This window comes from Acanthochromis polyacanthus, chromosome 4 (assembly GCF_021347895.1).
Source record: "Acanthochromis polyacanthus isolate Apoly-LR-REF ecotype Palm Island chromosome 4, KAUST_Apoly_ChrSc, whole genome shotgun sequence".
NCBI lineage: Eukaryota > Metazoa > Chordata > Actinopteri > Pomacentridae > Acanthochromis > Acanthochromis polyacanthus.
In genome coordinates, this window is record NC_067116.1 from 2,627,751 (window position 1) to 2,699,185 (window position 71,435).

At 40.6% G+C, this 71,435-nt stretch overlaps 3 protein-coding genes and 2 long non-coding RNA genes across 76 annotated transcripts; 2 read left to right on the forward strand and 3 right to left on the reverse strand.

The window, feature by feature from the left end:
- The first annotated feature begins 2,443 nt into the window (after positions 1-2,443).
- LOC127533550 (uncharacterized) lies at positions 2,444-13,126 on the forward strand. Its single transcript, XR_007941289.1, has 2 exons — positions 2,444-2,691; positions 12,843-13,126. It is a non-coding gene; the product is annotated as an uncharacterized LOC127533550 (long non-coding RNA).
- Positions 13,127-19,045: 5,919 nt separating this feature from the next.
- ptger3 (prostaglandin E receptor 3 (subtype EP3)) lies at positions 19,046-37,400 on the reverse strand. 50 transcript variants are annotated; one of them, XM_051946769.1, is made up of 5 exons: positions 36,333-37,391; positions 27,591-30,176; positions 27,360-27,370; positions 26,986-27,326; positions 19,046-26,897 (listed from the first exon to the last, which is right to left on the reverse strand). In XM_051946769.1, the coding sequence occupies exons 1-2, from the start codon at positions 37,239-37,241 to the stop codon at positions 29,850-29,852; spliced, it is 1,236 nt and encodes a 411-aa protein (XP_051802729.1). In that variant the 5' UTR covers positions 37,242-37,391; the 3' UTR covers positions 19,046-26,897; positions 26,986-27,326; positions 27,360-27,370; positions 27,591-29,849. The 50 variants fall into 50 exon arrangements, with proteins under 50 accessions (XP_051802729.1, XP_051802747.1, XP_051802768.1 ...); XM_051946787.1 differs by lacking the exon at positions 27,360-27,370 and adding an exon at positions 27,327-27,348 and having other exon boundaries at positions 26,986-27,172; positions 27,536-30,176; XM_051946808.1 differs by having other exon boundaries at positions 19,046-25,742; positions 26,304-26,325; positions 26,711-26,897; positions 26,986-30,176.
- A 5,612-nt stretch (positions 37,401-43,012) lies between these two features.
- On the reverse strand, positions 43,013-54,123 carry zranb2 (zinc finger, RAN-binding domain containing 2). The gene is made up of 10 exons (XM_022219002.2): positions 53,980-54,123; positions 50,288-50,340; positions 50,068-50,176; positions 49,813-49,895; positions 49,658-49,734; positions 49,421-49,573; positions 48,582-48,736; positions 46,147-46,206; positions 45,647-45,781; positions 43,013-43,692 (listed from the first exon to the last, which is right to left on the reverse strand). Exons 1-10 carry the CDS (start codon positions 54,033-54,035, stop codon positions 43,635-43,637), a joined length of 939 nt encoding a protein of 312 aa, XP_022074694.1. The 5' UTR covers positions 54,036-54,123; the 3' UTR covers positions 43,013-43,634.
- On the forward strand, positions 44,052-44,765 carry LOC127533514 (uncharacterized). 3 transcript variants are annotated; one of them, XR_007941253.1, is made up of 5 exons: positions 44,052-44,103; positions 44,154-44,253; positions 44,349-44,398; positions 44,494-44,593; positions 44,643-44,765. It is a non-coding gene; the product is annotated as an uncharacterized LOC127533514 (long non-coding RNA). The 3 variants fall into 3 exon arrangements; XR_007941252.1 differs by lacking the exon at positions 44,349-44,398; XR_007941251.1 differs by lacking the exons at positions 44,494-44,593; positions 44,643-44,765 and having other exon boundaries at positions 44,349-44,466.
- Positions 46,311-48,578, reverse strand: LOC127533513 (bile salt-activated lipase-like). 21 transcript variants are annotated; one of them, XM_051946647.1, is made up of 3 exons: positions 47,511-48,578; positions 47,379-47,444; positions 46,311-47,345 (listed from the first exon to the last, which is right to left on the reverse strand). In XM_051946647.1, exons 1-3 carry the CDS (start codon positions 47,604-47,606, stop codon positions 46,389-46,391), a joined length of 1,119 nt encoding a protein of 372 aa, XP_051802607.1. In that variant the 5' UTR covers positions 47,607-48,578; the 3' UTR covers positions 46,311-46,388. The 21 variants fall into 21 exon arrangements, with proteins under 21 accessions (XP_051802607.1, XP_051802617.1, XP_051802618.1 ...); XM_051946657.1 differs by having other exon boundaries at positions 46,311-47,048; positions 47,280-47,345; positions 47,379-48,578; XM_051946658.1 differs by having other exon boundaries at positions 46,311-46,916; positions 46,983-47,048; positions 47,247-48,578.
- Positions 54,124-71,435: the final 17,312 nt, after the last annotated feature.

Below are 71,435 nucleotides of genomic sequence, written 5' to 3' on the forward strand. Positions count from 1 at the left end.
GGTTTTGTTTCAGTAGAAGACTGACGAAAAGAACATTTTCTATTTTAGAATCTGTGTTTTGGTCGCAGCAGCGCTGGTCCATCTGCGTACGTTTCAGAGTCTCTGCAGCTTCTGATGCATCAAAAACTAAAACATGTGCTGGAAAAATAAACCTGTTTGCTTGAAAACAGAAAGAAAAACCTGCAAAAATAGAACGTCTGAATCTGAAGACGTGGTGTGGATCCATGAAGGCAGAAATCAGGCGGGGACTGAGGAAAGCAATTTACCCAGAAATGGTTAAAGGCTGAAACCGAACTTCTCCTACAGATATTTACTGTAAATAAATACAGATTTATTGTTCATTCTGTGCTTTCCTTATTCAGAGATATATTAAGATACAAGAAATAAGCTTTAACTTCTCTGAGGTTCAGAGGATCTCGATTTTACACGACAAGAACGGAATCATTTAGTCATTTTTAAACAATAAAATACAGAATACTATCAGGAAAGGGACACGATTTACTGCTGTTGTTATTAACAGTTAGATCTTTCCTCTGCTGAGGACATTAATGATTAAAAATGACAAAAAGCACAAACACATCACATGCAGCAGAACATTTAAAAGACAGTAAAGTCAGCATTAATTAACATTTTCTTTATTTTTCCAGCTGAAGTCTATTCTCAGGCGTATATTGTAATTCATTAATAATTACTGTGAAATGTCAGAATAGCAACAATCAAAACTTTAACTTTAACTCGAGTTTCTGCATCAGTATGATTTTAAAATTTAATGTACTGACTTGAAAACTTGGTGAGTTAAATCGTTTCAAATAAATGTTTAAATTATGTCTAGTTTAGTTAGTGATCAACTTTACAAACTTGTTTTTGGTGGCTTCCAGTTAAAAAGTTCTGAAAATTCTTTAATCTGATTCCTTGTCCCACTCTTGTAGTTTGACGGTTTTTGAGAGATTCTGCAGAAAAACAGAAACAGAAAAGTGAAAATGAGTGAAAATCAGGTAAAGGTGGGTTTTGTTTTATCACAATGTGCACCGTTAACTGATTCAGACGGGGATCTAAAGGAGTCTGATGAGCTTCACTTGGTTTAACAGCACGAATATTTCAGTTCTGGAGGCTTTTCTGTGATTCCGTCCAGGTCATTCTGAGCTGATTCTGGTTCCAGCGCCGTCTGTTTCCTGCAGCTAAACGACCTGATTAAGGAGGAATTGGTGACCAGTCGAGGTCAGAATGGAGGGACCAACATGACGTTTAGACGCCAGACGTCCTAGTTTCCACCAATGAGTCCACATTTAGTCTGAATATCTAAAAACCTTGTCTGGTCCAACTTTAACCATCAGATTCTACTGATGTTAGAGCCTCAACAGGTGGAGAAATGTGGACCAAAGACTGGATGTTAGTAGAAACATGGATCCATCCACAGATATACACTGACAGGAACTTTATGGAGACACTAGACCAGCCTGGATTGGACATTTAGTATTTGTTCCATTTATTGTTGACATTTTTAGTAATTCTGGAGAAGTTTAAAGTCATTAGGGCCCATTTTGGGACATTCTGGACAAAATATGGGTAATTGTGGACTGATTTCAGGTCAAATAACAAAAATAGAACTTTACCTGACTCTCTGCAGCTTCACAAACACAAACAGCCTGATTATCATGGAATTAAACAACTAAACTGCTCCAGCTTTCTTTAAATTTAGCATTATTCCATTCCATGCAGATGTTTGGGAAGCAGTTATTGGACCAGCATGTTGGAGTGAATTCTTTGCTTCATGTTTGTGATTCAGAGTCAGTAAACTCTGTCTAATAAACCTTTCTACTGTCCAGTTTTAATGTGTTTCCCTGGAGTTGAATGAAGCTGATCCGGTTCATTACTTCATCAGAACAAACATCAGACGGATGACAAGCTGCTGATGGAAACTCTGAAGGCTTCAGGCCAGAAATTATTGCCTTCACGGTGAAGAAATGGAAAATTTATCGTCCGTTAAAACAAACAGCATTGACTGGAAACAAACTGCTTGTGGGTTTCTCCTCCTAAATGAGGAAAAAAAAGAAGAGTTTCTAAACAGTTTACTGTTATGTTACAGATTTACCCTGTTTGTACTGGGAATACCTCCAGAGTTCCATAGAGGAGGGTCCAGATTTATCACTTTAATGGACTTTTTCCATCATTTCTGAGCTTCAGAATTCATCAGTCCACCAGGTAGAACCGTGATATTTAGGAGGAGAAACTGACACCAGATCAGTCTGAATCCATCCAGGAGTCACAGAAAAGTGTGGTTTGGAATCCCGTCTATTGGATGATTGTGGTATCTCATCGATCGCTGAGGATGAACTGGTTTTATCTGCTGTGTTGGTTTGGCTTTAGTGAGAAGAACGAGCCTCCTGTTGGGTGACCTCCAATAGGAACTCATCTGCTGCTGGAAAACCTCATCTACTGCTGGAAAACATCATCTGCTGCCAGAAAACATCGTCTGAATCCCAACCCCCCCTACACACTCCCCCTACACTACCGAGTGTCACTCCAAAAGAAGTCACACTCAGCTGTGGAGGGCACCTATTATTGAAGGGGGAGGGTATAAATACGATCGTCAGGAATGGGACGCCCTGTCGCCTCACCGGAAAACGGAAGACGTCATCGCCATGGTAACAGAAAGACGCCTACTGTCATGGCTGTAGCGCTGTGGCACAGGTTGCTAACAAGGATCGCTGCTGCTTCCAGAAGACGAAAGCATCCCACTTTTTTCACTCACATGTTTTCCAATCCTATTATCTGGCATTTCAAATCCAACAAATGAATGAATGAATTCTGTCAGTTGTGTTCAAATTTAAGGTGTCAGGGGGTGCACAATTAAATCAAACGTCAGCAGAGAAGAAGATTTGTTTCTTTTGATTTATCTTTTTACACCACTCTTTGTGATGTTCTGTCAGTGTGAAAAAGGCGTGGGAGAAATAAAGGCATGTGGAACTCACATCAATATGTTGTTTCCTCCTCCATTTGACGTTGCACTTCCTGAAAAAGTTGTCCAGAGTGAGCATCATGCAGACTCGCTATTTAAGGGCTGAACAGTCCACTCTCCCTCCGCACTACGCGGTTTGGGACGGCCCTTAATATGGAGGCCCTCCACGGAACGCGCAAACGGAGGGTAGTGTGTAGGGATAGTGTGTAGGGGGCGGTTTGGGATTCAGCCTTCATCTACTGCCGGAAAACATCATCTACTGCTGGAAAACCTCATCTGATGCTTGAAAACCTCATCTACTGCCGGAAAAAATCATCTACTGCCGGAAAACATCATCTGCTGCTGGAAAACATCATCTGATGCTTGAAAACCTCATCTACTGCCGGAAAAAATCATCTACTGCCGGAAAACATCATCTACTGCTGGAAAACATCATCTACTGCTGGAAAACATCATCTGCTGCTGGAAAACATCATCTACTGCTGGAATTCTTCAGCTCAGAGTCCTGTGGGACAGAAACACTGTGAGGTTGTTTTTTTCCTGTGAAATGATCAAATCCATCATGTTCTGAATAAATCTCCACCACAGACCGGCTGCTCAGTATTTTATGTAAAACAAAGGCTATGGAGAGAAAAGTTTGATAAGTAGGATGTTTTCATGAAGCTACAGATGATCAATGAGCTGCAGGTTTGTGGTCTGTTGGTGTTTTATTGCTGCTGTTTGTCATCCAGACTGAAGGTTTCAGGAATATTCAGATACAGACCTGAATAATGAATTTATTAATACTGATGGCAGATTGATGCTGAATTTAATGAAAGAAAAACACCACAAAAAATAAAGGAGCAGCTCAAGGAACATGACCAAGAGTCAAGCATCTAAAGTTCCCAAATCATTTAGTCGTTTATTTATTTGTTTCATTATTCAGTCATTTATTTATTTATCTATTTATTTGATTTATTTGTTTGTCTATGTATGTTTTAACTCAGTAATTGTCTGGATGTCTTGTGGAGATCTTATTGATTCCGCTGAATGAAGACTGAGCTCCAGATCCCACCTGAAACTCATGAGGAGTGATTCTCCTGGAGCTCCAGACCTCCTCCCAGGCTTAGGGTTAGTCCCTGGTCCTCCACACCTCCTGATCCGTCAGACTGCTCCTCCACCACAACTCCTCCTCCCAGAAGACCCCGTCAATCACCACCAGTATAAATCTGCAGCTAAACTCTCAGTCTGGGCAGCTGGTTAGATGAAACCACTTCCTGGTGCCTCTTTGTGATCTGTTTGTACAGGAGGTCCTCCACTTACGACAGAGTTCTGTTCCTACTGATCTACATAAGTAGGTTTCCTCCGTCAGTTTCAACGCCGGTGAAAATGTAAACAAATCCGTTCTGTGCATCACGATATCCATCAGTTCTTCATAAAGTCATGAATGCCAAAGATTTTCATGCATGTATGAATCATGTTACTGGAAGATAAATGATTCATACATGGAAGGACCTGTTTTTACAGCCTGACCCATGTTGGTCGGTGTTTCTGTTCCCAGCGTTTTATTCTGTCTAATTTCATGTCCATGGAGACGGCTTTCCTTTTCCTCCAAGAATCAGAAGAGTCTGACTTACGCTGGGAGCCATAATGAAGGTAAAAAGTTAGTGAATGTAGCACAATCCAAGGTGGAGTACAACCAGAGAATGGAAACAAAGCCGTCTGATAGCGCCGTGTGACGACGTATTCATCCACTCTGCTCATCAACTAGTTCCATGTAACCAGTTCTGATGTAACGATGACACGCTGTAGGTCGATGACATCATAAACCGAGGACTTCCTGTATTCCAGTTTGGTCTGTAGGTTCTGTATCCACTGAGGGATGACTACAGACATTTAGAGCTTCTGCTAGCGGCTGCTAATTCTGTTTGAAGCCTTCAGTCTTAGTGGCTCCTGTTAGCAGTCTGCTAACTTTGGTGAGAAGCTCCTAACTTCAGTTGTTCCATATTGTGTGTTAAATGTGTGTTCTGAGGCACCAGCTTTGTTTAGTTAGTTCTGTGCTCTGTTCACTCGTTTATTAGCTCCTGTTACTTGTGGTGGTTGCTGCTGTTGTGTTTTTTGCTAGCCTTGTCTTGGTTTTACTAGTTCTCTGATTTAGCAGCATCCACCAGCGCTGTTTTCTTTATATGATCTCTGTTCTTTTGTGTTAATCTGCCACTGATCAATAAATTGCTTCACTAAACCACCAACATCTGGTGATTTTGTTGACCCTGGAGGTTGGATGGTAGCGCTGAGGCTGCTCTAAAGCTGGACTCTGGGATCAGTCATGTGGGTTCTACAGCGTCTTGAGACAATTTGACTGTAATTGGTGCTATATAAATAAAATTGAATTGAATTGTAGCAGGACATAAAGCTGACGGTATATTTATGGAGTAAGACTGGGGGAACATAACGGCTCTCAGACACGTGGAAAACCTTCACGCTGTTCAGATTAAACACTGAAACAGAAAGATGTTTGTTGTCATCTGGAGGCAACAGTTGGATTTATTTCGTACTTCTGTCTTTATTGCAGACGGAGCTTCTAGTAAACCATGATTAGTCCCTGATGTTGGTTTGTTTTACTGAGGAGCTGTAACCACAACGTTAACAAAGTTTTATGAGGCTTCCACCTCATAAAACTGATTTAAATCAGCAGCAGCGAACTTCAGCTGCTGAACATTTCACAGGTTTTTTTTTTACATGGTGTCAGGAGTTGACAGTTTCTAATCAGTCCAGAACTTTTTAGACACTTTTTGAAAGTTGTTTTATATGCATAAACAGAAATCTGTGCAGTTTTAATATGAATATTTCCCTGTCAGTGTTTCTACTCATGAAAGAATCTGAAAAACCAAAGCATGTGCAGTCATGACGTTTCCATCTGAACCTGTGTAAGTTTTGCTTTATTTCTTTATTCTACTGATGTCATTAAATGTTTTGGGGGTTAATTATCTGTCATGAGGAGAGTGATTGATTATTGAAGGTCTGGTTATTAAAACACGGAAACAGTGAACTGTGCTCATGTTTAAGTGGAGCTTAAACGAACATAAATGTGATTTTTCTACATTAAAAAATCTGCATTTTAATATCAAGAATCTAAATAGTTTGATTTAAAAGTTTGTGATGAACTGAAAGATGAATTATTTCTGTACTGTGAATGAATTATTATTAAAACTCTCCGAAATCTGAAACAACATGAGTTCATATTTGATGTTTTGAGGCTTAATTACTCATCATTTTTTTATCTGTTATCTTTATACATTCACACATTCCCTGTAACATATTAAGCTGTTTTATTTTCCTACCTTTCCTCCGAAACCAGAGCAACCCTCTACAGCTGAATATTTAAATATCACTCTGCTTTTTTATAAACTGGTATCACTCGTTGCCATGGTAACAGAGCAGGAAGTAAACGTGTTTCTGTGGACATGAACTCCGTCGTCTTCATTCTGTGTTGTTTGGCGTCGCTGTGATCTGGATGTGGAAAAAAAGGATTATTGATACTCTGATAATAAAACACAGAGAGGAAGCGTCTCCATGGCCAACAGTAATTTACCATCCTGCCAACAGCCTCTTTTTTCTTGATTTCAGTCCACTAAACCAGATCGGTGTGTTTTCTGCCTCTGGCCTCAAACTAAACTCTGATTACAGTCCTCAGACTCCTCAGGATGTTTTCAGATGTTTGTTGTCTGAAAATGTGTTTTATTTTTCTAAAATCTGCACTGATGTGTTTCTAATCGCTTAACGTTTGATTGTTTGAACATTTGCACACATCGTTAATGATTATTGAGGTTAAATCTGAGACTGAATGAGGAGTTTACTGTAGTAAATGTAAACGATCACTGATCCAGACTGGTTGAGATTTAATCAAAGCTTTATGATGCTCTAATTCAGTCTCCCATTTGTTTCCTTCCTGCATAAACTGTAGAGTCTCGCTGCTCTCAGACGTTTTAAGTGTGATGATCAGATTTAGCTGCTGAAACGATAAAACAGACGAGTTTTTCTGCAGGACTAGGTGTTGAACAGAAGGGAGATGATTTACAGCCTCAGTAGTTCATCTGATGGAGCTCAGTTCTGTCCTGTGGTAATAAAAGATCTACACTAGCAGGCTTTAGTCTGGACACAGCTTCTCATTTAATCTGTATCTTCAGGACTATTTACAATGTAGACTTCACTGAAGGCATCAAAACTATGAATGAACATCTGGAATTATGGAGGAAACAAAAAAGCGTTAAATAAGTAGAACATGTTTTATATTTAGAGTTCTTCAAATGATTCAATTTGAACTAAAAATGACCAATAATGATTCAAAATATGTTCAAAAACAACGAGTTAAAACAAACTGAAGTTAGTCCAAAATGACAACCAAACCTGTTTGAAACTGCTCAAAATGTCCCAAAACATGTTAAAACGCTACCAAGTTACTCAAAATATGTCCAAAATAGTTAAACCTGGTTTAAAATGACCCAAAAGAAGTCCAAATAACCTCCCAAAAAATCTAAAAATTTGTTAAAAAATTGCCAATGACTCAAATCTGTCTTAAATAATTTAGAAAACCTGTTGAAATTTGTCCAAAACTACTTTATTGGAGTAATGACTTAAAGTTTTTCTATAATGAATTGAAAACTTGTGTTCAGTGACTGGAAACGTGTCCTAAATTACTGAAAAATCATCCAAACGGCTCACAATGGGAACCATGCATGCAGAGACCATCACACCTCCTCCTCCATGCTTCACAGTGGAACCATGCATGTAGAGACCATCACACCTCCTCCTCCATGCTTCACAGTGGAACCATGCATGTAGAGCCATCACACCTCCTCCTCCATGCTTCACAGTGGAACATGCAGTAGAACCATCACACCTCCTCCTCCATGCTTCATGGTGGAACCATGCATGCAGAGACCATCCATCACCTTCTCTGGTCTCACAAAGACACGGCGGTGGAACCTGTCGTTCAGTATATGCCTTCTTTAACCCTTTCCTCAGGTTAAATCAGGACCAGCTCTCCGTTTAAAGGGTTAGATTCTATCTGCCTATTAGTATTCACCTAACAGGTTTCAGCAGAATAATTAAGCTGGAGTCGAGGAATACTCGCCTAGTCCTAACTGTCTTCTTCCCAAACGTCTTACCCCTCTTACTCCCAATAAATACTCTCTTACTAAGCAGCCCACCTAAGTAGTAGAATTGATTTATTGACCACGTTTGTTAACAACAGCTTCCTCTTAAAACTGTGGCACTTGTTGATATTCCTAGGTTCGTTTTAGAGGTTTGGATAACTACCTCAGGGGTAATGTTTAAATAACTAGTTGGATTAAAGTACCTTTAAGAACCATTAGATTTAATGCACACAATCAGCTTAACTTTTACCACTATGCAGAATAGGTGAATCATAATCATTTCATTAGACTTCTCTTAAATGCAATATAGCGTTTTATTAAGCAATTATTAGCAGGGGCACAGCATTAATTCATGATTAAACAATTTAATTATTTCTGATTATAAATTATACTAAAGTAACTAAATTGAGCATACCTGACAATCTTCTCTAATTATTAAATTTAGGAGAGAGGACGGACAGCGCGGCCAAGCTGTTTCAACCCGGTCTTGACCTGCATCTGGTTGAACTCCTCTGTAGACCAGTAGACTCGGTACGAAGTCTTCTTTGTGGGCAGAGGGTGTTCTTCATAGGCAGGGGGAGTGGAAAGGTCCCGATAGCCAATCGTTGGTCTGGCAGTTATCTTTAGTAGCAGCTGGAACACAAGTGCGGGCGTCTCAGCTGTCTTCTCAGTCGGATGGTGGTGGTGGAAAGCCCCCGTCTCATCAGGCTGTGGTGGGTCACTGGGTCCTCCAGCCCCTGGAGTGGAGCAGCCCTCTGCTGCTTCCTCCTGTGCCTCTCTGGATGCCGTAGGTGCTGTCTTCTCTTCATCTCTTTGGACAACTGCAGACCTCTCAGGACTCTCCTTTCAGCAGAGTGTGGTCCTCGCTTGTTGAACAAAGTTAGAACAACTTTGCTTCCAACGATGTTCTCAGCGAACTCTGGAGCCTAAGTCCTGCGTTGTCCTCCCGTCTCTAGGGCAATAGATGCGGTGAAGAATCTTCAGAACTCCGGCCATGCTCTCCGGCAGCTCCCTTGCAGCTCTGGCGAGCAGCATCTCTCCCCTCCGGGGGAGAACTCCGAACTCAGTGTCTGTGTCTCTGGGTTTTATACCGTAGCTCGACTTCAGCTTAGCACATACACATTTCTACACACAATTCTAACTAATAGGTACGCCCAGGTAATTAATTCATAGGTTTAAGACACAACCTTCTTCCTATTACACATACATCAGTTACACAGAAATCATGTTTTTCCAGCAAATACACAGCATCCACCTTCCGTTGTTAACACACACACACATTGCTTGAGACATGTTGCCAAGACCATATTTGGCCACAGAACTTCCTCAATGTCCTCCTTTCTGCAGTGTCATGGTGACTTCTGCTTTTTGCCCTGCACACAGCTCAGAACAGCACAGATTACTTCCATTCAAAACTCATTTAGTTACACTGAATCACTTCTTATAATCATTCTTCTTAGCATGATCAAATAACTTATTTTAAATCATTCTCTTCTATAGCAATCATCATTTCCAGAATATATATCAGCCTATTAAAATCATTCTTGCATCAAGCATAAGCATAATCATGTGGTTAACTTATATAGTTTCTCATTTTAACTTTTCATTGGTTTGCTTAAAGCTTTTATTTAGGTGGTGGTTGCTCCTGGGATCTCAAATAACTAGGCCCCACTTGACAAACCAAAGATCTCACATTTGGACTCATCAGACCAAAGCCCACATCTCCACTGGTCTAATGTCCATTCCTGGTGTTTCTGGTCCAAACTAATCTCTTCTGCTTGTCGGTTTTCCTTATTTGTGGTTTCTGAGCAGCTGTTGGACCATAAAGGCCTGATTGGTCAGTCTGCTCTGAACAGCTGATGTAGAGATGTGTCTGCTGCTAGAACTCTGGGTGGCATTTATCTGGGCTCTAATCTGAGCTGCTTTTAACTGGACATTTGTGAGGCTGGAGACTCAGATGGACTTCTCCTCAGCAGCAGAGGAGACTCTTGGTCTTTCTTTCCTGATGGTCCTCATGGAGACAGTTTGGTTGTAGAGCTGGATGGTTTTAGAGACTGAACTTGGAGATACAAAGTCCTGGTAGGTTCCTGGATAGTTCCTCGATGGTTCCTGGTAGGTTCCTGGATAGTTCCTCGATGGTTCCTGGTAGGTTCCTGGGTAGTTCCTAGATGGTTCCTGGGTAGTTCCTAGATGGTTCCTTGAGGATTCAGTCAAAGTTTTTCCAGTGTTCTGGACAGACTGACCTTCAGTTCTTAAACTAATGATGGACTGTCGGTTCTCTCAGCTGATTGGTTCTTCCATAATATGGATTCTAACAGTTGTCCAAAAGGGCTGTCAGCTGTGGACCAACCTGACTTCTGATGGACCAACCCCATTGACAAGGAACACCTGTGAAGTGGAACCATTTCAGGTTCTACCTCATGAAGCTCATCCAGAGAATAACAAGAGTGTTCAAAGCAGGAACCAGAGAATCTAACATATTAAACATGTTCTGACTTATTTCACACTTTGTTTCCTGCATAATTCTAGATGTGTTCCTTCATAGTTTGATGTCTTCAGTGAGAATCTACAAAGGAAATGGTCATGAAAATAAAGAAAAAACATGAAATGAGAAGTTGTGTTCAAACTAAAGACTGGTGCTGTACGGGTCATCCCATCACTGGAGGACATTTTACGTCCCACTCATACTCTATCTGGAAAATACTGAAACATGCAGTTGTTGTGTAAATGTGCTTGTCCTGAGGTCAAATCTAAAAAAACAGCAACACAATTACAGTGACAACATGATATAAACAGTTTATTATTGGAGCCTAGTTACTGTATTAAACAATAGTCCGTATTTTTTACTGTAGAGGCTGTAATTAATTAGAAAATGATTAACTGGTTAATCATATTCCAATACTAAAGTTACTGGAAGCTGTAGAAATCATATTTTACTTTGATTTTACATTAAAATAGCATCATGGACATCCCATTTCTGTTTTCTTACAGTACCAGAACCTGTTTCCATTCCAGCTCCATTCTTATTCACCGAGTATCTCCTGACTTCCTCCAACATCTGATCCAAACCTCTGCTTCCACAGCAGATTAATATCCTGATCTGAGGAACTGTGTTCAGATTATGGACTCTGTTGTTGTAACTCCTGCACTCGTCCGGCTTGTTTTTATGACCTCAGGTTACTTGTGGATTCAGCAGCACTGATCTGATCCCTGAACAGTCTGCAGAAAACCTCAACTCTAAAGTGAGCACTAAAAGCAGGTAGGGCAGCTCCATCCATCACGGCTCTGATTAAAGTCGAGTCTCCGACGCTCCTTCAGAAGCCCTGCAGGACCAATTATGTCCTTCAGAGTAAACACTCATTTATCTCCATCATGTTCTATGAAGACGAGCATCAAGGAGCAGAAACCACACAGACAGCAACAACTGAGAAAGAAATATTAATCCTGAGGACCTGCTACCACTTAATTAAAGTCTAATTTATTGATTTAAATAAACCTTTTCAGCACTTTTACTGTTTGGTTTTTTTTGCCTGAATATTTGTATTTACAGAATTTACAGAATATTTCAGAAAAGCAATGGTTCTTTAAAAGGTTCTCTGGTTCTTCAAAGTGTCATCAACAGTAGAAGAACTTCCTTATTGAGAAGATGGCTCTTCGTGATGTTAGGGAGTGACAACATCAAGAACCATCTTCTAAACACGGCAGTAAAGTTGTGGAACAAAAAGATAAAACTTTACTTCAGAAAACTTACACAAACGGGACGGTTTGTGATGTGTGGCAAATAAACTATTAAAAGAAGTAGACAGGAAGTAGACAGGACGTTAGCACTCCACTGACTGATATTTCTGTCTTATATAAAACTAGATCTTTAAAAAAAGCAAAATTTGTCCTGTTCGACTCTAGTCACCCTCTTGCTTCTGAATTCAGGGTGCTTCCATTTAGATGTAGGTTTCAGGTGCTGAGATGTAGGACAGACAGATTTAAAAAATCGGGTCCCATTGGCCTTCTTAATAATGAACGGTTTTAACACCTTTATAATGCACTCTGCTTTGTGGTCATTTTTAACTGTCCTTGGGTTTTGTCTTTATCGCTGTATCTTATTGCATTTTAATTGATTACTGTTATTGTTGTTGTTTCTTGTTGTGTGTTTTATTGTTGTGTATCACATTTCACTATACTGGATTGTTTGTTGTTTTTGCTGCTGGCTGCTCCAAAAATTGCCCTGCGGGGACAATAAAGATTTCTTGACTTGACTTGGAAGTAGACAGGAAGAAGGCAAGAAGTAGACAGGAAGTGGGCAGGAAGAAGGCAAGAAGTAGACAGGAAGTAGACAGGAAGAAGGCAAGAAGTAGACAGGAAGTAGACAGGAAGAAGGCAAGAAGTAGACAGGAAATAGACAGGAAGTAGACAGGAAGAAGACAAGAAGTAGACAGGAAGAAGGCAAGAAGCAGACAGGAAGAAGGCAAGAAGTAGACAGGAAGAAGGCAAGAAGTAGACAGGAAGAAGGCAAGAAGTAGAGAGGAAGGCTGAATCCCAAATCGCCCCCTACACACTCCCCCTCCACTACCGAGTGTCACTCCAAAAGAAGTCACACTCGCAGCTGTGGAGGGCACCTATTACTGAAGGGGGAGGGTATAAATACGATCGGCACGAATGGGACGCCCTGTCGCCTCACCGGAAAACGGAAGACGTCATTGCCATGGTAACACAAAGACGCCGACTGTCATGGCTGTAGCGCTGTGGCACAGGTTGCAACTAACAAGGATCGCTGCTGCTTCCAGAAGACGAAAGCGTCCCACTTTTTTCACTCACATGTTTTCCAATCCTATTATCTGGCATTTCAGATCCAACAAATGAATGAATGAATTCTGTCAGTTGTGTTCAAATGTTAAGGTGTCAGGGGGTGCACAATTAAATCAAACGTCAGCAGAGAAGAAGATTTGTTTCTTTTGTTTTATCTTTTTACACCACTCTTTGTGATGTTCTGTCAGTGTGAAAAAGGCGTGGGAGAAATAAACGCATGTGGAACTTACATCGATATGTTGTTTCCTCCTCCATTTCTACGTTGCACTTCCTGAAAAAGTTGTCCAGAGTGAGCATCGATGCAGACTCGCTATTTAAGGGCTGAACAGTCCACTCTCCCTCCGCACTACGCGGTTTGGGACGGCCCTTAATATGGAGGCCCCTCCACGGGAACGCGCAAACGGAGGGGTAGTGTGTAGGGATAGTGTGTAGGGGGCGGTTTGGGATTCAGCCGAAGAAGACAAGAAGTAGACAGGAAGAAGGCAAGAAGTAGACAGGAAGAAGACAGGAAGAAGGCAAGAAGTAGACAGGAAGTAGACAGGAAGAAGACAAGAAGTAGACAGGAAGTAGACAGGAAGAAGACAAGAAGTAGACAGGAAGTAGACAGGAAGTTCAAGCATATGGGTTCTATAAGATATCTTTAAAGAATTTGACCTGTAATTGATGCTAAATAAATAAAATTGAATTGAACTAAAGTAGACAAGAAGTAGGCAAGAATTAGACAGGAAATAGATGGGAAGAAGGCAAGGTGTGTTCTGTTTGACCAAGAACCAGAATATTAAAAGCGTTTTCATGGAAAGAACCCAGAAATCCTTAGATTTTACTTTATTTGCTTGAAAACTGTGATTATTAAGTCCTGTTATCAGGATAGAACCAGCTGGATCCACAAACTATCTTGAAAATGTTTCCTTAAAGAACTTATCTTTACTAAAGCTGTGTGGATCAAAAGTCATGGTGCCCAAAGGAACCCTCTTTTTATGGTTCTTTGAAGCACTTTTGGAAGTTCTCTCTAGAGAACCTCGTTTGTGGAACTGAACATAGTTTCTTCTCTGGCATCATTTTGGTGCAGTTGGTACCTTCATTTTCCTGAGTGCATTTCCATTAAACCTGTTTCCTGTTTGGTGACAATAAAAGATAATAAAAGTGAAGTGGTTTTTTGAAGTCAGCTGCAGGTCAGATTTAATGTCCCATTGAAGCCCGTTTCTGTCCATCCTGATGTTCTGCCTCAGATGTGGGGAAATTACCTCCTATTTTTACGCCTCTTTGGTTTCCAGGTGAACCATTATGTGGCTCAGGCCTCACTGGTTATCGTCACTCAGAGACACTTCAGCTTCAACAGAAACACAATTTAATTTAAACCAAAACAGCTCATTTCATTTTCCCCTCGCTGTACTGCAGGATAAGATCTATACCAGGGGTGTCAAACTCCGTTCCTGGGGGGCCACTGTCCTGCATGTTTTAGATGTTTCCCTCTTACAACACACCTGATTCAAATAATCAGCTCATCATCAAGCGCAGCAGAAGCCTGATAACGAGCCTGATCATTTGAATCAGGTGTGTTGGAAGAGGGAAACATCTAAAACATGCAGGAAAGTGGCCCCCCAGGAACGGAGTTCGACACCCCTGATCTATACTGTGATATTCTGTCTTTTGTTGTCGTTTTATGTCTTTTTGTTGTTTTAGAATTGAACAGAATCACTTTATTCATCCCCGAAGGGAAATTCAGTATTATGTCTTGTTTTTGTCGTTTTGTGTCTTGTTTCTGTAATTTTCTGTCTGTTTTTTGTTGTTTACTGACTCGTTTTTGTCGTTTGTGTGTATTTTTGTTCTTTTTTCCAGCTCTCTTTGGTCAGTTTTATGTTTATAAATTGTATTAAAATCCTCATAGAGCAGCAGTATTGTCTTTCCTTTTGCTGTCCTCATAAAGAATACACATTGCCGCTCTACAGAGCTTAAAAGTGATGAATAGTGGGACTCTAAAGCCTCTAATGGACCCAGAACCGATCATATGCAGTGTCCTGACTCAGCAGTAAAATGACTGGAGAGGCAGCAGACTGAGCAAAGTGATTAAATTTATTACCAGCTGGATTGAAGCCTCTGACTTAGTCAGCGAAGCATCCAGGACCTTTACCGCTTATTTATGGAACTTCAGGCTGTGTTCTGCAGCCTGCTTCAAACCTGCAGCTTTCAGGATATTTACACCTCAGAACCACCAGGTCTTAGCTTCAGATCAAAGCCTCACAGGTTAACGGGCAGCTTCAGCCGGCCGAGTACTAAAAAGGACCAATGCTGAAAGTTTCATATTGCACACACTTTTTAAGATAAGGTATGCAGCCTGTACATTTTTAGGGACCTCTAAACACCAACTTTACTGTGAAACCATTTTTTTCATTTTGAACAACTGGATTGAAACTAAATACTGTTGAATTATGGAACCCAAAATTACATCTTGTATTTGCTCCAAGCAAATCTCCTGCAATATTTAACATAAAATGATACCAATGCACCACATAGTACTTTAAGTATGAACCTGTGCACCTGTTAGGCATTTTGTCATATTTCACTGTGGTTACCGTGGTAACGAAACCAAACAATTGCTACAAAGATTTTCGTATATAACTCAGCATAGAATGAAGTTATCAAAAAAAATAGGTGCATTCTACAGAGCCTGTACTACCAGCACGCCAACAATGGGAAGTTTTGGTCAAAAGCCTAAGAAGATAAATTAAGGGGTAGTTTATGTGTGTCCGAAAATCAAGTTTTGAGAAATCAGCACCTAAAGTTTATGATTAATGAAGACTGATTATATGAGAAATCAAATAAAAAAATCAGGAGAAAGAACACATGTTTAGGTATATGATAATCATCTTTTTTAAATTTGACTTTTTCACCCAAATCTATCATATGTGAAGGTAAAGCTCCCCCTTAAATTAGTGCCTGAATGTTTCCTGATTGTAGCTGCAGAAATAATCTCACTTCCTCCTAACAGAGTCAAAGTGAGAGGCAGACGGGCATTTAATCTCATGAGTGTTTTTGACATTCAGGAGGTTCAAACTGCACCTCGTTTTATGAATTAGCACCGTGTAGAGTGGAGCTGGAGTTCAGGAAGCTTTTCAATACATGGAGGTTTGATATTTTCTGAAGAACTCTGCAGATATAAAACGTTCACCTTCACCTGGAACGTTTCCCTTTTACTGAGCTTTGTGGACACGAAATTACAAAATAAAAACTTTTTCATGTCAAAATGAAAACAGATTGTACTGAGAGATGAAGCAAGAAAGAGACCAGAGAGGGAGGCCACCAAGACTCTATGACTCCTCTGAAGGAGAAAGAGACGAGAGAGAGAGGCCACCAAGACTCTATGACACCTCTGAAGGAGAAAGAGACCAGAGAGGGAGGCCACCAAGACTCTATGACTCCTCTGAAGGAGAAAGAGACCAGAGAGGGAGGCCACCAAGACTCCTATGACTCCTCTGAAGGAGAAAGAGACCAGAGAGGGAGGCCACCAAGACTCTATGACTCCTCTGAAGGAGAAAGAGACCAGAGAGGGAGGCCACCAAGACTCTATGACTCCTCTGAAGGAGAAAGAGACTAGAGAGAGAGGCCACCAAGACTCTATGACTCCTCTGAAGGAGAAAGAGACCAGAGAGGGAGGCCACCAAGACTCCTATGACTCCTCTGAAGGAGAAAGAGACCAGAGAGGGAGGCCACCAAGACTCTATGACTCCTCTGAAGGAGAAAGAGACCAGAGAGGGAGGCCACCAAGACTCTATGACTCCTCTGAAGGAGAAAGAGACCAGAGAGGGAGGCCACCAAGACTCTATGACTCCTCTGAAGGAGAAAGAGACCAGAGAGGGAGGCCACCAAGACTCTATGACTCCTCTGAAGGAGAAAGAGACCAGAGAGGGAGGCCACCAAGACTCTATGACTCCTCTGAAGGAGAAAGAGACCAGAGAGGGAGGCCACCAAGACTCTATGACTCCTCTGAAGGAGAAAGAGACCAGAGAGGGAGGCCACCAAGACTCTATGACTCCTCTGAAGGAGAAAGAGACCAGAGAGAGAGGCCACCAAGACTCTATGACTCCTCTGAAGGAGAAAGAGACCAGAGAGAGAGGCCACCAAGACTCCTATGACTCCTCTGAAGGAGAAAGAGACCAGAGAGAGAGAGGCCACCAAGACTCTATGACTCCTCTGAAGGAGAAAGAGACTAGAGAGAGAGGCCACCAAGACTCTATGACTCCTCTGAAGGAGAAAGAGACTAGAGAGGGAGGCCACCAAGACTCTATGACTCCTCTGAAGGAGAAAGAGACCAGAGAGGGAGGCCACCAAGACTCCTATGACTCCTCTGAAGGAGAAAGAGACCAGAGAGAGAGGCCACCAAGACTCTATGACTCCTCTGAAGGAGAAACAGACCAGAGAGAGAGGCCACCAAGACTCTATGACTCCTCTGAAGGAGAAAGAGACCAGAGAGGGAGGCCACCAAGACTCTATGACTCCTCTGAAGGAGAAAGAGACCAGAGAGGGAGGCCACCAAGACTCTATGACTCCTCTGAAGGAGAAAGAGACCAGAGAGGGAGGCCACCAAGACTCTATGACTCCTCTGAAGGAGAAAGAGACCAGAGAGGGAGGCCACCAAGACTCCATGACTCCTCTGAAGGAGAAAGAGACCAGAGAGGGAGGCCACCAAGACTCCATGACTCCTCTGAAGGAGAAAGAGACCAGAGAGGGAGGCCACCAAGACTCTATGACTCCTCTGAAGGAGAAAGAGACCAGAGAGGGAGGCCACCAAGACTCCATGACTCCTCTGAAGGAGAAAGAGACCAGAGAGGGAGGCCACCAAGACTCCATGACTCCTCTGAAGGAGAAAGAGACCAGAGAGGGAGGCCACCAAGACTCCATGACTCCTCTGAAGGAGAAAGAGACCAGAGAGGGAGGCCACCAAGACTCTATGACTCCTCTGAAGGAGAGACAGAATGTAGTGAATAAATGTTCTTAAGACAAAATCTATAAAAACTAGGAGAAAAGAATGTTTAAAATATTTTAAATCCCAAATAAGTCTGGAGTTCCCCTAAAATCCCATTTTTCTCTTGTCCATCTGATGACCAAACTGGAATTCTAATAAAACAGAATCTAATTTAAATCTACTTTTTATGGTTTTATTTTTTCATTCATGTCTCTGTAATTGTGGAACATTTTTAATCAACATAATATTTTAAATTATTATTATTATGGACGGAACATTTCCCACAGCCTGTTAGCAGAACCTGGTGATGATGTTTGTGTTATTTTGTGTGTCGTTTTTGTCATTTTATGTCTTCCATCTATCCATTATCTACACACCACTTTATCCTCACTAGGGTCATGGGGGGTGCTGGAGTCTATCCCAGCTGACTGAAGGTAGGAGACACCTGGACAGGTCACCAGTCTGTCACAGGGCTACATATACAGACACACAATCACACTCACATTCACACCTACGGACAATTTAGAGTAACCAATTAATCTCAGCATGTTTTTGGACTGTGGGAGGAAGCCGGAGTACCCGGAGAAAACCCACGCATGCACAGGGAGAACATGCAAACTCCATGCAGAAAGATCCCAGGCCCAAGCCGGGATTTGAACCGGGGATCTTCTTGCTGCAAGGCCAAAGTGCTAAAAGTGCTTTTTAAATCTTGTTTTTGTCATTTCCATCCTCCAACAGTGTTCCTACAGAATGTGTAGATCAAAGCTATGTCCTCTCTTCTATTTTCCATCTTTTCATCCATTGTCAGTCTTGATTGAATGTCTCTCTCTACCTCATATTATCAGGATCAGACTCATTCTTTGGACTGTTTTCCATCAGTGGTCAGCAGTAACAGCTAGCTAAATATCTAGCTTCTACTGCTGAGAAAAAGATCACATTAGCATGGATTAGAGTAGGGTTAGCAACAACACAGAAAACATGGAATAAAATGAGACAATCAGTACCTATTATTGATCAATGTGGAGCAGAAAACTGGAGAGCAGGAGGTTGATTTTGTCATTTTGTGTCTCGCTGTGGTCGTTTTGTCTTGTTTTTGTCACTTTCTGTTGCGTTTTTGTCATTTTGTGTCTTGTTTTTGAGAGAGAAAGAGAACGTTGATTTCTCAGACATTTTGAAGCCCAGATGTCCTCCAGAATGGCATTTATTATTATTTGTTTTGTTTTTCCAAAACATCATGTGTAGCAGTGAAAATAAGGACAATAAAACATGGCAGTGTTACACATTCCTTGGTTCAGTTTAAGCAGAGTTCACATTCAACTCATCAGGTGTATAAATATCTTATCAACAAACGTGCTTCAGCAGCCAATGAAGACACGTTTATGTCCTTTAATAGAAGTACAAGACGTCACCACACGAGACATTAAACAACCAAAGGACACGTCACTGTTTCCATGTCAGCAGCAAGAACATCCAGAACATCCAGAACAGATAAACCAAAGGCAGAAACACTGGAAGGTCGCAGCGATTACAGGAAACAGCAGAAAGTTTAGCCCTCGTCTGAGAATCGAGTCTCAGAGTTTGTGACAATCTATAGAAACTTTGTTCTGAGCTGCAGAAGGCAAAACACGAACAAAAGATGAGAAGATGAACATCAGGAATTCATCATGTGGTTGGACAAACCGGTTCTACTGGACTCCATCGGGTTCTCTTCACATTCTTCATCCTTCTTATCTGTTAGTTTAACCTGCTGCTGCTTTTAGACGTTCATTACATCCTTTCAGTCTTCTCTGTTTTTATTGATCTGAAGGTTTTTCTCATATTTTAGCTATTAGAACATTATTTCGTTGGGCTATGTGAGCAGATACTAAAAGGACAACGACTTTAAAGGAATCCTGAATCTTAAACCACCTCCAGGAACCTTCTTCTGTTGGTTCTACTGTTGGATTATTCAGTTGGAATAAAGATTTTCAAGCTAGTTTCAGTTGAAGATGCTGATAAAAGGATAATCATTTAGCTTATCGATGGACAGTCTGAAGCGTCTTCATGCCACAAAACCAAGCAGCTGGAAAGATCTTATCCAGACGTTTCTGGAACGGACGCCTGATCGCTGTGGCAACGCTGCAAAAACACGATGCGACCGTCTGGAAGCTTCCAGGGAGAATCAGAAGAAGATGCAGGAATGATCGAGAAAAACAAAGAGTTTCCATCAGTTTTTTAGTCCAGACAACCTCTGAAGAAATCCTGTTGAACCAGCTAACTACACTGAGCAGCAGTTATCAGCACTATTTTAAATTATTCAACATCTGGCAGCATTAACACAAGTTTAAGTATTTAAGAACCTCAGTGTGGAGAAGAATGGAGCTATCAAGCTAATTTAATGTTGTTTTAACTCAATGAATACAGAAATGTGAGTTTAAATTCCAGACAAAGTTCAGGTAAATGCATTTTAACGTCAACACAACTCATAGAAATTGTTTGTCTTGAAGGAAAATAAATTTAAAAAAAGCTAATTTCATTCAGTTGTCTCAACTTGAATTCAGTTTCATTTCCACTAAAGCAGAAATCTGAGTTTAATTTACACATAAATTATTAATTATTCAGTCACACCTCATGAAAGTGATGTTTGCAACTTCAAAATGTAAATTTTCTGAGAAATGAAGCAGCTTCCATCAATGTGTTTTAGTTCAACCTCTAAAGAAACGATGTTTGACCAATTAACTATACTGAGTGAGAGGAATCAGCTTTCCTCTGCAGTTAGTTTTTATTTTTAAATTACCAACTTATGTAATAATCGGTAGAATAAAGCAAAGTTTTTAAACTTCTTTAAACTTCAGAAATTTGAGTTTATTTTTTATCTTTCAAGCATGCATTGAATTATCTGCTGGTTTTCTGATTGACTTTTTAGAGTGTAGAGGACAGAGTGTGTGTTCCAGAAGATTACAGAGAAGAAACAACAAAGTTTTCAGAGGACCACTTCCTGAACAGATCTGTGCTCACATCGTTTCCATCATCCTCGGTTAAGCCGAAGTGGAAAATGTCACAGAGGCGTTTCATTTGGATCAGATCTCCTCAGACTGTGGATCTGGAGACGTCCGGTCATGAAGGCATCAGTGAATCTCTTCCATTAGTGAAGCTGCCGTTTGTTCATTTTGTGGTTTGTCTCCTCTGGAAGCTGCAAAGTTCTGGAACCACATTTAGACCAAACTGGAGAGAATCCAGAACATCAGAGGAACGTCTGATTCTTAACATTAAACTGAGCTGCAGATGTTTTTCCTTCAGATTTCTGCTGCTGCTTCATGTTTCATAAATGTGAGCATTGTGTCTTCTCTTCCCGGCTCCATTAAGGAGGTCGAAAACAATCATGTTTGGATGAATTATCCTCTCTGCTGAGGGAGCCTGAAACGCTCATAAAACACATTTACACTGTAAAAAAACAAACAAACGTGTATTTAGGCTGTAGTCTCATTTATCTTATTTTTTTGTTTATTCTGTCCACTTTAAATCACGTTTTCTTTCTTTAAACTGCAGATCAAATGTCTGAAAATGAGGTTTAGCGTCTTATTAACGTCCATGTTTCTTCAAACTGTCACCGTTTTAAGTAGAATTACAGATTAAATAGAAATAAAAAATGTTTAAAAGTTGTTTAAGGTTTGGGAAAATTAGCAAATAATTAAAAGTTGGAAAAAATGATTATTTTACGCTGAGCTTCCTTTAAATGTAATTTGTGGAAACTGTGAGGAATCAAATAATTTAAGTAAATCTAACATTTATTTTGTGCCACTAAGTGAAGTAATTAAAGGAAGTTCATCCACATATTTTCTTTTTAAAGTTTAAGCAGAAAAAAATCAAACATAACTCGATTTAAGTTAAGCCACTCATTTGTTGACTAGATTTGGATAAACTTAAATAACTCTTTAAAAAAGAGAGAATTTCCACATGATTAAAGTGTTTCATAAAGCATGGATGAATTATTTTCATCTAACTCAAATAACTTGAACTGAGTTAATTCACTGTGTTTTTTTTTTTTTTTTTACTGAGGTTGGATCAAATGTAATTTATTTAAGTTGAGTTAACTTCATTTGTTCGGGTTCATTTAACTCATTTCCAAAGCATTGATCCAAGCTTTTTCAATACAGTTTGTCAAACTTAACTTGAATTAACTCAGTTCATTTCAATAAACTCATTTACTTAGTTTGGAGTTGGTTTATTGAGTTAAGTTCATTCCATCTGTTTGGGTTCATTTAACTCATTTCCTAAAGGTTGATCTAACCTTTTTTTGTTACAGTTGGTCCAACTTAATTTACATTTGTCAGGTAAAATTAATGTATATTTGAGTAAATTAATTTATATTTTATAACTGAGATGCAGAATGTTCAGAGAAATCCATTTATGTAGAAATCCTTTCCACGATTTTTTCAACTTCTTTCACAACACGTTCATTTTAAGAGTAGAATTTAATTAGTGTCTCCAAATAAAACAATTAATTTAAGTTGATCCAACAGTTGACAAAGAAAAGAAGTTTAATGTTAAAATCATGATTTAACTTTAGTTTGATTTGGAAACTTCAAGCTGACTTTCCCAAAATTTAGCTGCAGCTCATTTCAGAGGAATTAAATCATTTAAGTAGGTCTAACTTTAATTTAAATATTTCAAACCTTCATTCAGATGAAGAAGTTGGTCCAATAATGCTGTTTTTTGTTTTAAAGTTTATAAAGTATAATAACGGTCGGTTTATGTAAAAATCATGTTTTACATGCATTAAAAGAAAGCTTTAGCTTTTACTGTCCTAAAATTAATTCACAGCAATGTAAACTGTTCATCAAATAATTTATGTAAATCTAACATTTATTGTGTTATCAAATGAAGTCATTAAATGAAGTTGGTCCAAATATTCTTTTTATATTTAAACAGAAAAGAATAAAATAATTTTAGTGGATCTGAGTAAAATCACTCATTTCTTCACTAGATTTGGATAAACTGAAATTAGTGTCATAAAATGAAAGAATTCATTAAAGTCGGTCCAACAGTGCTCTTTTCAGTTTTATTTCTATAGCGCCACCTACAGTCCGATTGTCTCCAGACGCTTTCCAGAACCCAGATGTTTATAATTCAGGAAATGACTGCAGGTTTATGTAGAATCATGTTTTACTTTCATACAGAGCAAACATTTATTTAGAAAAAAAATGGAAAGTTTTATTTCCTAAAATGCAGCAATGCAGATTAACTGTTAATTTTAAATAAATTAAATGATCAGCGGCATTAATCTGACTTCATAACTTCATCTGGAGGAACTTATTTCAGTCACATGGTTCCAGATTAAACAATTCATTTCAGTTCATTTTAGTTTTCAGGCTTCTGAGGAAAGAAAAGCAGAGAACAGAAAGTTCTCATTTACATTTCTGTTTGGGTAAAACCAGTATTTAAGTTGGAGAAACGGGAAACTTCAGGTTAATTTTTACCTAGAATAAGCTGCAGCTCATTTTGAGGTAATTAAACACGTCTGACTTAAAGCAGAGACGTTAATTTTAATATTTAAATCTCCATTCAGCTGCATGTTCTTGAAGTTGGTCCAATAATTCTCCTCTTCGGGTTGTTATTTTCTCACTGATGTCTTTAGTTTGCTTTAATTAAAGCCAGTTTTTTTTTGTCATGAATCAAACCTCGGTGGTGAACGCTGAAGACTAAATTAATAATGTTCCTCCTCTAACCCCAACCGGTTCCTTTTTCTGCACCATTTCTAAGAACGAGCTCTAAAATAATCCTGAATAAGTCCTTCATGCTTTTAGTTTTCCTTCAACAAACGAGGTGAATCCTGAGCAGATAACCTCCAGATAATCTCCAGATAACCTCCAGATAAACTTCAGATAAACTTCAGATAAACTTCAGATAACCTCCAGATAAACTTCAGATAAGCTCCAGATAAACTTTAGATAAACTTCAGATAACCTCCAGATAAACTTCAGATAAGCTCCAGATAAACTTCAGATAAGCTCCAGATAAACTTCAGATAACCTCCAGATAAACTTCAGATAAGCTCCAGATAAACTTCAGATAAGCTCCAGATAAACTTCAGATAACCTCCAGATAAACTTCAGATAACCTCCAGATAAACTTCAGATAACCTCCAGATAAACTTCAGATAACCTCCAGATAACCTCCAGATAAACTTCAGATAACCTCCAGATAACCTCCAGATAACCTCCAGATAAACTTCAGATAAGCTCCAGATAAACTTCAGATAACCTCCAGATAAACTTTAGATAAGCTCCAGATAAACTTCAGATAAGCTCCAGATAAACTTCAGATAACCTCCAGATAAACTTCAGATAACCTCCAGATAAACTTTAGATAAGCTCCAGATAAACTTCAGACAAACTTCAGATAACCTCCAGATAAACTTCAGATAAGCTCCAGATAAACTTCAGATAACCTTCAGATAAACTTCAGATAAACTCCAGATAAACTTCAGATAAGCTCCAGATAAACTCCAGATAACCTCCAGATAACCTTCAGATAACCTCCAGATAAACTTCAGATAAGCTCCAGATAACCTTCAGATAAGCTCCAGATAAACTTCAGATAAGCTCCAGATAAACTTCAGATAAGCTCCAGATAACTTTCAGATAACCTCCAGATAAACTTCAGATAACCTCCAGATAAACTTCAGATAACCTTCAGATAAACTTCAGATAACCTCCAGATAAACTTCAGATAAGCTCCAGATAAACTTCAGATAACCTCCAGATAAATTTCAGATAAGCTCCAGATAAACTTCAGATAACCTCCAGATAAACTTCAGATAACCTCCAGATAAACTTCAGATAAGCTCCAGATAAACTCCAGATAACCTCCAGATAACCTTCAGATAACCTCCAGATAAACTTCAGATAAGCTCCAGATAACCTTCAGATAAGCTCCAGATAAACTTCAGATAAGCTCCAGATAAACTTCAGATAAGCTCCAGATAACCTTCAGATAACCTCCAGATAAACTTCAGATAACCTCCAGATAAACTTCAGATAAGCTCCAGATAAACTTCAGATAAGCTCCAGATAAACTTCAGATAACCTCCAGATAAACTTCAGATAACCTCCAGATAAACTTCAGATAACCTCCAGATAAACTTCAGATAACCTCCAGATAACCTCCAGATAAACTTCAGATAACCTCCAGATAACCTCCAGATAACCTCCAGATAAACTTCAGATAAGCTCCAGATAAACTTCAGATAAGCTCCAGATAAACTTCAGATAACCTCCAGATAAACTTCAGATAAGCTCCAGATAAACTTCAGATAAGCTCCAGATAAACTTCAGATAACCTCCAGATAAACTTCAGATAACCTCCAGATAAACTTCAGATAACCTCCAGATAAACTTCAGATAACCTCCAGATAACCTCCAGATAAACTTCAGATAACCTCCAGATAACCTCCAGATAACCTCCAGATAAACTTCAGATAAGCTCCAGATAAACTTCAGATAACCTCCAGATAAACTTTAGATAAGCTCCAGATAAACTTCAGATAAGCTCCAGATAAACTTCAGATAACCTCCAGATAAACTTCAGATAACCTCCAGATAAACTTCAGATAAGCTCCAGATAAACTTCAGATAAGCTCCAGATAAACTTTAGATAAACTTCAGATAACCTCCAGATAAACTTCAGATAAGCTCCAGATAAACTTCAGATAAGCTCCAGATAAACTTCAGATAACCTCCAGATAAACTTCAGATAAGCTCCAGATAAACTTCAGATAAGCTCCAGATAAACTTCAGATAACCTCCAGATAAACTTCAGATAACCTCCAGATAAACTTCAGATAACCTCCAGATAAACTTCAGATAACCTCCAGATAACCTCCAGATAAACTTCAGATAACCTCCAGATAACCTCCAGATAACCTCCAGATAAACTTCAGATAAGCTCCAGATAAACTTCAGATAACCTCCAGATAAACTTTAGATAAGCTCCAGATAAACTTCAGATAAGCTCCAGATAAACTTCAGATAACCTCCAGATAAACTTCAGATAACCTCCAGATAAACTTTAGATAAGCTCCAGATAAACTTCAGACAAACTTCAGATAACCTCCAGATAAACTTCAGATAAGCTCCAGATAAACTTCAGATAACCTTCAGATAAACTTCAGATAAACTCCAGATAAACTTCAGATAAGCTCCAGATAAACTCCAGATAACCTCCAGATAACCTTCAGATAACCTCCAGATAAACTTCAGATAAGCTCCAGATAACCTTCAGATAAGCTCCAGATAAACTTCAGATAAGCTCCAGATAAACTTCAGATAAGCTCCAGATAACTTTCAGATAACCTCCAGATAAACTTCAGATAACCTCCAGATAAACTTCAGATAACCTTCAGATAAACTTCAGATAACCTCCAGATAAACTTCAGATAAGCTCCAGATAAACTTCAGATAACCTCCAGATAAATTTCAGATAAGCTCCAGATAAACTTCAGATAACCTCCAGATAAACTTCAGATAACCTCCAGATAAACTTCAGATAAGCTCCAGATAAACTCCAGATAACCTCCAGATAACCTTCAGATAACCTCCAGATAAACTTCAGATAAGCTCCAGATAACCTTCAGATAAGCTCCAGATAAACTTCAGATAAGCTCCAGATAAACTTCAGATAAGCTCCAGATAACCTTCAGATAACCTCCAGATAAACTTCAGATAACCTCCAGATAAACTTCAGATAAGCTCCAGATAAGCTCCAGATAACCTTCAGATAACCTCCAGATAAACTTCAGATAAGCTCCAGATAAACTTCAGATAAGCTCCAGATAAACTTCAGATAAGCTCCAGATAAACTTCAGATAACCTCCAGATAAATTTCAGATAAGCTCCAGATAACCTTCAGATAACCTCCAGATAAACTTCAGATAACCTCCAGATAAACTTCAGATAAGCTCCAGATAAACTCCAGATAACCTCCAGATAACCTTCAGATAACCTCCAGATAAACTTCAGATAAGCTCCAGATAAACTTCAGATAAGCTCCAGATAAACTTCAGATAAGCTCCAGATAAACTTCAGATAAGCTCCAGATAAACTTCAGATAACCTCCAGATAAATTTCAGATAAGCTCCAGATAACCTTCAGATAAGCTCCAGATAAACTTCAGATAACCTCCAGATAAATTTCAGATAAGCTCCAGATAACCTTCAGATAACCTCCAGATAAACTTCAGATAACCTCCAGATAAACTTCAGATAAGCTCCAGATAAACTCCAGATAACCTCCAGATAACCTTCAGATAACCTCCAGATAAACTTCAGATAAGCTCCAGATAACCTTCAGATAAGCTCCAGATAAACTTCAGATAAGCTCCAGATAAACTTCAGATAAGCTCCAGATAACCTTCAGATAACCTCCAGATAAACTTCAGATAACCTCCAGATAAACTTCAGATAAGCTCCAGATAAGCTCCAGATAACCTCCAGATAAACTTCAGATAAGCTCCAGATAACCTTCAGATAAGCTCCAGATAAACTTCAGATAAGCTCCAGATAAACTTCAGATAAGCTCCAGATAACCTTCAGATAACCTCCAGATAAACTTCAGATAAGCTCCAGATAAACTTCAGATAAGCTCCAGATAAGCTCCAGATAACCTTCAGATAAGCTCCAGATAACCTTCAGATAACCTCCAGATAAACTTCAGATAAGCTCCAGATAAACTTCAGATAAGCTCCAGATAACCTTCAGATAAGCTCCAGATAACCTCCACAGCAGCTCTGGTTGCAGATGAACAGATAAACTTTTCTTTCTTTCTCGTGGACGCTGCAGATTTCTGATGAGGTCGTTATCAGTGAGTGGTTCTCACCGTCTGAACAGGCCGTTAGTCTGATCTGGTTACTGATGTGATGAGGAGGCAGAGCTGCTGGTTCATGCCAGTGATGAGAGATTGTCCCGTGAACCGGAGGTTACCATGGCAACGAATGCACAAATCCTTGAACGCCTTTGAGTGATCTTGGTGTAAACGTTTGCAGCAGTGAGACGATGTTTTAGAGACAAAGCAGAGAGAAAAGAGCAGATTTACGCCTCAGTGGACGTCGTGATCGTCTAGCTGGCTCTGAACGCCTCGTTATCGACTCTCTGAGGCCACAAGGATGAAAGGAAAATCTGGAAAACTATCAAAGAAAACCTTCATCTGATGAAATTAAATCAATACTTCATTAAAAAGCCACTCAGCCTGCAGCTACAACTCCTCAATGTCATTTATCCACCGTTCATCATTAAGGCCTGATGTTTTATTAAAATCACAGCAGATAGAAAAGTCTTAAGCCTCCTGGACTTTTTCTCCTTTTAGAGCTTTTCAACCTTGAATCATGATCAGTTAGATTGGATGTTTTCACAGCAACTCACAAAAAAAGACTCTTTCATGTCAAAGTGGAAACAGATTTCTACAAAGTGATGTCATAAAATTAAAAATGTTCTAAGTCCCTAAAAACTGAGACGAAGAAACAAAGAGAGACTAGAGAGGGAGGCCACCAAGACTGTATGACTCCTCTGAAGGAGTTCCAGCTTCAGACTGTTCATCCAACAACTGTTGTCTGTTCTTGATCAGTCAAAGCTTCATGGAGACAAAGAGAAAGACTCTGATGGAAAAAGCTCCAATTAAATGTGGACTAGAGTTCACCAGAAGACATGTGGAGACTCTGAAGACACCTGGAAGAAGTTCCTGTTCCTCAGCAGCAGGTCCTGGAAGGCTGGTAAAGGTAGAGGGTAAATGAAATCCTGGAGGTCAACTTGATGACGAGACGTGGAGAAGATCAGTTTTCCATCCAGACGATGAGTCGAAGCAAACAGACAGAGATCCTCAAAGATGTTTGAAGACAACAAGGAGGAAGTTCTGGAGGAGTCAGAGTCCAGACCTCCATCCAGGTGAGAACTAGAAAAGTTCTGTTGATCAGGATCCCTGAAGAACCTGACAGAGTTTAACATTTTATGAAGAAGAAGGAGAAATGTCAGATGTTCAGACTGATGGAGACCAACAGGACCAATGATGGAGCTGAAGGTTCTTCTCCTGAACACCAACTGGAAGATGTTTGTATTTAATGGACATGAAAGAATCCTTTTTTTGTTAAATTCTCATCAAAGCCAAATTATTTCAACCAGGATTCAGTGTTGAGAAGCAGTAAAAGTGGAAACCCTCCAGGAGAAGGTTGAAGACTTTCCATCTGCTCTGTGTGTGACGTTCATGATGTGGACTTCTGAACCAAAGATCTCATCTCTCTGCTCTCATAGTCAGTCTATATTCACTCCAATTATCCTTTCTTCTGTCCCAGAAAACGTTTGGCTGAATGTCGTCGTACTCGTCTTAACGGAGTGAACCTACATCTTAAATCCCTTCAGTCCAGTGGAATAGTTCAACTCTGATCCATCGTCTCACATCTCCAGTCCTTCTCCTCACAACATCACAAAAACATTTCAAGAAGAAAAAACCTCACAGCAGTTTAGCAGAATTCATATTCAGGAGGAAAACTGGTGACTTCACATTCAGTGGTCCTGAAAACCAATCACAATGTGCGATCGTTTACAGGAAGTGACGCCTGACAGGAGCATCAGCCAATAAATAATCAGACAACAACCAGATCCAGCGTGGAATGTTTCCTCGTCCTTTTTTGAACAACGTCTGAGATATTTACATCATAAGTGAAGCTTAACTTTACAGCTTGTGTCTTAAATTACATTCACAGAAAGGTTGAGTTTAGCTTATGGCTTCAGGCGACAATCGTGAGATGTTTCTCCTCCAGTCAGGTCTGGAGTTTAGTTAAAGATGGCGATGAGAGAATTCCTGTCCACATGCTGGTTCTGACTGGAATTCAACAAAACGCGCAGAGATTTCATCCACGCTGCTCCAGACACTCCTCTATCTGCTGCTGGATATCCTCATGTGGACAGAAGTCCAGTCCAACCGTCGTTTCTTCTGTCCTCACACTCCAGGACAGCAGCTTCTCAGTTACCCTGAGGCTTGCAAAGGTTCTTGTTCTCCTGGTTCTGTTTGTTCACGGTGTCCACAGCCGTCGGTGTCTCCTTCTGGTCCTCCAGGGAACAGTTGGAGACGGCGTTGGCCACGATGCAGAACTTCCTCAGCAGGATCTCGCGGAGCAGCAGGTAGACCCATGGGTCCAGGATCTGGTTCAGGGACGCCAGGCGGATCGCCGTCAGGAAGAAGTTACAGTCCAGCTGGAAGTCCCGGCTGGAGGCGCTGGTGGAGGCGACTGATGTGGAGTTACACTGATGGGAGGACACCTGGGTGGAGATCATCCTCAGCATCAGAACCTGAGGAGAACATGGTGGACAGAAGTTAGAGAACCTTTAATGCTACAAGACAATGAGGAGACATTTAAGAAAGATTTACTGATCAAACACCTCCTGATGAATGATCCAATCAACCAAACCTGACAAAGGTTCCCTCCAGAACCTCCTCAGAACATCTGGTTCTTCATCTGCAGTACCTTCATCAATGATCAGAGTTCTACCTTCAGATAGAGGAGGGTCTACATTTATCACTTTAATGGACGTTTTCAGAACTTCATCAGTCCAGCAGATAGAACCATGACATTTAGGAGGAGGAACATCTGAGTTCTGGTAGAAACTGACACCAGATCAGTTTAAATCCATCCAGGATCACAGTCTGAACTCTGGATCTGGTTTCTGGTCATGTTCCCTAGAACCAGCTGTGACCATCAGTATTATGGGATGTATCTTGGTGACCATCGGTATTATGGGATGTATCCTGGTGACCATCAGTATTATGGGATGTATCCTGGTGACCATCGGTATTATGGGATGTATCCTGGTGACCATCGGTATTATGGGATGTATCCTAGTGATCATCAGTATTATGGGATGTATCCTGGTGACCATCAGTATTATGGGATGTATCCTAGTGTGACCATCAGTATTATGGGATGTATCCTGGTGTGACCATCAGTATTATGGGATGTATCCTGGTGACCATCAGTATTATGGGATGTATCCTAGTGTGACCATCAGTATTATGGGATGTATCCTGGTGTGACCATCAGTATTATGGGATGTATCCTGGTGATCATCGGTATTATGGGATGTATCTTGGTGATCATCGGTATTATGGGATGTATCCTGGTGATCATCGGTATTATGGGATGTATCTTGGTGATCATCGGTATTATGGGATGTATCCTGGTGATCATCGGTATTATGGGATGTATCCTGGTGACCATCGGTATTATGGGATGTATCCTGGTGACCATCGGTATTATGGGATGTATCCTGGTGACCATCGGTATTATGGGATGTATCCTAGTGATCATCAGTATTATGGGATGTATCCTAGTGTGACCATCAGTATTATGGGATGTATCCTGGTGTGACCATCAGTATTATGGGATGTATCCTGGTGTGACCATCAGTATTATGGGATGTATCCTGGTGACCATCAGTATTATGGGATGTATCCTAGTGTGACCATCAGTATTATGGGATGTATCCTAGTGTGACCATCAGTATTATGGGATGTATCCTAGTGTGACCATCGGTATTATGGGATGTATCCTGGTGTGACCATCGGTATTATGGGATGTATCCTGGTGACCATCGGTATTATGGGATGTATCCTGGTGACCATCGGTATTATGGGATGTATCCTGGTGACCATCGGTATTATGGGATGTATCCTGGTGATCATCGGTATTATGGGATGTATCTTGGTGATCATCGGTATTATGGGATGTATCCTGGTGATCATCGGTATTATGGGATGTATCCTGGTGATCATCGGTATTATGGGATGTATCCTAGTGATCATCGGTATTATGGGATGTATCCTGGTGACCATCAGTATTATGGGATGTATCCTGGTGATCATCACTATTATGGGATGTATCCTGGTGACCATCAGTATTATGGGATGTATCCTGGTGATCATCAGTATTATGGGATGTATCCTGGTGATCATCAGTATTATGGGATGTATCCTGGTGATCATCAGTATTATGGGATGTATCCTGGTGATCATCAGTATTATGGGATGTATCCTAGTGATCATCGGTATTATGGGATGTATCCTAGTGATCATCAGTATTATGGGATGTATCCTGGTGATCATCAGTATTATGGGATGTATCCTAGTGTGAACAGTTTAGAGTCGTAGAAACAATCATTGGTTCCTGGATGTGTTTCTGGTTTCTGATAATCCTCCTGAGAAAACGTTAGAAAGGGACTTCTGGGTGAACTTGAAGGCTGGTTTGTGTCTTTTTATGTTTATTTTAGTGTCTACTCTCAACCAGGACTACCACAGTGGATGCATCGTCCTGACAGTGTGATGATCTGAGGCTGGAGAAATCTTTAAAAAGGTCATTCTGGGTAACCTTTAAAGCTCATATCAGCAGGTTGGTAGGTGGTTGGTCAGAACATTTTTAGATGATGGAAGGAGAAACCAGGATAATCTATAGACATTTCAATTGCCCCTCTGGGATAAATAAAGTGATTGAATGAGACAGGATTCACTCTGAGCTAAAGCTATTTTCTAATGTAATGAGTTTTAAACATGTACAACATGTAGAATTTAAGCTTCAGTGTATTCAGCGTATAAGAACTTCATGATACTGAGTGTCAGAGCTCCATCTATGACAAAGATTTGGTTTGGAGATTCAATTTCCACCTCATGCTGCTGCAGCCATCAACATGTTCAGTCTTGATGGTAATAACATAAATCGTGACAGCAGTGATTTCCCAGCAGGCCATGATGTGGAACCATAAAGTCAGTCTGGGAATAGAATGGGAGGAATTAATACCCAACAAACATGGTGACGAACATCTCTGGTCTCAGCCAGACAGAAACAAATGAAAGAACCAGAACTAAACTATCAGAGGAGAACCTGAAAGACTCAACAAGCTCTGAATGCTGCAAACTGGTTTGATTGATGAGATTCAACTGTTTTGTGAACACGTCAACACCAAAGTTGTTCCTGTGTTTCAGAGGGAGAAGATTCATTCAGCAGCCTCCTACCAACCTGCTGATATGAACCTTAAAGTTCACTCACAACCACCGATCATCACACAGCTCACGCTCCAGGGTTCTTCCTGTCAAAGGTCTTTTCCTGTCCACTGTCTCCTTAGAGCTGCTCTGGGGATCATCTGGGTTCTGGAAAGCATCTGGAGACAATTTGACTGTAATTGACGCTATATAAATAAAATTGAATTGGAAACGTTCCCAGTCTGAAGGCAGAACGCTGATCATTGATGAAGTTCCTGGAGATGAAGAGCCAGGTGTTCTGAGGAGGTTCTGGTAGAACTCTGATCATTGGTAATAATCCAGATGTTCTGATTCTGAGTCAGAGGAAGCTCCTTTACACTGAACACAGCTCCGGTTTCTATTAATATCCTCGCTGGTGAACTGGTGGATGAGCTCATGGTGAGCAGCAGACCCTCAGACTCTAAATGGATTACTCCTTAATGAAGGACGGCAGCAGCGTTTTAAAGGAATCATACATGACGGCATGAATGTGGACATGGACCGGGCCGGTATGCAGGCAGAGAGGAAGGAAACGAAGGAGGCCGAGAGACCGAATGAACGAAGGAGAACAGGAAGACACACGAAGAGCAGCTGATGATAAAACATGTTCTTATAAAGGAAGATGAGAATAACCAGGTTAACATCATTATAAAACATGTTTCTGACTCCATCCTGAAGCTTTAGGACGTATCCATGGAGATCCTCCACCATCCAGCTCAGTCCTGGTTTCTGGTTATTTAAGACGCTCCACCTTCATCCACACTGTAAAAAATCTATGATTTTGACGTGTTTAACTGTAATTTTTAAAATAAAATCTGCCGTTATTTCCCAGATCTGCTTATTTACAAATAACCAGAAAAATTCAGTAATAATTTACATGTTAACCTAAAAAAACAGCTGAATCTGTACTTTTATACACAGAAATGTGTTGTTTTACTTCCTCCTCAGGTCTTTTTTAAAGAATAAAACATCTGTAACTGGTCTCAGCTGACAGGAAACATTCCCACAACGTTACCAGCAGGTTCTCATCATGTTCTAAAGAAAACATTTTCATCAAACCATCAAAGAAAGACAACAAAGCAAGGCCAATATTAATGTTTGAGGACTTTTTACTGTTCATGACTGCTGATGTTCTAGAAACGTTCTCCAGATGTTGATTTGTGTTCATGGAACATTGTGGGAACGTTTTGTAGAACTGCAGACTAAATGTTCCACCTTTGATATAAGTCACATTACAGGAATGTTTTATGAAGAGAGTTCTGTCATTTGAGGCCTTGAGAACATCTTTTTAATGTGTTGAGAACGTTCTTCCTCTGTTATCACAGAACATTGTGGGAACGTTTTGTAGAGAACGTTGTGTAACGTGCAAATATTGCAGGCAAGAGGAACTTTTTGTAGAAAGTCATCTGAGGCTTTGAAAACATCTTCAGGGAGCGTTGAACAACTGAAGACGTTTTCTAGAACTTGGACCGATGCAGAATTTTCTTAGAACGTTTATAGAACCAAAAACATTCTAGCTGGGTAGGAGGTTAAACGTGAACGTTCCCACAACATTTAATAACTATTATTACCTACAAGTTCTAGAAGTGTTCTGAAGTTGTGGCTCAACGTTCCAAGAACGTTTTTGAAAGTTGTTTGTGTTTCAGATGTGGTTCTAGAACATTTAACATTCAGAGGATGTTTGGAGGAAGCTGTCAGGTTATGTTATTACAACATAGAAGGAACGTTCTCAAAGGAACATTCAACAAATGTTTTACAGATGATTCTTCAGACGACTTCTTATAAAACGGTCCTCTAAGACATGTATGAACGTTCTGACTGCAATGTTCTGAGAATGTTTTAGGGAAACCCATTACACAACGTTCTTCTACAAAACGTTCCCACAATGTTCTGTAATAACAGCAGATGGACGTTCTCAGCTGGAGATGACAGAACTTTCTTTATAAAACGTTCCAGTAATGCGACATTTAACAAACATGAAACATTTATCTGGACGTTCTCTTATGAAACCTTCCCACAACGTTCCACGACAACAAACGAACATCTGGGAGAACGTTTCAAGAACGTTAGGGCAGAACTGTCCAAATATTTTTTAAATCTTTAGAGAACCTTATCCTGCCTGTAAGAAGAATGTTGTAGTTTCTCTGATGTCCGTGATGTGCAGGCGGAGAAGAAAAAGGAAGAACAGCATCGATCAGACAGAGAGACTGTCTGGGAGGATCCGGCCAAATGAATCTCCTCAAACAGCAAACGGAGGTCACTTATATGTTCTAAACAAGTGGAACCATGTCACAACATGTGACTTGTATTAGAAGACCTAAAAACAAGAGCCTCATTGATAAACCCTGTTGCAGAATCCATAGAATAATTCCCTAAACACAGAACTCCTAATACAACACTGAGTCCATTCAACAAGAACATACAGTCCATTCCAGTCATAAGAGTCACGTCTAACGACACGTCTGAACTCACAGGTCAGACACTACAAGAACATTCAAGGAACTGTTTTAAAGCAACAACAACACATTACTAGAACCTTCTTAGAACGTTTGTAGAACCAAAACAAAAACATTCTAGCTAGAACCGTTCTACACAACAAACCTGTTACAAAATGTTCTGTCCGGTTCACTTCTAACCTCATAGGAACATTATTTTAAACATCCTCAAACGTTCTTAGAACATTAGATGGAACCTTTGGCTGACGTTCTCTACAAGTTCTCCTAACGTTTTAATGTTGTGGGAACGTTCCCTACATGGAGAACCACAAACAGGAGTTCAGTTCTGTGTGATTCTCAGACTTCCAGGTCATTAGGATCTAAAAGCTCTGGAGTTCAGTGGAGAACTGCAGAACCCTCATGGATGAAGGTGGAACGTCTTCTAGAACCTGAAAGAACTGTCTGTGTGGATCTTTAGGCTCCAAGATTACCAGGACCTTGAAGTCTAAGATAATAAAAACAGCTGGACTTCTCTTTAAGGTTCTAGAGGACGTTAAAACATGAAGAACGATCATGGATGGAGGTGGAACGTCTTCTAGAACCTTAATAAACTGTGTGTAGGTTTTTAGACAGCATTACCATGACCTGAACGTGGAATAACATGATATAAAATAATAAAACAAACCAGCTGGACTGGTCCGTAGGGTTCTAGAGGACGTTTATAAAACATGAAGAACGATCATGGATGGAGGTGGAACGTCTTCTAGAACCTTAATGAACTGTGTGTAGGTTTTTAGACAGCATTACCATGACCTGAACGTGGAATAACATGATATAAAATAATAAAACAAACCAGCTGGACTGGTCCGTAGGGTTCTAGAGGACGTTTATAAAACATGAAGAACGATCATGGATGGAGGTGGAACGTCTTCTAGAACCTTAAACAGAAGTCCAGCTGTGTTTTTCTGAATCTTTCTCCAGTGTTCTGGGACAGGAACCTACCAGCAGCGGGGACCAGCAGACCAGCAGGACGCTCATGATGCCCAGCAGCTGGATCACGGGCTCCGTGGTGAGCCGCTCCCACTGGCGGGACGTGGAGGACCCTCCTGAAGCTCCGGACTTGGTCCTGCAGCGGAGGAGGAGACCTCTGATGGTCACCACGTTACAGGAGAACGTCACGAGCAGAGAGAAGATCCCGAGAACCGCGAAAGTGACGGAGAAGAACAAGTTCCCGGGGGTGTGGGTGTCCCCGGTGCTGATGAAGCACCAGGTCCCGGGCCACTGCACCGTGTACTTCCCGACCCCGACGACGGGCAGCAGCGCGAACAGCAGGACCAGGACCCAGATGAGGACCAGGGTCTGCTTGGTGACGCTGGTCTTCATGTGGTTGGAGTACCAGTGCGGGCTGGTGATGGCCGTGGCGCGCTCTATGGCCATGGCGCTGGCCAGGAAGAGCGCGCACAGCCCGAAAGTTGTCATGCACACGCCGAAGAACGCGCACAGCTTCCCGGAAGGGTCGATCCGGTCCCAGCTCTGTCCCGCCCGGTACACCGAGATCACGATGGGGCTGGTGAGGAGCTGGCCGAACAGGTCCGTGAGCGCCAGGGAGCCGATGCAGAGCAGGAAGGACTTCTTCCTCCTGTTCTCCTTCTTCCTGTAGGAGATGTAGACCAGCAGCAGAGCCAGAGAGTTCCCCACCATCCCGGTGACCATCATGGAGATGGGGAAGCCCACCGACACCGACCCGCAGCTCTTCGTCACGTTGCTTTCGGGAAGCATCTTGGAGACGTTGGAGCTCAGCGCCGCTCCGAAGCTGCTCCTGGAGTCCTCTGGAGCTCCGCAGCGGTCCGAGGTCATCCTCAGGCTCACAGGAGGCTCCGTGTGGATCCGTCCTGCTCCATCCTGGTCCATAACCTCCAGCTCAGTCCTGATCCAGAAGCTCCAGCTGACTGCGCTGCGTAAAGACGCGTCCAGTCCTTTAAGAGGAGGAGGCGGGACCACAGAGACCACAGAGACCAGCAGGAGGGACACGAACCGACTGATGAAACCACATTCTGCCGATGGACTCCTCCTGACAGCTAATTTCTTTTATTCAACCGAACATGACGGTTAGAAAATCAGAAAACATCTCCGGATGGAAAAGTCCCACACTGTAAAAAGTTATCCCTGAAAATACTCCTGGAGATAGTTTATAATGAGGGAGATTAAAAACAAAACAGAGGGGTAGAATACAGTAAATATGAACTATTTGCACATTTAACCCTCCAAAAAATATTGTTTCCTCGTCTGAAAAAAATCCAAAAATTCTGGAAAAAATCCCCCAAATTTCTGAAAATTTACTAAATCTTCAAGAATAAAATTTTAATAATTCCCCAAAAGTTTCCTTTAAAAGTTTTATTTAAAAAACAAATTTGGCAAGAAAATTCTTGTAAATATTTTCAAGAAATGAGTAAAAATCTTCCAAAAATCCTAAAAATATCCAAAGTGATTCCATATATCAGTAAAACTTCTAATATTTTCTTTAAAAACATTCAGAGAAAAAATAGTTTTTTTCTCTGAATGTTTTTAAGAAACTCATTTTTTACATTTCTTTTTTTCCACCAAAAATGTTCAAAAATTTCCCAAAAATGTTAAAATGTGGACATCAGAAGCTTCACTGTGAACATATATATTTTGCACATTTTCAAACTTTAAAACGCGTTAAAAGAACGTCTGATCTGAAACCAGTCATGACTTTTAGTGAGAAAATTATTTTATGTTCAGAGTTTTGGAATGAAAGGAACTGAAATTCAGGTTTACTACATAGAAAAACTAAAAAAAGAATATTAATATAAATAATAATAAAATGGAATTTATTAAGACAAACCTACAAACTGTGAACCTTATGTGGATCATTGACGTATTTGTAATTTAAATTCATATTTTTGTTTTAGTTAGAAACAAATGAATAAAACTCTGGAGATAAATAACTTTAATTACTTTTACAAACATGGAAACTTTAACATGTCTTTTATAGTAATCAAGAACAGAACAGTTCAAAATATTCCTTCAGATAAAATGGAGACTAGTTTGAACAATTTAACTGAAAAACATTTGTTTCCTGTTATGACATATTTCAAAATAAAAGCAGATTTACTGGTTGAATTTGTCTGAACTCTTAAACTGTTCTTCTAGAACTTTTTATCTGGAACAACGTTATCCACAAACCTTTTAGGAATCTTTAGAAAACGTTATTCTGCCTTTAAGATGGACATTTGCACATTACTAGAACCTTCTTAGAACGTTTGTAGAACCAAAACCAAAACATTCTAGCTGGGAACGTTTACACAACCTGTTATAAACCTGTTCTGAACGTTTAAATGTTCTAAGCTCAGAGGAACATTATTTAAACATCCTCAAACGTTCTTAGAACATCAGATGGAACCTTTGGCTGACGTTCTCTACAGGTTCTCCTGAAGTTTAAATGTTGTGGGAACGTTCCCTACATGGAGAACCACAAACAGGAGTTCAGTTCTAAAAGCTCCAGTGGAAAACAGCAGATGAATCTTTTTCTCTTTTTGGTTCTAGAGAACGATGGAGACCAGAAGAATGAAGGTGGAACGTCTTAAAGAACCGTCTGTGCTTTTATCATGTCCTGGAGGTCTAAGTGGAAACAAACTCAGATTTTAGCTTCAGAATTTGTCTGAACTCATAAATAGAACCAAACATGATTTATTTTAGAGAAAAGAACAACGTGGAACCAGAGAATCTACAGAACGTACAGAGCATTACAGCTAACACCAGGTTCAGGAGATCCGAGTGAACGTGAAGTCCTTAAACACGTTCTTCTTCTGCATCAGTTTACGTATTAAGTTTGAGCAGCAGCATTAATCAGGAGATATTTGAACCACAGATACCTGAAAATAAACACAGATTACGGCTGATGAATGCGTCTTTTAACCTCATGGACTGGATCAACCCTCAGATCATCACTGTGACCTTTAGACCAATGAAAAGCTTTTATCGGTTCATTTTACAGCTTTTCCTCCAAAAACATGTTCCTGACATCGCTCCTTTTAAATGTTTAAGTTCCTGTTTAAACTTTTAGATAAACGGTCATATTTCTGTTCCAAAGCTCTTTATCTCTGATTCCATCACATGTGATGCGAACTTGGAGGAAAAGAGTGAAACATGTCAAAAACACGGAGTTTTTATTCTCCTGCTGCTGTTCTGTTTAGTCTACATCTTTTTAATCATCAAAAGTCACAAACAAACAGATTTCAAGCAGAAAAATCTCAAACAAACAACAATAGAAATGATTGTTCTGGGTGTCGTTTTGGAGCATCTCAGGGTTAAAGCTGTTAAAACTGGATCGTTTATTCAGAAAATATGAGTAAGAAATGATCCAGAAAACCTGCTTTTATCGTAGCTCTGCAGCCGGATGCTGAAATGATCCTTTAAAGCAAATCAAAGTAAAATATAAATATGAATTCTGTTATTTAGTCCGTTTCTTACATTTCCTCATCTTGACTTCAGTTTTAAATGAGTTTAAATTTCATCCAGTAATGAAGTGATGCTCACAAACATTTCCTCTAAATCTGTACAAACTAGATTTTCTTTCTTTAAGTGACGCTGTGAACAGAAAGTGAGAATGACTTTTAAACTATTACAGAGCCGACCAGATTAAAACCGTTCCTCTCTTTAATCAGACTTTAGTCACTAATTGTGTCCTCGTTAAACAGAATCGCTGCTTTTTAGCTTCAGAAAGGCTTCATGTTCTCATTTATCATCTCAGGAGGTTTAATTAAAACAATCTGAGGTCCACATCTGCCACCTGCTGACCGAAACCAGGAACTGAACCTCAGACATGAAATAACTACAAACCTGCTGCTAAAACCAAACACTTCAGGAGAATATTTAGGCTTCAACATGACAAAATCAACCTTCTGCTCTCCAGGTTTCTGCTCCACATTGATCAATAATAGGTACTGATTGTCTCATTTTATTCCATGTTTCTGTGTTGTTGCTAACCCTACTCTAATCCATGCTAATGTGATCTTTCTCTCAGCAGTAGAAGCTAGATATTTAGCTAGCTGTTACTGCTGACCACTGATGGAAAACAGTCCAAAGAATGAGTCTGATCCTGATAATATGAGGTAGAGAGAGACATTCAATCAAGGCTGACAATGGATGAAAGGATGGAAAATAGAAGAGAGGACATAGCTTTGATCTACACATTCTGTAGGAATGATGGAGGATGGAAACGACAGAAAGAAGACATAAAGTGACAGAAAAAGAGAAAATTACACAAACATCATCACCAGGTTGTGCTAACATGTTGTGGGAAATGTTCCATGAATAATAATGATTATTTAAAATATTATGTTGATTAAAAATGTTCCACAATTACAGACATGAATGAAAAAATAAAAGCAGAGAAAGTAGATTTAAATGAGATTGTAACTGTTTTATCAGAGATCCAGTTTGGTCATCAGGTGGACAAGAGAAAAATGGGATTTTAGGGGAACTCCAGACTTTTTTGGGATTTAAAATATTTTAAACATTCTTTTCTCCTAGTTTTTATAGATTTGGTCTTAAGAACATTTACACACTACTGATGTTTTAGGGTTTAATACGTGGATTATTATGGGATGGAAAACGTCCTCCAGCTCTGAATGGTCCATAAAGTGTATTTTAACATTTTATTTTTTCTTTCCACATTTGTCAAAGAAAAAAAAGAATTTTGGAAGCAAAAACAGCCCAAAATTACATTTACCATAAAAATCTGTTTTTTCATGATTCAACTGCACACATCAGAAATATGCAAATATGTTTCAATAATACTCTAATAAAATAAATCCCTACACTTTGTGCTAAGCATTTCTAAATCCTAAATTTGACTTTAATGAACTTTTTTCTCCCAGATTTGACTCATTTCTGAATATACTTCTCCAAAAAATTAAAGGAACACTTTTTAATCTAAGTACTGCATCAAATCAGTGAAACATGTGGGATACTGATCTGGTCAATAAGTAACTGAGGAGGTTTTTAGTCAGTTTCAGCTGCTTTGGTGTTCATAAAATTAACAACAGATGCACTAGAGGGGTAACAATGAGACACCCCCCAAAACAGGAATGAGTTTACAGGTGAAGGACACTGATGTTTTTTCCTTCCTAATGTTTTCTGACTGTTTCTCACTAGTTTTGCATTTGGCTAGGGTCAGAGTCACTTCTGGTAGCATGAGGCGATACCTGGACCCTACAGAGGTTCCACAGACAGTCCAACTCCTCCAGGATGAAACATCAATGTGTGCCATCACCAGAAGGTTTGCTGTGTCTCCCAGCACATTCTCAACAGCATGGAGGAGATTCCAGGAGACAAGCAGTTAGTCTGGGAGAGCTGGACAGGACTGTAGAAGGTCCTCAACCCATCAGCAGGACAGATATCTGCTCCTTTGTGCACGGAGGACCAGGATGAGCACTGCAATAGCTCTACAAAATGAGCTCCAGCATTGGAGAAGCCGTGGAGAACGTTATGCTGCCTGTAACATTGTTTAGCATGACTGGTTTGGTGGTGGGTCAGTGATGGTGTGGGGAGGCATATCCATGGAGGGACACACAGACCTCTACAGGCTGGACAACGGCATTCTGACTGCCTTTAGGTATCAGGATGAAATCCTTTGACCCATTGTCAGACCCTACATTGGTGCAGTGGTCCTGGATTCCTTCTGGTCCACGACAATGTCCAGTCTTATGTGGTAAGAGAACTCATGCAGTTCCTGGAGGATGAAGGAACTGATACCATTAGCTGGCCCCACGCTCACCTGACCTGAATCCAATAGAACACCTTTAGAACATTATGTTTTGTTCCATCAGACACCATCAGGTTGCTCCTCAGACTGTCCAGGAGCTCAGTGATGCCCTGGTCCAGTTCTGGGAGGAGATACCCCAGGACACCATCCATCGTCTCATTCAGAGCTTGTCCCGGCATCGTCAGTCATGAATACAAGCACATGGAGGCCGTACAAACTACTGAATACCATTTTGAGTTTGAATTTCAGAAAGATGGACCAGCCTGCCACATCAGGTTTTCACTTTGATTTTGGGCTGTCTTGAATTTAGCCCTCCTGGGGGGTTGATCATTTTCATTCCATCAAACAATGTGGCACTTTTCATTCCTAACACATTATCCAGTCCATATCAATGCTAAGATCCAGTTTGGTTTCCCCGTATTGAAATATGATGTGTTTTCAAAGTGTTCCTTTAATTTTTTGAGCAGTGTATTTCTACATTCTGGATGATTTTTACCTCCTTTATCACCTGGATTTTTAAATATTCTTTTTTTTTAAAGCTTTTCTGGGTGATATTTTGGTCGTTCTGTTCAGTAAAGGAAGTTTGTTTTTTCTCATTGTGTTTCCTTTTGCCTCCCTTGTGTGTTTTGTCTTTTTTTATGCTTTTGTTGCGTCACTTCTCCTTTTTGTAGTTTCTTTTTGTGGTTTCTCTGTAGAACCTAAACCCAGTCTGACCTGATTTAAACCCTCATTAAATGACTTAAACCATCATTGATTTAAACACTTATTAAATGACTTAAACCCTCATTAAACGATTTAAACCCTCATTAATTGATTTAAACCCTCATTAAATCATTTTTAAACCGTCATTAAATCATTTTTAAACCGTCATTAAACACAGTATTGCCAGGAATGGATGTGGACAGGACTTTATTTACACGTTAACATTTGATTTTTTTACCGATAAAAAGACTTTAAACGGCCATGGTTCATCAGAAGTGTTTCTTTTTCTTCTAACTGGAGCAGGAAAAAATCATGGAGCTCGTTTGTTTGTCAACTAAAGAGGAATAAGTCGATTTAACCCAAAAATAAATCCCCAAATCCAGTGAAAAGGGAAGCCGTCATTCACTGAACACAAGAAATAGCAAAAAGAAAAATACTTACCTTGAAAACACACAAACTAAAAACAGATTTACAGAGAAATGAAAGGAAAAGGCTCGATTCACATGAGTTAGACAAATGAATTCATTATTCTGATAAATAATGTGTTTGTGGCGTTTCTAGGACCAGAAAAAGCTCCTGGGCAGGTTTTTGCTCCACATGAGGCTCAAACTAAAGGTTCCTCACAGGTTCTGATGGTTCTGGGGTTCACAAACACTTAGCACAGTGGTTTGAAAAAGGACAAGTCCTGTCGCTTCTTTTCTTTTTGGGGGAGTAAGACTTTATGAACAGCAGGCTGAAGGATGTGTGGCTTTTCTTTCACAACATGCACTTTTCTCTTTTCTTTCCTCTCTGCGTTAAAGGCCGTGATAAAGTTATTTCTTTTTAGAACTGGAGCCGGAATGGGAGGATCCGGACGACTGGCCGCGGCGCCTGAAATGAAATAAACACCGGGGAAGAAGAAGAAGGTCAGACGACAAGAAGCACGAGAGAACAGGAAGAAGAACAAAAAGAAAGCAGTTTGAATCCTAAAAACAACCAGAGAAGTAAAGAACAGCAGAGCATCAAACAGCTCTGAGCAACTCAAAGCACTCATGTTCACTCAGTTTATTACAGCTGGGCTCATTTATGAGCTCATTTATTAGAGTTTATTTAGGCAACTTAATTTATTAGAACTAATTTAATAAACATTATTAAAGGTTGAGTTAAATTTAATTTATTAGAACTAATTTAATAAATATTATTAAAGGTTGAGTTAAATTTAATTTATTAGAATTAATTTAATAAACATTATTAAAGGTTGAGGTGAACGTAATTATTAGAATTTAATAAATATTATTAAAGGTTGAGTTAAATTTAATTTATTAGAATTAATTTAATAAATATTATTAAAGGTTGAGTTCAACTTAATTTATTAGAATTAATTTAATAAATATTATTAAAGGTTGAGTTCAACTTAATTTATTAGAATTAATTTAATAAATATTATTAAAGGTTGAGTTCAACTTAATTTATTAGAACTAATTTAATAAATATTATTAAAGGTTGAGGTGAATGTAATTATTAGAATTTAATAAATATTATTAAAGGTTGAGTTCAACTTAATTTATTAGAATTAATTTAATAAATATTATTAAAGGTTGAGTTCAACTTAATTTATTAGAACTAATTTAATAAATATTATTAAAGGTTGAGGTGAACGTAATTATTAGAATTTAATAAATATTATTAAAGGTTGAGTTCAACTTAATTTATTAGAATTAATTTAATAAATATTATTAAAGGTTGAGTTCAACTTAATTTATTAGAATTAATTTAATAAATATTATTAAAGGTTGAGTTCAACTTAATTTATTAGAATAATTTAATAAATATTATTAAAGGTTGAGTTCAACTTAATTTATTAGAATTAATTTAATAATTATTATTAAAGGTTGAGTTCAACTTAATTTATTAGAATTATTAACTTTTTCCCAAAGGTTGGGTTCAACTAATTTTTTAAATTTATTCTGAAGTACTAAATCCTAATAGCTGAGGCTGAGCGTGTATTAATACATGATTAAACAGTTTTCTTTCAGCTTAAAGCAGTTCTGTTGGAGCAGCTTAATGTACTTGTGTTGAGTCAGCATAATTATCAGAGCTGATTAAAGTGATTTCCAAAGGTTGATCCAACTAAATTTAATCAGTTTGGCCCAACTAATTTTACAGCATTAAGGATTACACGAGTGAATGTCGTTGATTCAACCCAAGGAAATAAAGGAGGAGCAACAAAACTGTTCAATACTACCTTAATAAGAACTAATAACTTTAAATTCACTCAAAAAAAACTCTGTAAATGAATTTAAATATGGAAAATAAAGTGTCTCCTTAACTGGATTCAACTTAATTTAATCAAGTTGAACCAGCTACTTATCACCTAAATCCAAATAATGACATGAGTGTAATCATATTTAGCTGCACTCTAAAATAACTTTATTAGATGAATTTAATTAAATTATGTAAAGTAGTGTATGGTACTGGTAGTATAATATTAACTGGGGATAAATCAACATATTTCCTGGTTCTGTGCAATTATATAGATTTATATCATTGTTTATGATGTAAGTTAACTCTTTTAGCTCAGCATTAATGATAGCTATATTATCATAAACTCAGTCACTTTTATCATATTTAGAATATTATCATGTAAATATAGATTTTAACCACGTTTATCATACTATTGTGCATTTAGTAAATCTAACAGACGTTATATTTCCCTTCCTACAGCATAAAATGTGACAGTAATCAGCATTAAAACGTGTCGTAAATCGTTAACGTTTTTCTGTAAATCTGAACTCTGACGGCTAACAACAATCAGAGCCATGGTGGATTCCACAGAAACCCAAACCTTTCGGACGAACGTGAGCGAGATCGCCTCCGTTTCCTGCCTCCAGATGAGGACCTGGAGCGACTCCTTTTTGGCCTCCTCTCCGGGGAGGAGGACGGGGACCGGGACCTCTTCTGGGGAGACCTGGAGCTGGATCTTTGTGGAGGGATAGACCAAGCAGGGAGGTCAGTAGAGTCCAGGCAGGTTCTCAGCAGGGAGGGCCTTCATCAAGCTCCTCTGGTCAGGAGCTCTCAACTACTCTCAGAATGGATCCAAAATGAGGAAACATTGAACTTGATTTCATTTCAGAGCCTGAATCAGTCCTGAGAGAAGCTTGATGAAGACCCCAGATGTTACAGATCTAATCAAACTCTGTGCTACTTAAACTCTTGGGGCTGATTTAAGAACCCAGAGGCTGTTACTACGCTGCAGACTGAGCTTCTCTAAGGTTTCACACTGAGGTAAAGCTCTGTGGCCAGCATCCACTCTCTACAGCTGGAGAGTGATGCCACCTCATTCACCTGGAGTGGGACCTCGAGCGAGATCCAGACCTGGAGCTGGACGAGCTTCTAGAGCGGGACCTGAAAGACAAAAAACAAAAACCTTTCCAATATTTTCTCAACGACAATGAGCGGTTACTATGGTAACGCACAGACAGACCGTTAGGGGGCACTCTAATGTATGGAAACACTTCATCTACCTCCATCTGATGGTTATATTAGGACAACACAGCATTAAGTCAATAAAAGAGAAAGGAAACCAATCAGAACCTCCTCAGAACATCTGGTTCCTTATATGGGAAGAGCTCCAGAGTTCCAGGTTCTTGAAGTCCATAGAGAACGTCTCCTGGAAAAAATTCTAGAGTAGCCCTAGAACTTTCTCCAGTTGTCGGTAGGTCTGCTCTAGAACTTTCTCCAGCTGTCAGTAGGTCTACTCTAGAACTTTCTCCAGTTGTCAGTAGGTCTACTCTAGAACTTTCTCCAGTTGTCAGTAGGTCTACTCTAGAACTTTCTTCAGTTGTCAGTAGGTCTGCTCTAGAACTTTCTTCAGTTGTCAGTAGGTCTGCTCTAGAACTTTCTTCAGTTGTCAGTAGGTCTGCTCTAGAACTTTCTCCAGTTGGCAGTAGGTCTACTCTAGAACTTTCTTCAGTTGTCAGTAGGTCTACTCTAGAACTTTCTCCAGCTGTCGGTAGGTCTGCTCTAGAACTTTCTTCAGTTGTCAGTAGGTCTGCTCTAGAACTTTCTTCAGTTGTCAGTAGGTCTACTCTAGAACTTTCTTCAGTTGTCAGTAGGTCTACTCTAGAACTTTCTTCAGTTGTCAGTAGGTCTACTCTAGAACTTTCTCCAGCTGTCGGTAGGTCTGCTCTAGAACTTTCTTCAGTTGTCAGTAGGTCTGCTCTAGAACTTTCTTCAGTTGTCAGTAGGTCTACTCTAGAACTTTCTCCAGTTGGCAGTAGGTCTACTCTAGAACTTTCTCCAGTTGGCAGTAGGTCTACTCTAGAACTTTCTCCAGTTGTCAGTAGGTCTACTCTAGAACTTTCTCCAGTTGTCGGTAGGTCTGCTCTAGAACTTTCTCCAGCTGTCAGTAGGTCTACTCTAGAACTTTCTTCAGTTGTCAGTAGGTCTACTCTAGAACTTTCTCCAGTTGGCAGTAGGTCTACTCTAGAACTTTCTTCAGTTGTCAGTAGGTCTACTCTAGAACTTTCTCCAGCTGTCGGTAGGTCTGCTCTAGAACTTTCTTCAGTTGTCAGTAGGTCTGCTCTAGAACTTTCTTCAGTTGTCAGTAGGTCTACTCTAGAACTTTCTTCAGTTGTCAGTAGGTCTACTCTAGAACTTTCTCCAGCTGTCGGTAGGTCTGCTCTAGAACTTTCTTCAGTTGTCAGTAGGTCTACTCTAGAACTTTCTTCAGTTGTCAGTAGGTCTACTCTAGAACTTTCTTCAGTTGTCAGTAGGTCTACTCTAGAACTTTCTCCAGTGGACATTCTCCTTTCGTGCTTCCAGTCTTTAAGTTTAGTTCCAGATTTGTCACTTTTTAATGGACTTTTTCCATCATTTCTGAGCCTCAGAGAGTAACCTACAAACAATCACTGGTTCCTGGATGTGTTTCTGGTTTCTGAGAATTCACCAAAAAAAACTTTGAAAGTGATTCTGGGTAAACTTTAAAGCTGGTTTGGTGTTTATTTGTGGTCATTTTATGTCTGTTTGTGGTTGTTTTGCATCTGTTTTAAGTTGTTTTTAGTCTTTTTATGGTGGTTTTGTGCTTATTCTGTGTCTCCTCCAACCAGGACTACCACAGTGAATGCATAGTCCTGACAGTGAAGAACAGAAATGAGTGTGTGATGATGTAAGACTGGATTTTTTAAACTTTACCCAATTTAGAGTATTAATGTTATTGGATATTTTGTAGTTTACACAGATGAAACTGATCAAAACTGACCTGGTGTCAGTTTTTACCAGATCTCAGATGTTTCTCCTCCTAAATGTCATGGTTCTATCTGCTGGACTGATGAAGTTCTGAGGATCAGAAATGATGGGAAAAGTCCATTAAAAAGTGATAAACCTGGACCCACCTTTATGGAACTCTGGAAATATTCCCACTGGAGATGAAGAATCAGATGTTCTGAGGAGGTTCTGGAGGGAACTTCAGTCCTATTTGGTTGATTTTATAAGAAACTATCCAACTAAACATAAGACTGAATCACATCAACCTATCTGCAGGTAAATCAGCTGGAAACAAAACGGTTCTCCAATAGAAAACTACAATAATAAATGATGCATGTTTCATTTTGAGACATCTGAAAATCCAGCAGGAGAAACGACTTGTTAGGGATGAGGGTGGAGAGGAGGCAGAACAACAGAAAGAACAGGACATTAAATGATGGATGAGTAAATCAGAAGAAGTTTGAAGCTGATACTGACATTTTGCCAGGAGTTACCCTTGACCTGTACCCTTTTACCTGGACCTGGACCGAGAACTGGAGCTGGACGAGCGCGACGACGAGCGCGACGACCCCGACCGGCTGCCCTTCTTCTTGGCTGGTTTGTCCTCTTCATCGCTGGCGTTCAGGTCGTACTTGGACAGGTCACCGTCTTCATCGTCCTCATCGTCGTCCTGGACAGAGACAGGTGTTCATTGTACAGGTGCTAGTAGCTGTAGAGCTGCAGGGAATGGTCGGTCAATCAGCTGCAGTCAGAGCGATCGTTCAGCTAAATAATGGCTACAAAAAAGTTTCAAAAGATCCGAGACTTTGAGAGTCTGTGAGAACTTCTTTGTGGATCAGTTCTGTCGGACCAACCCAATGTTCTTGTGTTGAGCCCCACTTATGAAGATTTCAATTTATTTGGTCTCGTTTTTATAAATTTTTGGCAAGTTTAGAATAATTTAGTTCAAGTTATGAGGCATTTTCTGGAAGTTTGTCATTCTAGACATATTTTGGGCCATTCTGGACAAATTCAGAACTGTTTAGGACGGCTGTGGAGTCGTTTTGGAAACATCTCAGTAATTTGACACGTTTTGAATCCTTTTCATGCTTTCTTGAGAATCTTCAAGGCATTTTGGACAAACTTTGAATTTCCCAAGACAGGGTGGGAGTCATTTTGGTTTTTCCATTTCGGACAAATCTGGAGTAATGATGGACACATTTTAAGATCCTCCTCCTTATCTTTTACCACTTCCTCTTGAGGAGGACATGTTGCTGTTCCTGCCGTACTTTTTCTAGTTCATTTTCTCAGTTTTTTTGGACACTGTTTTGTCATTGTATTAGATGTGAATTTCCATCTGAGTCAGTGATCTTACATCCAGTTTGTATTTGGACAGGTCACCATCTTCTTCATCTTCCTCCTCATCTTCCTCCTCCTCCTGATCTTTCACCACTTCTTTCTTTTCGCTTTCTTTCGAGGAAGACGTGCTGTTGCTCTTCCCGCGGTACTTTTTCTTTTTCCGACCAAACTGTGGCACAGAAACAACACATCCTTATTGTTATGACCTTAATTTCACAGCACTGAGGCTGAAAGCATCACGGTTAGCGCTCACCTCGTCATATTCGCCGTCAGATTCCTCCCGTTCTATATATTCTACATTCTCTCTTTCATTGAAACCTCCACCGTAACCTGAAAACAAAGAATCACTCAATAACTGGGGATACAAACACACTAAAAGCCATAAATCTGCCCTAATGTCTGGGTTACCTGTTCTCTCTTCAAGCTTGGCGTATTTAGGCGTGTTACACATGTTACACTCCGACCGCCTCGCCCAGTTCACATTACCGCACCTTTAAGAAAACAAGAGGAAAATCAATTTTAACACATTTAAAAGTGAAACTAATCATTTACGTTGTTGCTAATAATGCATCTTATCTAAGAAAGCAGTTTAACAACACAAAGTGGTGACAGGTGGACAGAAAATCTACTTCTTGCTGCAGACAGAGGGAAATAACGGCGTACGTTTTGCATTGCCAGTCGTTGGCGCTGAAGAGGCCTCGACTCTTTTCAGCCAGAGTCTTTCCGATCTCCGTTCCTCCTGCTTTCATCATCTTCGCCTCTGTGGTTTTCTCTGTGGAGGAAAAACAACAGATTTTTTTGGAATAAAACCTCCAAGCTTCTGTAAAATATGTGAACTTTGGTACGCAGTGGGAAAAGAAAGTGGGAAAGAGAGGAGACTCACCTCTGCCACATCTGTTACAACTCGTTCTTCTAGCAAAATTCACATTTCCACACCTGGAGAGAGCAGAAATGATACGAGTATGAACACAACCATTCAGACAAGCAGAAGGAAAGAAGAGCGAGGCAGTCTGTAGTTAGAGGTTAGCTTCAGGTTTAGCTTCAGGCCACTGGTGGACACATCATCTATTGAGGAGCAGCTTATATTCCAGATAACACTTTATTAAATCTCTCTGAAAGTAGCAACACTGCAGAGCTCCATGGGAATAGAATAGAAAATGAAGCCTTTATTGGCATGACATTTGAATGAATATTCGGGACCTCCTTTCTAGGTCCAGCCCTAAAAAGGAGACAGCTGAAGGAAGAAGGTCAGAGTATAAAGTGATTTCAAACCATTTAATTGCTTCTACATGACTTTGTAGAACAATAAAATCCTTAAATTGAAACTGAGTAACAGTCTTTCTGACCATATATTTAAGAGTTTTAAAAGTTTATTCCAGAAAAATCTCACTTTCTAACCAACGGGTTATTTGTTTAAAGGTTTATTTCAATCAAATCTGAGCTGTATTTAAGTCAGTAGTAAGAGAGGAAGGTCAGATAAAGTGATTTTATACCATTTAATTGCTCAACAGATCTTTGTAAAACAAAATCCCAAAATAGAGACTGAATAAAACAATAAAACCTCACAGCCTGCTTCATGTCCTCATTATATTTACAGTAAGTTTGAAGGATGTTTGTATTTTATTTCCTCCAAAAAGAATAAAATTTTAAAGCCTTGCAGCCATAAGAAGGAGTCGGAATAGAAAAGACAGATTTTATTGTGGTTCTATAAAGTACAACAATGAAAGAGCTGCTCCCTCAGTGCACCAACAAGATATGCTATAAAACATCCTAAAACTCAGTAAAGAACTCTGGAAAACACAACTTTATCTATCTATCTATCTATCTATCTATCTATATATATATATATATATATATATATATATATATATATATATGTGTGTGTGTGTGTGTAACGGTCCACAAAAACCACAGTTTTGTTCTCAGTTAGGGGAAAAATGAAAATAAAAACCTGCTGATATCAGAGCTGATGTGACTTTCTGCTGAAGTGTGGATGAGAAGGAGCTTCAGAACGGGCTCTATCACCTACAATAGGAAATATATTTTAATGTAACTGCTTTTTTAAAAAACACCATCATTTAGTGAGGCTCTTGTTTACCAGCATAAATATACTAAAAAATACACAATCTAGTCATTTATCTGTAGCAAAGAGCAGTAATGTAAAGTTACTGTAAGCTGACCTTCATCAGTTTAAAACCTCAGTTCTGAACAACGGAGTATGGCCGTAGATCTGCTGCTATGAAAACACCATGGACTTGGTTATTGCTTTAGCCCGTTCTGACATGCTAGGCAGGGTTTGATGAAATGATGCTGGGAGCATCGTTTGTACAGTTCTCTGTTTCTTCCTAGCAGAGGGGATAGCTACACTTGGATGGAGCTTTTTCTAATGTGTGTCTAAGGTTGACGTGTTGCTGGATGCAGCTGAGGACCGCTTCAGTGTCGGCGTACGGCTTTCGTCTTGTCCACTTGTTCTTCTACTTTTTCTTCACTGGGAAACCGAAGTGATCCCAAACTGGTGATTTTAATGACGGTGGAGCGTCTTCCAGCTCTAGCTTCTTCTCGTTGTTGCTAGCATTAGCCACGAAGCTCCGGCAGGAGAATAACGATCCGTCACATCCTGTGGTTCCCTGGAAACTCCTGCTTGTTTTTAGTTCCTACTTAGTTTACTGTGAGCCGGAGAAGGTCCACTGGAACTGTGGGCGCTACGAAGTTTTAGGTTTCACAATTAAAACAATTCTGTACATTCTTAATAGTCCTAAACTGTTCGTACCGCGGTACACCTCTGTACTGAACGGTTCAGTACGAATACGTGTACCGTTACACTCCTAATATATATATATATGTGTGTGTGTGTGTGTGTGTGTGTGTGTGTGTGTGTGTGTAATATGTGAGATTTCTGAATTTATAGTATTTGCAGTGTTGAGATAAAACTATTAATGTTGAAGGGAATTATTGTGCCAGATGCCGCTCAGTAAAAAAGAATGGCATAACATAAGAAATGCAGTTAATAAAAAGCAGAAAGCAAGAAGATATAAAGATGATTCAGTATCGAAATAAGTAAGAAACTAAAATCGGGTACAACAGAACAGTAGAAAGAAATTATACTGACTTAATAAAGTCACATTGTTTCATGTTTCAGGAAGCATAAATGAACTAAATCTGCAATTTCATTGCGCAATCCCGTGATATATGATTATAATTAAACTAACAGCAGATGCACATTAGTACAGAGATATTAATAAGAACATTAATCTCCGTTTCTTCAGTTTTTCTTCCCGACTCTGGTTGTTTTCTATGTTAAGTTTCTCATACATGCTTAGAAATCTCTTCCTTATGAGGAACCTGCAGCTGTATTTCTGTCCATGTTAGGTTACTTGGTGACAACACTTCCTCTTTTCATGTGAACATACTCCCAACTAACTTCAGAAGCTTTGATTTGACTGTTTATAACCAGATTAATGTGACTGCAACTGTTTGGTTTTATGATAATAAAATAAATCCTGTATGTGTTACAAGCTTCAGGTCTATGGAGCTTCTGGAAAATACACCTTTTCATGATTTAAGCTTCCTAAATGAAGCTGAAATGCCTCCAAGAATAAGTTTCTTTCTGCTGAATCTCCTCATGAAACCAGGTAACTGAGGATCTTTGCAGAAACACAGCAGCTTTATATTCCATGTGGCTCTACTTAAGCTTTAGCTTCAGCTCTCCTGTTGAGTTTAAAGGCCTGACCTGGGATCTGCAGCTGCCCTGTCCGTCACATTTTTTAATGCACTTCACTAGAAACATGATATTGCTGATGCCCTATTAAGAACTTGGCTCCAACAACACCATAAACACCCCAACATTAGCGGAGAGAGCACAATCTCAGCCCAGCCCACAGACAGCTAGCGACGGCTAGTCGTTAGCTTCATGCTCCTGCTACTTCACACTCAAATTCTAAACACAAAACTGATCCCTAACTTAAAATACTTAATTTACCAGTTTATTCTGTTTACTGTGGAGCTAAAAGGGCGAAAACATGAGCTGAAACCTCACTGGTTAGAGCCAAAAATTTGCAGGCCTCAGCGAAATACGGTTAGCCTGCTAGCACGATCAGAAAATAAAGCCTTGACCCTCCGGGGAGCACTGAGTCGGTTTATTTTCAGTGTTAGGAGGACTTACTTCTTATAGGGACAGAAACAGATCCAGATCGAGACCCCAACATTATCAGAGAGAGCAGAATTTCAGCCCAGCCCACAGAGACCTAGTGGCGGCTAGTCGTTAGCTTCCTGCACCTGCTACTTTACGCTCATATTTTCAACGAAAAACTAACTATTCTACACACAAACTCTTCTCTGACTATAAATATGCAAGTCACCAGTTTATTGTGTTTACTGTGAAACTAGAAAGGTTTAAAATATGAACTAAAACTTCACTGCTCAGCTCCGCTAGCTGGTTAGCATTAGACGAAGGCTAGCAGGCCTAAGCTAACTACGGTTAGCCTGCTAGCACGATCAGAAACTATAGCCTCCGCTGCTAAATTAACCCCCCGGGGACCATTAGGTCGGTTTGTTTTTGACGTTCGGAGGACTTACTTCTTATCAGGACAGATCCAGTCCCCGTCGCTGACTCGGAAACTCTTCCCCGACATGTTAGAGGCGTTAGCTGTTAGCGAACTGACGGTGTGGACTCATGCAGCAGCAGAGAGCGGGACGCCTCCCTCAATACGGGAAGCGAGAAGGGCCAAAAGTCATCTCTAGTGGTATGATTTAAACAAAATAAAAATAAAGATCTGTGTAATATTAGTACTTCTCTGTCAGTATATCTACTCATGAAATTATCTGTGCAAGAGTTTTCTGAACAAGAACTTATATATATTTTTTGTTTACATTTTTTTCACTAATCTTTCTTAAATGTTTGTATCTTTCACTGCTGTAATGATGCATATTTACCCACGGAGCTAATCACATCAAATCCTATAGTATCACATTTTTAATTACTTAATAATTGATAGCATAAACTCAAGTTTTTATGTTGATTATAAAAAATTAAGCTGCATCTGTACTTCCAAGTTTTATATATGTGTGTGTGTGTGTGTGTGTGTGTGTGTGTGTGTGTGTGTGTGTGTGTGTGTGTGTATATATATATATATATATATATATATATACATATATATATATATATATATATACACACACACACATATATATATATATATATATATACATATACATATACATATATATATATATATATATACACACATACAGTGCCTTGCAAAAGTATTCGGCCCCCTTGAACTTTTCAACCTTTCGCCACATTTCAGGCTTCAAACATAAAGATATAAAATTTTAATTTTTTGTCAAGAATCAACAACAATTGGGACACAATCGTGAAGTGGAACGAAATCTATTGGATATTTTAAACTTTTTTAACAAATAAAAAACTGAAAAGTGGGGCGTGCAATATTATTGGGCCCCTTTACTTTCAGTGCAGCAAACTCACTCCAGAAGTTCAGTGAGGATCTCTGAATGATCCAATGTTGTCCTAAATGACTGATGATGATAAATAGAATCCACCTGTGTGTAATCAAGTCTCCGTATAAATGCACCTGCTCTGTGATAGTCTCAGGGTTCTGTTTAAAGTGCAGAGAGCATCATGAAGACCAAGGAACACACCAGGCAGGTCCCAGATACTGTTGTGGAGAAGTTTAAAGCCGGATTTGGATACAAAAAGATTTCCCAAGCTTTAAACATCTCAATGAGCACTGTGCAAGCATCATATTGAAATGGAAGGAGTATCAGACCACTGCAAATCTACCAAGACCCGGCCGTCCCTCTAAACTTTCACCTGGAACAAGGAGAAGACTGATCAGAGATGCAGCCAAGAGGCCCATGATCACTCTGGATGAACTGCAGAGATCTACAGCTGAGGTGGGAGAGTCTGTCCATAGGACAACAATCAGCCGTACACTGCACAAATCTGGCCTTTATGGAAGAGTGGCAAGAAGAAAGCCATTTCTCAAAGATATCCATAAAAAGTCTGGTTTGAAGTTTGCCACAAGACACCTGGGAGACACAGCAAACATGTGGAAGAAGGTGCTCTGGTCAGATGAAACCAAAATCCAACTTTTTGGCCACAATGCAAAACCATATGTTTGGCGTAAAAGCAACACAGCTCATCACCCTGAACACACCATCCCCACTGTCAAACATGGTGGTGGCAGCCTCATGGTTTGGGCCTGCTTTTCTTCAGCAGGGACAGGGAAGATGGTTAAAATTGATGGGAAGATGAATGGAGCCAAATACAGGAGCATTCTAGAAGAAAACCTGTTGGAGTCTGCAAAAGACCGGAGACTGGGACGGAGATTTATCTTCCAACAGGACAATGATCCAAAACATAAAGCCCAATCTACAATGGAATGGTTCACAAATAAACGTATCCAGGTGTTAGAATGGCCAAGTCAAAGTCCAGACCTGAATCCAATCCAGAATCTGTGGGCAGAGCTGAAGACTGCTGTTCACAAACGCTCTCCATCCAACCTCACTGAGCTCCAGCTGTTTTGCAAGGAAGAATGGGCAAGAATTTCAGTCTCTGGATGTGCAAAACTGATAGAGACATACCCCAAGAGACCTGCAGCTGTAATTGCAGCAAAAGGTGGCGCTACAAAGTATTAATGCAAGGGGGCCGAATAATATTGCACGCCCCACTTTTCAGGTTTTTATTTGTTAAAAAAGTTTAAAATATCCAATAAATTTCATTCCACTTCACGATTGTGTCCCAATTGTTTTTGATTCTTGACAAAAAATTAAAATTTTATATCTTTATGTTTGAAGCTTGAAATGTGGCAAAAGGTTGAAAAGTTCAAGGGGGCCGAATACTTTCACAAGGCACTGTATATATATATATATATATATATATATATATGTATACATATATATAAGATAAGATAATCCTTTATTACTCCCCTTGTCTGGGGAAATTTCCCATGTTACAGCAGCATTGTATCACACAGTAGAGAAACAATAAACAACAATATAATGATGATCATAATAACAATCACAATATTATCAGGAGTGTAGGATGGAAAGAGTGGCTTATGGAATGATGTGGCGTACAAGAAGACTCAAATAATACAAGAACTGCAGATTATGTGATAAAAGCCAATGTGATAGAGTCCAGTTTTGTTTTAACTTCAGCCAGTGATGCTGATGTTATAAAGTCTTAAAGCAGATGGAATGAATGACTTGTAGGTTAGGTATCTCAGTCTGCTGCTGAAATTGCTACTTAGAGACTCCACAGTGTCATGCAGTGGGTGAGAGGGGTTGTCCATGATGGATGTAGCTTTGCCAACATCCTCCTCTATGGAGTCCAGGGAACAGTCCAGGACAGAACTGGCCCTCCTCACCAGTCTGTTCAGTCTCTTTCTGTCCCTCTCAGAGCTCCCTGCTCCCCAGCAGACCACTGCATAGAAAACAGCAGACGCTACCACAGAGTCATAGAATGTCCGGAGCAGAGTCCTGCACACTCCAAAGGACCTCAGTCTCCTCAGCAGGTGGAGACGACTTTGGTCCTTCTTGTACAGGACCTCTGTGTTGTGTGACCAGTCCAGTTTGTTGTTGAGGTGAACACCCAGGTATTTGTATGAGTCACTATCTCAGTGTCCAAACCCTGGATGTTCACCGGTGCAGTCTGAGGTGTCCTCCTCCTGCAGAAGTCGATGGTCATCTCTTTCGTCTTACTGGCGTTGAGCTGCAGATGGTTTCGCTCACACCAGTCGACAAAGTCAGAGATGACTGTCCTGTACTGCAGCTCGTCCCCATTTGACACACACCCAACAATGGCTGTATCATCAGAGAATTTCTGGAGGTGACAGCTCCCAGAGTTGTAGTGGAAGTCCGATGTGTACAGGATGAAGAGAAAGGGAGAGAGCACTGTCCCCTGTGGGCCCCCCCATGCTGCTGACCACTACATCAGAAACACAGTCCTGAAGCCTCACCTACTGTGGTCTGTTGGTGAGGTAGTCGATGGTCCAAGCAGCCAGGTGACAGTCTAGTCCCACTCCCTCCAGCTTCACCCTGAGCAGAGAAGGCTGGATTGTGTTGAAAGCACTGGAGAAGTCAAAGAACATGACCCTCACAGTGCTGCCAGTGTCCTCCAGGTGAGTCAGCGATCTGTGCAGCAGGTAGACGACTGCATCATCTACTCCAATGTTCGGTTGGTAAGCAAACTGCAGTGGGTCCAGATGTGGGCTCACCTAGGGACGTAGGTTCCTGAGGATGATCCTCTCCATCGTCTTCATCAGATGAGAAGTGAGGGCCACAGATCTGAAGTGGTTTGGCTCCCTGGGGTTCCTGGTCTTTGAGACAGGAACCAGGCAGGAAGTCTTCCACAACACAGGAACCCTCTCCAGACTCAGGCTCAGTTTGAAGATGCAGAGCAGCACCTGACAGAGCTGGTCTGCACAGTCTTTGAGGAGTCTGGAGTCGATTCCATCAGGACCTGTGGCTTTCCTGGTCTTGAGCTTTTTTAGCTCACTTCTCACCTGATCAGCTGTTATGGAGAGGCTGGGGGTGGAGGAGGATGAAAGGAGAGGGGGTGATGGTGGTGGTGGCAGGGGGGTGAGACAGGGGGAGGTGGTGGGGCTGTGTGTGAAGTCCAGAGGTGGTGGAGGGTGGGGGGAGGAGGGGAGGTGCTGTTGGTGGTATAGATGGCTTGCAAACACGTGACTTTAGCGGTGGCATTAACTTCCGGTTAATGAAGTGCTGGTCAGGCCAACCAAAAGGACTGCCACAGAGCAAGGAAAACGCGACTCTTTTTCTGAGTATTTTCGTACTTTAGATTCTAATTCTCAAACTCGATACATCGAAAAACTCAAATTTTGTGATAGCATAGATCCGTATGCGTTATCCACGAAGGATTTGACCTACAAGTTAGAAAAATATCCACCAGTTCAGTTCCCTGATATCTCAAACTATCTGGTGCTACAAACAAGCTTTTGCACTGCTAAACAAATGAAGGCTTGGAAAAGCACGGATTCATACAATTTCTTTGTCTGTGGATGAGTTAAAGAAGTCGGAGTTAAGATCCTGAAAGACAAATCCTGCATCATAAAAAGCCGTGTAAGTAACGATTTATATAAACTTGTACTTGCTAGGTGTGTTAGCTCGGTGGATGCTAAAACGTGTTTCTGCTGTTCTTTTCAGGTGAAACATTCGCAATGTTTATCAAAAACACCAACTCATACCTGATTGTTGATAAAAGAAGATGGAGAAATAATAACCGCACACTGCGACTGCATGGCAGGGTAAATAATCCTTCAGTGTGACAGTAAACAAGCTAAAAACAGCGAACGTTAGCTTGTTAAGTGGGTAGTTAGTGTTACCAGTCTTTAAAGAATGGGTCTTAAAACCAACACAGAAAGGCTCTAAGCATGTATAATCATAATAATCACTAACCTTTAACGAAGTGATCACCACAGACTCTGGCATTCTTTGACTCCACTCCCTTCGAACTTAAGGAAATGTTAGCGAGCCATTTTTCTCTGCGTCTTTAAAACTAAATCCTTAGTGCGAGACCCTTTTTTAATCTCTTCACGAGGAACCCTTAAGTATCCTTTATCAATTTCGTGATTTGATCGATTAGAACGACCTAAAACAACACACGCAAAAGGCATTTTTGACCGATGAGTGAACGTTAGCCACGCTCGCTGCAGTCAACAATCAGCTCCGCTGACCACCACTTCATGATATGCATAGGTGATGAGGCGGATGTGACGTCATTTGCAAGCCACCTATAGAGCTGAGGTGTGAAGAAGAAGCTGGCTGGTCAGTGCTTTGATGAGAGGGGGGAGGGGTGGGAGCAGAGTCAAACCTGTTCTTCTTTTCCTTTCGGCTTTTCCCTTCAGGAGTCTCCACAGTGAATCAACTGCCTCCATCTAACCCTGTCTGCTGCATCCTCTTCTCTCACACCAACTACCTTCATGTCCTCTTTAACCACATCCATAAACCTCCTCTTTGGTCTTCCTCTAGATCAGGGGTGTCAAACCCAAATTCACAGTGGGCCAAAATTAAGCAGTGAAATAAAGTCACGGGCCAAACTCAATATTTATTGAAAAATTAACTGCAACTGATATGTAATGTTTAACCTTTTCATATGGAAACAAACTTTAGTTTTGCTTAAACACAGAATCTGGAACAATCAAAGCTTGATATTACAAACACATGAGAAATTAAATTTGAAATAAAAGACACATCAGTGGTCTTCATTTCTTATTTAAATAAATAAATAAAGTAGGTCTCTCCCCGTGTCCTTTCAAGTTCCTTTTTAAAGTAAATCATTTTCAAAGCCAACAACAAAAGAACCAATAATAATGTCATTCAATAAAAATCCAACATTTCAACTATTAACAGACCATGCCTTGCAGTAGAAAAAGTGCATAAGAAACAGATATATTCAAGCTCATTTTGCTACACTCTGATTTACTCTGCTCATTGGTCTAAGCCAGATACCTGGCATCTTTTCTTAGATGCAAGTTCATCAATGTTTGGGGTCAGGCTCTGAGCTGAGGAAAGCCTCAGGACGGAGTGAAGGTGTTCATCAGTGAGTCCACTTCTGTGAGGTGTTTTCATGGGCCTAACCACCATCTCAGAAGTGAGGGGGACTAATTTTTCAGAGCGATTTATCATTCTCTTACATTTAATTGCACCGTCCTTAGTGGCTAAAGAACCACATAATCCCTAACAGCCACAGTACAATACCAGGGGACCAACTGGGCTGGTTCTTTAAACTATAAAGTATAAAACTTTAAACTATAAAATCTAAAGTTTTAGTGGCCAAACTCTAGTTGAGTTGACAACAATGTCCCTTGAACATCTACTGGACGAGTAGCCAAAGCTACCAAACACTGAACATGAAATGATCAGTACTGCCTGGTTTCTCCCTGCAATAGATATCTTATTTTCAGGAAGTTATAATCTCTCCTTACCTGTAAAGACCCTACATCCTTGTCCCTGCTGCTGGCCTCTGATCCATCTCCTCCCTGACTCTGCTCTTTCTGTTATGGCAATAAACATAAAAAATGTGCTAAGAAACATTCTGAAATAGCATTAGGAAGAGTAAAAATTGCAGTAGAATTTAACCTCAAAATCACTTTAACCCATAGATACATATTTGTTTGTCAGCCACTTATACAGGGCTGTACGCTTAGCTTTTTCACTAGGAGCACAGGTGCTCCCAGTGAAAAATGTAGGAGCACAGAAAAACATTTAGGAGCACTATGAATTTTCACTATGAATCGCACAATTTTATTATTAACATTCACACAACAAGCCAAGCAGTAGGCTCAGTTATTTCACACAGAGAACATCCCTGTCCCACATCTTTTTGTATTCAAGTTGCCTGGCACGCTTGGCTGAGTTGATCCAGCTCCACTGCAGGACTTGGATCAAAGTCCTCCAGACATGGCCCCTCCAAGCTGATCCTCATGAGGTCTTCAGTGGTGGTCAAATAAATAGATGTAGTTCTAACAGTGACATTGCACAAACAAAGCTTCTCCCACTAAATAGATTATCATCCCTCACCAGTGTCACATACATCAGCTTCACTGGTCCTCAGGACTTTGTGAACTAATAAACCAATGTATTTTTACAGATGGACATCTATACTACATCCGTCACAAGGAAACACCAAAGCCCATGTTTAGAGTGTGTGTGTGTGTTTTGTTAATAGTTTGCAAAGAATTATGTTTGATTTTGTTCTCATAAAAGGAGGTGTACATATGCATGTGTATTTTGTAATTAGTTTGTAAAGAATTATTGATTTTGTTCTCACCAAAGAAAACAAAACTTTCTCCAATATGGCTTCCTTTCATTTGGAGTGTGATTGGTCTACTGACTTCTTTCTTTTGTCATATTTTCCATTATCGCTCAGATGGCATTATGTTACATTTTTCCAATTTCCAAGCAAAAAACTTGGTGGAAGCCACCATGTACACAAGACCTTATACAACAGCAGCAGAGGAGCAGATGTTGGAGCTGAGAAAGTTTGGAGGTTGTGACTTCTTTGCCAAAACAATAAGGGGAGTCAGATTTTGTTAAGTGACCCAATAAATTCTGACTCCAGATTTTATTTCATATCATACAATCTGCACAGTTAACTCAACCTGCATATTTCTGTTAAAGTCCTAGTTTTGAAATAGTCTCTGTTCTTAATCTGCTATACTGTGATCATTTAGCCCCTTATTTTATTATTCTGTTCTTACAGACTGTAATTTACTAGTTTTTAAAAAATCAAACAAAAAAAACTTGTTGTAATTTGGTGTTGTAGCAAATAATTTCCCAGGTGTGGGATAGAGAATTTCAATTCTATTATATTGTTTACTGGCCCAATAAAAATAACAACAATTACAAATAACTTTATACTTAAGAACTATACTTATATTAAAGACTTTATACATAAATACCAGACATATTTTGAGGCCATATCTTGCATTCTTAGGGGAGTCTGATTATAGGTGCAGAATGCATAGATTGTGTTAACTGATGACAGTTTTAGTTCAGTTATTACTTTATGGTATTTAAACTGTTTTACATGCTTAATTTAGTGTCATTTGCATTATTATAATTTAGACAGACACAGTATTTGGTTATTTCAAGTTAATGTGTTCATAAAAGCTAAAGACAGAAATAGGAGCCTGTCGCTTTAAGAAAGTGCGTCGGTCTGTGTGATGCTCGGTACTGTGGGGGGGAGACCATAGATATATACATGTTTGTATAGATCTATGGGGGAGACGGCCTGAGAGTCAGAGGAGCTCACGGGTTTTCTGACCATGTCGTGTTGTAGCGCGCTGATGTGAAAAAAAGTTGTTGAAGAAGAAGGTGTAGGCTGTGACTTTTAGTTTGATCCACTTTGTGTGGACTTATTTTAGGAGCAAATGCGAATGATAGGGTTGACATCTGTACTCACACGTGTGCTCCCTTTTTATTTTTTCTACTCGCACCGATCTATTTTTAGGCGCATATGCGAGTGAAACGCTCGCACTGTACAGCCCTGTTATATATATTTTTTTCACCTCTGCAGACCCTGCATGGTCACATTACTGCTGGCTCTGGTCCATCTCCTGCCTGACTCTGCTCTTTGTTATGGAAATAATCATTAAAAAATCTGAATATCAAAATTCTGAGATAGAATTAGAAAGAGAAGCAGTAAAAATAGTTGTAAATTTATACCATAGATAGCCTGTTCTTTTTTCTCCTCCCTGACTCTCCTCTTTTGGGACCAAAAGACTTAAATACATGGAGAGCAATTGTGAGCACATCTTCTGCCCAGAAATGAAAGAGGACTGGGTTTATTCCAAGAATAAACTAATTAGCAGTAATGTAACAGAGGCAACAACATTTAAATTATTGTTAACTAGCTTAACATATTGATATATTGCCACGTTTTACCTTGTCATCATTTAGCTAACAAGTCTAACATTGTTTGCATCCAACAAGGTCACACAACTTACACGGTTTGTTTGGAAAGAACTGTGTAAAGTTTTTTGCTTCTTGCTGGCTCTGGCTGGTTTGCTAAACATTACTCCAGACGCACGTTCAGCACTGCTCAGCACAGCAGCACGTCTCCTGTGGAACACCTGCGTTAGCATGCGCTCATGGTGCATTCAAAGACGGCTCGGGAAAACACGTTACTGGATGCTAATAACGGGTTTAGCTGTTGTAACGGCTGAAAAAAGTGCGGGGGACAGAGGGGACAGATGTGGAAAGTGCGGGGACATGTCCCACGCGTACCCCGCGTCCGTTACTCCCATGGGTGTTTTGTTCACCTTCATCATAGAGAACAGTTGTTCACATAGAAATGTGCTGCCGAACATTGAGAGCATCTGAGCAGCTTGGGTGTAATTGAGGCATTGTGTCGAGGAGGAAACATGGAAACCGCGCAGCACCAACAGAGTCATATTTTGATTTGAGCATGTCATTACATTGGAGTTCAATTAGCTCCATTTGGAGGCTGGTTGGTGCGCTTTTCACGTCGATCGCAAACGGGTTACTGAGCAGTTCAAATCTCCCTTTCTGAGCCTCAAAGTCGGCAAATCGCCGGGAAAACTTGGCGCTGAGCGCGTTGATTTTTTCAGCAAACTGTGCGCTAGGCAGCACGGCAGGAGAAATTTGCTCTGCCATGGTTTGGCAGCACGGAAAATGACCCAAGTTTCCTTGCAGCATCTGAGTCTTCCACAGACACAACTTAGTTTTAAAGGCCCTCACAGCTGCGTACATGTCTGTGATGATGTGGCCCCGTCCCTGAAGCTGCAGGTTAAGCACATCGAGATGGCTCACAATGTCAGACAGAAATGCAAGCTCACACAGAAACTTTTTATCTCTCAGCTCTGTTGTGTCCTTCCCTTTGTTTTCCATAAACTGACAGATTTCCTCACGTAGCTCAAAACATCTGTTCAGTACTTTTCCTCTGCTTAGCCATCTCACTTCTGTGTCATAGGGCACATCTCTGTATTCCAAATCCAACGCCTCCAGAAAAGACTTGAACTGCCAGTGATTCAAATCAGGCGTGAACTAACCGTGACGTCACCCGTTGGTTTCAACGCCGAGAAAATGAAGCCCTGATTTTGCTACTTCCTGGTTGCCATTTTGGATTTTTTGGAGCCAGTGACGTAAAAAGCGTCATCAAACAGGCTGGACCGGAGAGCAACTAGGGGCAGGATTGGCTGAGGACTCTCTTATCCCGCCCACATTTTACCGCAGAGGCTTCTGTTGCTGTCTATCAAGTATAGCCACGCCCCCTTGCTCCGCCAACTTTAACGATTTATTTAAAATTCAGTATTGATTTATTTTAAGTTCGGCCACCTGATCCCTCATTTTGACCATGAAAACTAACAGGAAAAAATCCTGAGCTGTAGAACATCAGTCTATCAAATTTTATTTTTTCCAAAAATGAATTAGGGTCTATGGAGAAAAAGCTTTTTGGAGCCAACCCTAGCGGACGGCGTGATATTGCCAGTTTTTGACACTTCCGGGTTGGCTTCAATTCTGGAGCCAGATGCTACGTCCATTATATATACAGTCTATGATTCAAACCTTTGGCTCTTATGAAGTTGACTACTTGTTTTATAGAGCTCATAACATGTTCCATTTGCAGAGCTTTGCCACAGAGCGCTTCCTGATGTACGATACAGTGATAAACTGTAAGTTCACCTGCATCTTCCTCCTGCATCTTCTCCTGAATCCTGCCGACCAATCCACTCTTTTGATCGCACATCGTGGGCGCACCATCTGTTGTCAGTCCCACAAGTTTATCCCAAGGCAGGCTCATTTCAGTTATACATCTGGATACCTCTTCAAAGATATCTTTTCCTGCGGTGCCATGTATTGATTTTATTCCTAAAAGTTCCTCTGTGACGCACAGGCTTGAGTCTACTCCACGGATGAAGATTGACAGCTGGGCAGTATCAGACGTGTCGCTGCTCTCATCCACAGCAAGGGAGTATGCAATAAAATCTTTTCCCTTATTTATTAGTTGTTCATGTAGACATGGCCGTAACGGACGCGGGGTACGCGTGGGACATGTCCCCGCACTTTCCACATCTGTCCCCTCTGTCCCCTGCACTTTTTTCAGCCGTTACAACAGCTAAACCCGTTATTAGCATCCAGTAACGTGTTTTCCCGAGCCGTCTTTGAATGCACCATGAGCGCATGCTAACGCAGGTGTTCCACAGGAGACGTGCTGCTGTGCTGAGCAGTGCTGAACGTGCGTCTGGAGTAATGTTTAGCAAACCAGCCAGAGCCAGCAAGAAGCAAAAAACTTTACACAGTTTTTTCCAAACAAACCGTGTAAGTTGTGTGACCTTGTTGGATGCAAACAATGTTAGACTTGTTAGCTAAATGATGACAAGGTAAAACGTGGCAATATATCAATATGTTAAGCTAGTTAACAATAATTTAAATGTTGTTGCCTCTGTTACATTACTGCTAATTAGTTTATTCTTGGAATAAACCCAGTCCTCTTTCATTTCTGGGCAGAAGATGTGCTCACAATTGCTCTCCATGTATTTAAGTCTTTTGGTCCCAAAAGAGGAGAGTCAGGGAGGAGAAAAAAGAATAGGCTATCTATGGTATAAATTTACAACTATTTTTACTGCTTCTCTTTCAAATTCTATCTCAGAATTTTGATTTTCAGATGTTTTAATGATTATTTCCATAACAAAGAGCAGAGTCAGGCAGGAGATGGACCAGAGGCAGCAGTAATGTGACCATGCAGGGTCTGCAGAGGTGAAAAAAATATGTATCTATGGGTTAAAGTGATTTTGAGGTTAAATTCTACTGCAATTTTTACTCTTCCTAATGCTATTTCAGAATTTTTCTTACCACATTTTTTATGTTTATTGCCATAACAGAAAGAGCAGAGTCAGGGAGGAGATGGATCAGAGGCCAGCAGCAGGGACAAGGATGTAGGGTCTTTACAGGTAAGGAGAGATTATAACTTCCTGAAAATAAGATATCTATTGCAGGGAGAAACCAGGCAGTACTGATCATTTCATGTTCAGTGTTTGGCAGCTTTGGCTACTCGTCCAGTAGATGTTCAAGGGACATTGTTGTCAACTCAACTAGAGTTTGGCCACTAAAACTTTAGATTTTATAGTTTAAAGTTTTATACTTTATAGTTTAAAGAACTAGCCTAGTTGGTCCCCTGGTATTGTACTGTGGCTGTTAGGGATTATGTGGTTCTTTAGCCACTAAGGACGGTGCAATTAAATGTAAGAGAATGATAAATCGCTCTGAAAAATGTGTCCCCCTCACTTCTGAGATGGTGGTTACGTTCATGCCAGTGGCGGCTGGCTCCGCCCCACCACCTGTGGAGGGGATTTTTTTTAATTATTATTATTATTTTTTTTAATCAGCTTCAGTTTTACTTAATAGTATGTGTGTGCCTACATGTATTTTAAATCATTTAAACAACATTAACACCAACCGACAACCGAATTTCCGCCGAACTACAGTATGTCATTCTCCCACGGGGCGCTCGGCAAAGAGCCCCTGACCTGCAGCTAAATAGCCAATCAGGTTATGGTTGCTAGGGGGAAATTACTGATAATTGGCCTATCGGCGTCGCCAAGTTTAACGCTGATGGGGCGCTGGAAATGTCGCCCCAACTGCTACGTAAAAAGCGTGAACGTTTATGATCGCTAGAGCTACTTGAGGAGCCAGCGATAGTTTTTTTCGTAGTGCGACTCCCAGACTCTGTCATACATCGGGAGGAAAAGAGGAGGGAGAAGATAAATAGACACACAGGAGCAGACACACACAGGAACAGACACACACAGGAACAGACACACACAGGAACAGACACACACAGGAACAGACACACACAGGAGCAGACACACACAGGAACAGACACACACAGGAGCAGACACACACAGGAGCAGACACACACAGGAACAGACACACACAGGAACAGACACACACAGGAAAAGACACACACAGGAACAGACACACACAGGAGCAGACACACACAGGAACAGACACACACAGGAATAGACACACACAGGAAAAGACACACACAGGAACAGACACACACAGGAAAAGACACACACAGGAACAGACACACACAGGAAAAGACACACACAGGAGCAGACACACACAGGAGCAGACACACACAGGAACAGACACACACAGGAAAAGACACACACAGGAACAGACACACACAGGAACAGACACACACAGGAACAGACACACAACAGGAACAGACACACACAGGAGCAGACACACACAGGACAGACACAGGAACAGACACACACAGGAGCAGACACACAGGAACAGACCACACAGGAACAGACACACACAGGAGCAGACACACAGGAACAGACACACACAGGAGCAGACACACACAGGAACAGACACACACAGGAATAGACACACACAGGAGCAGACACACAGGAACAGACACACACAGGAGCAGACACACACAGGAACAGACACACAGGAACAGACACACACAGGAACAGACACACACAGGAACAGACACACAGGAACAGACACACACAGGAACAGACACACACAGGAACAGACACACACAGGAGCAGACACACACAGGAACAGACACACACAGGAACAGACACACAGGAACAGACACACACAGGAACAGACACACACAGGAACAGACACACACAGGAACAGACACACACAGGAACAGACACACACAGGAACAGACACACAGGAACAGACACACACAGGAACAGACACACAGGAGCAGACACACACAGGAACAGACACACACAGGAGCAGACACACACAGGAACAGACACACACAGGAACAGACACACAGGAACAGACACACACAGGAAAAGACACACACAGGAACAGACACACACAGGAACAGACACACACAGGAGCAGACACACACAGGAACAGACACACACAGGAACAGACACACACAAGAACAGACACACACAGGAACAGACACACAGGAACAGACACACAGGAACAGACACACAGGAGCAGACACACACAGGAACAGACACACACAGGAACAGACACACACAGGAACAGACACACACAGGAACAGACACACACAGGAGCAGACACACACAGGAACAGACACACAGGAACAGACACACACAGGAGCAGACACACACAGGAACAGACACACACAGGAGCAGACACACACAGGAACAGACACACACAGGAGCAGACACACACAGGAACAGACACACACAGGAACAGACACACACAGGAACAGACACACACAGGAGCAGACACACACAGGAACAGACACACACAGGAGCAGACACACACAGGAACAGACACACACAGGAGCAGACACACACAGGAACAGACACACACAGGAACAGACACACAGGAGCAGACACACACAGGAACAGACACACACAAGAACAGACACACACAGGAACAGACACACACAGGAACAGACACACACAGGAACAGACACACAGGAGCAGACACACAGGAACAGACACACACAGGAACAGACACACACAGGAACAGACACACAGGAGCAGACACACACAGGAACAGACACACACAGGAGCAGACACACACAGGAGCAGACACAGAGTGTCTTTTAAGTTTATTTTACATTCAACGGGCAGTATGTAATAATAATATAGTTGTTGGTTGGTTGGTTCTCAGTTCTTTGTATGTTACATTTTTATAGGAAATGTTCTCTTTCATTCTCTCTTCAAAAATAACTCAACCCACATTGATAGCATAACGTCTAATATGTCTGTAAATTGTTACTTCTTCTGTGAAACTGAAATTAAATTATTATTGTGGACCTGTAGTCATTTTCCGACTGTTCATTTGAATGCTTATGCTAGATTAGGCAGGGAAATCTGTTGGCACACCAGCCCCACCAAGATGTTTTTTCACCAGCCGCCACTGGCCCATGCATGTAGATTAGTGGAAAGCTCACACACACGCTCAGCCACGGTGTTTCTGCTCAGGCTGCATTTTAAAATTCTTGCTTTTTATCTGGGCACACGATGTCGCAAACTTTGATCATGCACTTTTTGACAAACTCTCCCTCATTAAAGGGCCGGGCTGATTTTGCTATCTCTGCTGCCACAATAAAGCTGGCCTTTACTGCAGCTTCACTTTTTGATTTTGCTTTCATGAACATAGTCTGCTGGCAAACCAGACTTCTTTTCATCTCCTCCACCTTCTGCAGCTTCTGCTTTACGTCCAGGTCCTTGTACTTTTCATAATGTTTTGTTTCATAGTGTCTTCTTATGTTATATTCTTTCGTTACAGCCACGCTAGCTCCACACACAAGAAAAACAGGTCTGTCCTTTATATTCGTGAACAGATAATCTGCCTCCCACCTGTCTTGAAAGCTCCTGTTGTCCATCTCTCGTTTGGCCATTTTTGTGGAGGGTGAAATTAATTTGTCTGATGTGACTGGAGCATGGTTGTCAATGACTGTCAACAGAAAAAGGAGCGCTTGCCAGTTTTGACTGCGTGCCAACATACTAGCAAAGCATTGTGGGATTTGTAGTATTAGCGGCACAGTATATACCGCGGGCCAGCTCTAATGCACATTTGATATGATCTCGCGGGCCAATTATAATTACACTGCGGGCCACATTTGGCCTGCAGGCCTGAGTTTGACAAATGTGCTCTAGGCCTCCTGCCTGGCAGTGGGAAACTCAGCATCCTTCTACCAATATATTCACTCTCTCTCCTCTGGACATGTCTGAACCATCTCAGTCTGGCCTCTCTGACTTTATCTCCAAAGCCTCTAACATGTGCTGTCCCTCTGATGTCCTCATTCCTGATCCTATCCATCCTGGTCACTCCCAAAGAGAACCTCAGCATCTTCAGTTCTGCTACCTCCAGCTCTGCCTCCTGTCTTTTCCTCAGGGACACTGTCTCCAGACCAAACAACATGGCTGGTCTCACCACAGTTTTGTAAACCTTTCCTTTCATTTTAGCTGAAACTCTTCTATCACACATCACACCTGACACTTTTCTCCAGCCGTTCCAGCCTGCCTGTACACGCTTCTTCACCTCTTTTCCACACTCTCCATTGCTCTGGACTGTTGACCCTAAGTACTTAAAATCCTCCACCTTCTTGATCTCTTCTCCCTGTAACCTCACTCTTCCACTTGGGTCCCTCTCATTCACACACAGATGCTCCGTCTTGCTGCGGCTAACCTTCATTCCTCTCCTTTCCAGGGCAAACCTCCACGCCTCTAGCTTCTCCTCCACCTGTTCCCTGCTCTCACTACAGATCACAATGTCCTCTGCAAACATCATAGTCCATGGAGACTCCTGTCTAACCTCGTCTGTCATCCTGTCCATCACCATAGCAAACAAGAAGGGGCTCAGAGCTGATCCCTGATGTACTCCCACCTCCACCTTGAACTCGTCTGTTACTCCTACAGCACACCTCACCACTGTCTTACAGTCCTCATACATGTCCTGCACCACTCTAACATACTTCTCTGCCACTCCAGACTTCCTCATACAAAACCACAGTTCCTCTCTGGGCACCCTGTCAGAAGCTTTCTCCAGATCTACAAAGACACAATGCAGCTCCTTCTGACCTTCTCTGTACTTCTCTATCAACATCCTCAAAGCAAATATTACATCTGTTGTACTCTTTCTTGGCATGAAACCATACTGCTGCTCACAGATGTTCACCTCTGCCCTTAGTCTAGCTTCAACTACTCTTTCCCATAGCTTCATCGTGTGGCTCATCAGCTTTATTCCTCTGTAGTTGCCACAACTCTGCACATCTCCCTTGTTCTTAAAGATGGGCACCAGCACACTTCTCCTCCATTCCTCGGGCATCTTCTCACTATCTAAGATCCTGTTGAACAACCCAGTCAGAAACTCTACTGCTACCTCTCAGAGACACTTCCATACCTCCACAGGTATATCATCAGGACCAAGTGCCTTTCCACTCTTCATCCTCTTCAATGCCTCCTCACTTCATCCTCACTAATCTTTGCTACTTCCTGGTCCACAACAGTCACCTCTTCTACTCTTCGGTCTCTCTCATTTTCCTCGTTCATCAACTCTTCAAAGTACTCTTTCCATCTTCCCATCACACTATTGGCACCTGTCAACACACTTCCATCCTTATCCTTTACCACCCTAACCTGCTGCACGTCCTTCCCATCTCTGTCTCTCTGCCTTGCCAACCTGTACAGGTCAGTCTCTCCCTCCTTACTGTCCAACCTAGCATACAAGTCATCATAAGCCCCTTGTTTGGCCTTTGCCACCTCTACTTTCACCTTACGCTGCATCTCCCTGTACTCCTGTCTACTCTCTTCAGTCCTCTCAGTGTCCCACTTCTTCTTAGCTAACCTCTTTCTCTGGATCCACTCCTGCACCTCCTCATTCCACCACCAAGTCTCCTTATCTCCTTTCCTACCAGATGACACACCAAGTACTCTCCGACCTGTCTCCCTGATCACATTTGCTGTAGTTGTCCAGTCATCTGGAAGCACCTCCTGACCATCCAAAGCCTGTCTCAACTCTTTCCTGAAAGTCATACAACACTCTTCCTTTTTCAG

Excerpts from the sequence above, each read along its gene's own strand:
- ptger3 (XM_051946810.1), bottom strand. The coding sequence starts at position 37,241 with ATGGACCAGGATGGAGCAGGACGGATCCACACGGAGCCTCCTGTGAGC. Across the intron at positions 30,177-36,332 it reads TCTGCTGGTCCCCGCTGCTG|GTTCTGATGCTGAGGATGAT; the intron begins GTAGGTTCCTGT and ends TGTTCTCCTCAG.
- LOC127533513 (XM_051946640.1), bottom strand. The coding sequence starts at position 47,606 with ATGTCCACTGGAGAAAGTTCTAGAGTAGACCTACTGACAACTGAAGAA. Across the intron at positions 47,346-47,378 it reads AAGAAAGTTCTAGAGCAGAC|CTACCGACAGCTGGAGAAAG; the intron begins CTACTGACAACT and ends TCTAGAGCAGAC.
- zranb2 (XM_022219002.2), bottom strand. The coding sequence starts at position 54,035 with ATGTCGGGGAAGAGTTTCCGAGTCAGCGACGGGGACTGGATCTGTCCT. Across the intron at positions 50,177-50,287 it reads TTGTAACAGATGTGGCAGAG|AGAAAACCACAGAGGCGAAG; the intron begins GTGAGTCTCCTC and ends TTTCCTCCACAG. Across the intron at positions 46,207-48,581 it reads AGTTCTCGGTCCAGGTCCAG|GTCCCGCTCTAGAAGCTCGT; the intron begins GTAAAAGGGTAC and ends TTTGTCTTTCAG.